We start from the raw sequence: 59328 nt of genomic DNA, 5'->3' as shown, positions 1-59328 counted from the left end.
CCCACGCGGCGCACTGTTTCCTGAGCGATAGTAAGGATGGAAGGCGTCGTGTCAAGAGAGTGAGGAGCACGAACCAATAAGGTCCCAGGATACGAAGGGACGGGCGCCAACGCATCAAAACAATCCTCGAGAGAAGGGGGAGGCACCCCATCAACAATAATTGGCCTCGGGAACCTAAAGCGCAGGAAGCCGAATGGACGACAACGTAATTAAAGGTTTTGTGAATTCCCACCATGCGCACGTGATAGGAATTCGCAGGGTACTGTGATAGAGGGGCCCATTCTAGAAAGGCCCAAGCCCTAGGAGGGCCAAGCCCAAGAACTCTAGGCCCAAGGGCAAAACCCTTCCATCAGTTAAGAGCCCGGACCGAAGAATCACGTGCTGTGCCCGTGGCTCTAAACCTATCTGGGAAGACCTTTTATCGCCGAGCTCGGATGTGCCAATGGGATAGTCTCGAGGCTCAGCAGCCTACCGAGACCTACCGTAGGATGCTGGGCTCAACGCCCAGCTACAGGCGGACGACTGAATGAGCTCGGTCACAAATCCGTTAGACTCAAGGGACACCGCACTCAAATGCAGGTGTCAGGAAACCCGACACGCAACGGCGCAAACGCACCCCACGTACGAAGGAAGGCTTGCCCACGACCTGACATCCAACTCTGGCAGGAAGCATTAGGACAGGCCTTGCATGACTAACACCTAACATGCCACGATCTCTCAGCAGCGAGACAGGCTTAGCATGGCTGACACACCACGATCTCCTCTAGCCACCAGAGCCGCTGGCTGACACACTGTGACAGTAGGAAATGAGTGACAACAGGTCTGACCCCTGACATGCCACGAATTCCATCTGCAGTAGGACCTGTATCAAGTATAAATAACGAGCATCTATTCTATGGGAGCTCTCTCTAAACTTTTGATTGTTCTAGTTATTCATTAGAGTATTTTCTAGATAATCGTCCACTGATTTTGGCATCGGAGTGACCCCGGATGTCACATGAGCCATTTCTCTTTGTTTTCAGGTGAAGTGAGCTAGGTTATCACGGAAGTGCTCAGGTTGCGAAATACGACATCAACACACTAATTATATTTAACTCTACCACCAATGTTCTATATTAAATCTATATGGAGATCTCGTATCTAATATTACTGGCCATATCCCTAGATTTATCTATTAACACAATTTTTGTATATGAAAAATGCACACAAATTAAGCAAATAATGGGATTCAGAGCACTCTCAATAAATTAGCCAAAATTAAATGACATTTTTAACTAATGTAAGATGAATTTAGTTTTAGTTATTCCATTCACATTAAGTCTCCACATTGGAATAACTATTTTTTCATTATATAACAATAAAATAATATGAGATGAATTTAATTTTGGTTATTTCATTCACATTAAATCTCCACATTGGATTATCCATTTATTCATTATATAGTAATAAAATGATATTAATTTAAAAAATATTTAATTTTTTTAATTATTAATTTTTTTAATTTTATCATATTTTATTTATTTAATTCTATCCAAACACATGAAGCCGTGCATTATTAAAAATTTAAAAATATAGAATCTTATATTTATGACTTAAGGTTATCGACTTAGGCCAATGCCACCATGATCGTAAATAAAAAGGGCATCATAAAAAAAAAAAAAAAAAAAAAAACATTCATGTACAAACAATAATAAAATATAATTTGATCTATATACAATAACTATCAAATTTGAAGTTTATTTTAAAAGTTACTATAACTAAAGTCTAATTTTTTTTACTTTAGCTAATATATTGCAGTCGATTTTTATTGTCTAATAATGAAATATATGATGAATTTAATTTTTAACTAATTATACTTAGAATAAACTTGTAACATAAGTTTTAAGGATAAATTTTTTTATAAAAATGTAGGTCCAACTTAAAGGAATTTTATTTTTAAATATATATTTTTTATAATGGAGTATATTTTTTTCATAAAGAATCTACGCAAAATTTGTTAAAATACAAATTATTTCTCTATCCTTTTAACTCTCTGTCGGTGGGTGGAAAGAGTATGACCCACACACATGTAGAGGGGGCATGTGAAGCTTCTCAATTTCTGATCAACAAAAGTTTCTTCCCTTATTAAAAGCATTAGAGCGCTGTTACACTTTTCCAAAAAAAAGCTCTCGAATATATTTTTTGAATAGTATATTTTATTTATTTATTTATTTATTTATTTTTATATATTTATTTAAAAATATTTATAATATTATTAAAAAATATTTCTTTAATCACTAAAAAAAAAAACATTCGACACACTTTTTAAATTCTAACTCCGAGCCGTTTAAAGATCAATATTTATCTTCCTTTTTTTATATTTATTTTTTCAAAACGTCAGTGTACACATGTCCCATTCTCATTTTAACGCATGTCGATCGATGTGTGGTGCATGAAGAGCATGCAAATATAAACTGCAAGCATCATCATGCATTGGTAGTGAGGTTTCATACATACATATTGAGAGATACAACCAACCACCCACTCATTTGCCAATTTCTCCGGGGTAGATCTTTCATGCGAATTTCAACTCTCGCCTAATTTCTCTTTCAGTGTCTTTAATACTTATTTTTTTTATGAACTACACGTGTCATCTCCAAAGAACAACATTGATGTTGACTGGATTGATTGAAACTGATAGGCGGTTCACTATTGCCGCTTTTAATTTATGAAAAATGATAAACTACCGACTAATTTATTACTTTTGATTAAAATAATATTTTTTTAAATTTTGATTTTGATATATTTAAAATTTAAAAAAAATTATATTTTATAAAGAAATAGCAGATAAATTGTTGATAGGTTTTTACCGTATCATTGCTCAGCACACAAATAGTTGGGCGCGCGCGTGGAGAAACACGTCGTCCAGAACCCTTTTTCCTTCACTAAAAAGCAGGGAGCATGACGGGACGGTCATAGTCTGGTTAATTGAGGATCTTTCTTTCTGCTTTCAGTTTTTTGACCTAACTACATACTGTCATATTTTCACTTATCTAACGGTCCAGATCACATCTTTGAACGGGAACACTGATAATTCGTTGGGCGGTGTAGATTGGCTAGCCGTGCATCTATTTGGTCACGTGGGGGGACATGTGATCATATTTCGAACATAATTCAGCGGGTCCGCGTTTCTCCGCAATGACATCAACTGACATTTATCCGAAGCTGAGAATGTGTCTGCGGTTGCAGACGGACAATAATTCCGTAAAAATATGGAATTAGTCAAACTTAAATTGCGTGATTGTAGCCGAAATGAATGAATTAAGTTGGTATTGCATATGGAAAACTCTCTCTCTAAAGTGAGTTATTGTATCAAAACGCCTATCAATATTGATATGTAAAGTATTTATTAAATAAAACGGTATAAATTAAAGATATAAATAATTTTTATTAGATAAATAACTTTCTTTTTAAAAAATTTTTATTTTTTTAATAAAAAAAATCATATAAATATCGATACGCAATTTAGTACATCTAACTGCTTGTCTTGCATAATGTTCCTTAAAAAAATCTTGAATTAGATGGTCCATGGACCTATACGTACACCAACTGGGCCAGGTTTAGTGGACCCTTGTAACAGGATGTAGCTCGCTCACAAGAGCCCAAGCCTAATATTATTGGTCCAGTACCATTGAAGGTCTGTGGTGGATTGTATGACAAATAAACTCATCAAATACTACTGGAATCGGATTCCCGAATCCCCATAACTGCAGCTTGGGGAGGTTGGTGGTAGTTTGCAAGTGCCTGAAATCATGCAACCAGTCGCACTGAGGACATCCAATAAATGCCAGCCCATTTGATCGGATAAAATGTAACAAGCAATTAAATGACACACTGCTACTTAATTCGCTGTCCATGCATGTGGGGTGCATCATTGAAGGTAAACAGTAAGGATTCTCTCCCTTTCTCGGCTATATATATATATATATATATATGGCTTTGGTGTATCATGATGGCCTTGGGTGGTTGTAGCTCTGTGGTTTTACCCCAAGGCTTAAGCAGTGAAAGAAGAGATGTAACATTATTGATATGAGAATTTGATCCAGCCAAAACATAGGACCCGGGGGCGTTACATCATCGAATTAATTACATAGATAGCTAGGACATTATTAATTATGAGTAGGGAGTAGTGCAGGACAGGCTAACTGCCTGACAAAGAGGACATGATAAAGATTAGATAGATAGATAGATAGATCGATCAATAGCAGTAGTGCCCCTGTGATAGGCATGAATGATGTTGTGCATAAGAGTTAGGTGCTGAAACATTATGTTATTCTTGGTTGGCCCCATCACACATCCAATCTTCGTCTTGTTGCTTATGCTCTTTTAACAAAGTTCTTTTTTTTTTTTTTTTTTTAAGCCCGCTTGATTGTATTGCATTTATTTTATCTTTCTGTTTCTGTTTGATGCCCAGAATTCGAGAAGTACTAAACAACATTTTCTTCTGCAAGAATTATTGGGTAAGTTTTATGTTTAGATGAGTTGAGTTGAATTATAAATAATAATATTTTATAGATTTTATTAAGATATGTTTTTTTTAATTTTTTTAAGTTGATATAAGTTTAAATTTTTAAATTCAAATGTATAAAATATGTTAAGATGAATTTAATTTCTTTATAAAAAATTAAAAAAGTAATGAATCTCTTCAATAATTAACTTGAGATGAATTAATTTTAGTAACCAAACACTGCCTAAGATTTCTGCTCACACCACTCGACTTTGATAACATTTGTATCAACTCATGTCAGAGAAGAAACGAGGGAGTGAGAATTAAAATATTTAAAAATAATCTTGTTTCATATGATGATTAAGTAATTAATAATTGGTATAAAAAAGCACTACATTCATAAAAAAATTTTATAAAAAAAATTCATAAATTGACATGATTTCATAATGATATGTTAAATCTACTTTACGATTAAAAGAATTTTATAATCTGACGTATCACATCATCAAATCTTGTCAAATATTTATGAGTTTATTTTTCTTTTATGGCTTAAACATTTCTCGTTAGTATATAATAAAGACAACATCTACACCTAATGTTGATCGAGAGAGGTTGAATTCCACATACTTTAAATAATACTATAACATATGTAAGCGATTATTGCCACATAATTGATCAACTTAAACTCACATGATTGACTACTACTTAAGTCAAAAGGGCTCGTGTAATTATACCTCAAATCATATCCAATTTATTACATTTTTGTTCTCTTTGTTTCAATTCAAAGGCTCCAATTACTAGGGCTTTCTAAATGATCCAATGGTTTACAATGGAGCTAGGTCATGCACATGAACGTGGTCAAGATGGCGAGTAGAGTGGAATTCAACCAATTGTACGGAAATTGGAAACGAAGAAGACGATTGACCGGCTACGTTTAGGTAGTGAGAATACATGAGAAATATTGAGAATATTTGTAAATAATTATGAGGAGATATTGAAGTGAATTTATAAGTTCCATTGAGAGTATTTTGAGTTGTTTGGATGTATGAAGTATGTTGAGTTGTTAACTTTTAGATAGATAATTGAAAAATGTGTGAGTCCCATCAATGATTGATTTTTTTTAATGATGATTTTATTTATATATAATAATGATAAATATTATAATGATTTTATTTTTTTATTTATATTTAACAGTGATAAATATTATAGTAATTTTATTTTTTATTTATATTTAATAGTAATAAATATTATAGTAATTTTTTGAGAGACTTTGGTACGAAGATGGTTCATTGTGTTTGGCATGTAGAGTATTTTCATCCGTACGAAAACACTTGAAAAGTATTGAGATATCTTCGCTACCCAAACATTATACCGCAATAGCAAGCTCGAGTTTAATTTGACCAAGTCAAAGCCAGACATTTTATGTAAGAATAATTTTTTTCATAAATCATTATTCATTATTTCATACTTTACATTTTATAAAAAATATTTTACACTTTATAAAAAGAAAAAATTAAATTATCAGATATAAAATATAAAAATAAATAATGATTAATATATAATAAAATTATTTATGTAATTATCAGCTTAATTGTCCCATCACAATCGTGACTGTTTTGACACGGAATCCTACTAGTGGCAGTAAAAGCCGATGCATGAGGCCCATTTAGCATTCAAATGTCACATTGATTCGCCTTTTTTACCTTTGAATTATAAAAGGGATGACATCAAAAGGTCCTTTTGTCATTAAATAATAACACACGAAGACATAATAATTATTATTACAAATTAGAGGATGAGGTTACATTAGTGCCAATTATCGAGAAAGTAACAAGAAGAAAAAAGGCTCATTATCATATGGTTGGAGTTATTAAATATATAAAAAAGCAAAGATGCCACAAAAGTTTGGCCATAATCTAATTGCATGATCTATTTGGCCCTGTCCTTGATGACATCAAACCCCATCTCGGTTGGGTCTGTTGCTTGGACTTCATAGTGGATGCCTTCCAGCACTCTCCTCAGCCCATCTTTGGACGTTGCATACAGCATTTTTGCTCTTATTCTTGATGCTGTTGGTGACCTAAAAAAATCCCACCCAAAAAAAGTCATGATTCATTTAGCAACTTCGTCTAATGCAAATCGTTTCATTCAAATCCAGTGGTTGTAATATACTATTGCAGCCTTTTATATGTGCAAAAATGATAATAATGAAAAAAAATTAATAATTGGGTTCATTGTTATTTTCATTGATTCGGGACGAGAAATTTCAATTTAATTTTTTGTCCGAACTTTAAGGGTCTCAAGTAGAGATAGACATATATGAAAAGATTTAGAACATTATTGAGCATTGTACTACAACATTTACAGTCGCTTGTGTCGCTTTTTTGGACAACAGTAAATGCTCAATGGTTATTATAAGACTCACTTCATACATATGTATATATCTACACTTTATAGTACACAATAAAAGGCCGACTTTTCTAGTTTTTGCTTTTTTAACTTCTTTTGGTGGTTCCTTGAAAATACATAAAAATGGAAATAAAGAAAGGAGACATCTAATAAAAATAAAAAATACTATAGGCACAAAAGAATCTCACGCACTGATGTGGCACACTGACCCCTTCCTTTTTTTTTTTTTTTTCTTTCTTTCTCAATCACGGGGAGGGTGGAGATAGAGAGGGAAAGGGGGAGTAGGGGAGGATACGTGGCACACTCACATCAGTGTGTGGGATCCTTTATTTCTGTAGCAGCCTCCAATAAAAATTGTATTATAATTGACATATGCCAAAGGCCCAAGTACAATTCCTAGGATTCCACTAATTATCATATATATTTAGTAATCTCATAATTTTAAGTACAATGATTACAATAACCTACTAGTATGCTTAGCTGGTGGGTTGGTTGCACCATATATTTTGCTTACAAAAGTAGCAATCAAGATTCCATGCCGACGTTTCCATACTTACTCTATGTTTTCTTTATTTAAAAAAAAAAAATAGAGATACAGTAAACTTAGCTTAAATATGTATATATAACAATTAGTACTGTGATCTAGAGCATGATCATTATATAGAAAAATAAAAATCAGGAGACGGACCATGCTATGAAGAAGATCTTGCTCTTCCGGCAGTTATCAACCGTGACAAAGTCGAAATCAAACACGGCATATCGGCAATCATCGTCCGGCAAGGATGCAGCAAGCTCATCATAGCCTTCGCCAGGGCCGCCAACCTTGTCGACGGTGACCAGCCTTGATCCCTCATCGATCTTGAACACTATGAACCTATGCACCTTCTTCCATTTCATCTCCATGAACGACTTCTTGCACTCCTCAGTCACCCACATTCCAGTCGTCGCCTGCCATTATCATATACCCCAGCAACAACAAATTATCAGCTAAAACATATTCTCGTGAAAAACTTTTCATTGGCAAAAAGAATGAAAGAAAAAAGTGTAAACAAGAGATCATACCATCTTGAATGCCATCGCCATGGTGAATATTGTGGTTAAAGGTGGTCTGATGTTAAGGGTGCGGTACTCAAGTCTTCTTATATAAAGATTGGAACTTTGAAATGACATCGATATTCGTTTATATTACAAGTTTGACCATATACTAGATCTAAGGATATATGTGTATAGCTGATGTCAATGACTAAGTTGCCCTGGTTTCAGTAGATCATTTGGCTTGTCCTTGTAGTTTGCAGTGGATTTACCGAAGTGGGAAATGGAAACTTTAAATGAATTGGGTTAATGTATGTAGATTCCATTGTATTTATGATTGTCCATTTGAATTTAAATATCTTATAATTTTCTAAGTTTTATGATTGCCCATCTTTAAAAATTAAAATGGATATGATCGATGTGCATGCATGCCACGTCAAAAGTCTTTTAATGTAATAGGCATTATTGCTGCATAAAAAATTAGAGTATATTAATAAAATTTAGATACCATCATCTTTTTAAATAAGATGACATGCACCCTATATAAATCATATACGTTCGAGTTACCAACAAGTTAAAATATTGAAAGAAAGTGATGCAATTGACTAGCAATGAGATTCATGGCAAAAATACTACACACCAAGAGGACTGTTATCGCTGGTTTTGAACCATCTTTTAATGACTATAATAGTGAGAATGGGAAAGAAGCATTGTAAGGTGGGGAAAGAAAGTGATGGTATGCAGAAGAGTAGGAAGTAAAACAATGACACAAAGGAAGAAAAGAAAAATGGGCGCATCATTGATTCACCTCCTCGATCGAATAAACACCATTTTTGACGTGTATACAAGCTAAAATCTCATACGGTGGTCCCATCTCGGATCGCACACCCACATCTCTCCACTTCTATATCTTTGTGTTCCTCAAAAGTCTTTGCGTAAAAGCAAAGGAGAAAGGAGGATGTGGGAGTAAAAGATAAAAGAAAGGAAAAGCTTCTCGGTAAAAACGAGTCAATGAATGTGCCACCAATCACCCTTAGGCCCATTCAGGTTCTTTTGCCATCTTCGTTTATCTTTATTTCTTTTAATACCCAAGAATAATTTTCAGCACAGCAGATATAACTTTCTAGATTTCATTCTCCTATAAGGTTGAGATTTCCAACAAATTTGTCTGAGAAACTGTAGTAGATAGGGGTAACATCCCAACACTTATTCCATAAAATAATTAGCAGATAGCTAACCATCGTTGAAGATAAAGATGAGTGGTTGGACATGAGTGAGTAAGAGAGAGAGAGAGAGATCACAAACACTAAAATCCATCCTAATAGCAAGAAAGAGAACGTACATGGAGTGGCTTGCCCCTTGACAAAATGCTCAATTAGGCCCACACCTTGTTGGCATGGCTCATTTGTTTTTAAAATCGGAGTCTAGAATCCGCACAAAAACGGTGACTAGAAATTGTTGTCATGGATGATTTGTACATCTGCTCTGGGATCAACACCCAGAATCCCGCCGGTAGCTCCTAGCTTCTTTCTAATGGAATTACTCAAATTGGTGGTGCAGATTGATCCACATAAAGTTGAAAAGATGCATTTCTGAGTACCATGATTGATATTACATGATAGGCAAACTGGCCCGCCCTAATAGTTGAGTATTATTCGTTCCTACGGCATGGATGATTGAGATAATATGAATCTGATTGGCAGCAATATTCATCAAGCATCATTTTCTTTATTTTGGGGGCAAACTGGAATAGGTGATAAGCATCAAAATGTTCTTGGGGCAGTTTAGTCAACCAGATTTTAGAGTGGCAACTTAATCCGGGCCAAAAGATTAGGGGAAGATTGCACATTTGGAGTATCCTGCGAGCTTGATAGTAGATTGGATCAGCCGTTTATGATTAGCTGTATTAAGACGACAGCATCTCACATCGACAATAAGCCAAATATTTCTGTGGGTGCTTTACTGCATGGGATTCCTCTTGACTTCAGTCTTTGGTACCTCAAGTACGCAGTAGGCAGCACGAGTCACAGAGGACTGATCAGGGTTAACCGTTGTGCAACTATTGACTGGCAAACCAACACTAAACAGAGCCAAAACCTCGAAGCCGTGCCTTATCACAGGTTGGATTGTGAAATTAGTCTTAACACATAAGATAGTGGACCAACTAAAACCATTAATCCATGAATAAAAAAAACAACCATCATCCCTTATTGATATATATATATATATATTAAAATAAAAAAACCCATTTTTTTGTTGTTTTGGAGGGGAGAGAGAGAGAGAGAGAGAGAGAGAATCCGGAAAAGAATGCATGTAAGATAAACTATTAATGTTAAAAACAAACAAGGCATCGCTCACTCCTAAAACTTAGAATTCGGATCAGAGATTAATCTTGCCGTCACAGATTCAGCAGCAGTAGTGTAATAGCATCTTTACTTGTCCACGTTTGGTTGCTCATCTTCATTCTTCTTTTGTTGTGCCTAGTAACCACAACAATTAAAAATGAGTTGAAAAGAAAAACATAAAATTTATACAGTAAACACAGATGTTGACTCTTGGGGACATGAAAACAAAAACAGGTATATTTAGTCACCCATGCAGGTTTTATCGTGTAAAATTCTATAAACTCACCTCATACTTCCCAAAGATGCCAGCATTTCTCGTACTGAAGGATCATTGGGGTCAACTCCCAGAAGCTGTAAGAGAAATACTGTCAGAAAAATGGTAGCATATGCAGAACTGACTATTGTATAAGTTCATCGGCACAGGCTCAAGTAAAAATGCTGAAGAAGGGATAGATGACACAAAAGCCTAATCCTCCAACACCTTGCTTTCAGCAGACTCTGTCAATTTAGTCTTCACATTTTCCTGCAAGGACATTTCACGAGCTGCATGCAGCAAAATAAGGGGAATTGATCAGTTCATATGACTAGTTTAATAGTAAAAACTAAATTCATAACCGGTTCTCTGTCAAGGTTCAAAATCTAAAAAAGTCAAATGCCAAATCAACTGGATCAAAAAAGAAAACTAGCTTGACTAGTGTTCTTAGTCCTACACACCACCTTGCCATTTTGGTAAATATTAACGTCAACTTCACAGTTATTTAGGCCCGAGTTTAAGATGAAAACTACAACAGCAAGCAAGACCATTAATGCACCTCTTAATATTTGCAATCTCTTAATATTTGCAAGCATACAACCAGGAAAAAAGAAAAGAAAAAGAGAGTATTGCTTCATTTTTTGGGTGCAGCCAAGTGTCTTAGAATAGTATTTATATATAATTCTTAGAATGCAGCAATCCATGCAAGTCACAGATATAAAAGGAATATAAAAAAGTTATGTGATAGACAGTGGAAAATCACTTTTATGTCTGCACAGTCAATTGCATGTGTGCATAATGTAGAGTGCTTTACCAAAACAAGGGGAGCAAACTTGGAGTATCAACCAAAGTCTTCAAAGAACCAGAGGATGATATGGGCAAGTTCATTTCAAACTATTGAGAAAACACAGAAATGATTCTCCACATGTGAGAGATGAAAGAAAGAAAGAACGAAACCTCAATACACCACCCTAAATAAATGCAATTAAAACAATGGAACTTACCTAAGGCCATCTCCCGATCATCAGTTATTGCCTCTGTCATCTCAGCATCACCCATGGAGTGCCCAGATCCAGAGATATTCGGACATTGCAAGAGCCTGCTCTAGCAAGAGATTCTCATCATCCTATCACCATGTCATTTGTCAAAGCTAAGTCATATTAAACTATCTTTGTATTACCTGATGATCACAAAAAATGACATCCAAGCAAACAAGTCCATAGAACATGCATGTGTTCAGATGGAAGTTGAAAGTGATACCAACCATGCATCAGTAACTTTTCTTGGTTCACACAGACACACACAAATGCCAAAGGCAGAAGTTGAAATGAAGACACTGTCCATCTCATCAACAGTTTCCTTGTTTTCTTAGGGAGTGCAATGTTAACACATTCTGTCATGGTTGCATATTCTGCACTGGATGATGGTTCCTCTCCCTTTTCTATTCTAGAAGCTTCTTCAGTAGCTCTTTTTGCAGCATCTTCTTTCCTTGCACTCTCTCCTCTTCTAAATAAACTCTAAGGGCAAGAGCTAGCTCAGGATCTAGACTGGGATCAAAACCAAAATCAAAACTGGGAGCACCACCAGCTGCACCAAATCCCCCTGTTCCTTCCCCATCTCTGGTGAAAACAGGTGTACTGCCATCTAAGTCATACGTGAAACACTGAGCTTTGTTCTTTGAGTAATATTACCCAAATTAAGAACAACATGTGTGCAAAGGAAGAACAGAATCAGAAATTTATACCCTCATCCATACAATTTTCTGAAAATTAAAATTGGTGGAGTTATAAAGTCACACATTGGACTTGGCAACTGTGGGGCAGATTGTTCATTCTCCTACTACCCCTTTCTGCTCCCATTCTTTCTTCTTTGTTTCTTCCTTTCTGTTGATGCCATAGTTTCCAAAATGACTTTGCAAACTTTATTTATTTCGGTATGCATTGCCTTTGGCTTCTTAAAACATTTTCCTTTCTCAATATGTTTTTTTAATAATGTATTGTAATATTAAAATTTCAGTCCATAATTCTAGGTTATTCCAATCATGAGCTAAAAACTAAAATGTGATGCAAAAAGTTAAAACAAAACAAGATCACATCTAGAAAGCACATCAGAGAGGGCATTTGGACCAGAAGGAACATGAACTATATGACTGCTGTCATTATTGTTAACAGCAGCAAGAAGGGCCCCCAACTTCTCGGGCTTCTCATCATCCTCTTACCAAAGTCAATGATATCAAGAGCTACACTGTTCCTTTTCAATTTCTTTCCAATCATCTCCAACACTTTCTTGTCATATTTGAGTGGACTGAATATGGGTCAGAAAGGAAAAGGTTAAATTCATAAATAAGAATGAGCAAACACTCAAAGCTCCACTATTCACCTTCTAGCAAAAACGATAATCCTCTATTGTGTTTTGGCAATGCTTAAGAGCCAACTGAGCTACCAGGATTCCAGCAGCTATGTTTTTCTTACCCAACACCATTTCAGGACCTACACAAAAGAGAGTCAAAATTTATAAAAGATAGAATGATGCACTTCAACATGATAAAAGCAGCTGGAAGCCTTTCAATTGATTAATTTATCACCGCTTTTCGTTCACAATGTTCTGCAGAATCCAATATAAGCAAGGTTTGCTCCAAAAGAAAAAAGAGGGGAAATAAACAAGTATCTTCCGATAGGTCATCAAGTATCCGACACTGCAAGAACAAAAACTTTTCCCCATCTAATCTATAATGTCTGAAACCAGAGTCATAATTTAAAACTGAGTGTTCCCTTGCAAGTATTAAACATAGTAGCAAGCTATTGAATATCTTTAGAAACTGAACTTTGAACAGTTTATTACCTTCTAATACCAAAGGACAGATCTTCCACGCTCAATTTTATGATCTAACTATGAATAACCAGCACACATCAAAATTCCATGCTTGAAATCGGCCTCACACTCAACCAATAACTAGTCAGTTATGACAAACGTTTTTAAATGTAATTGTTCTTAATTTTACATCAACAGTCATCCCGATATTGTCCCATAATTTTTCATCACACAAGTTCTGCGATTATACGTCCCCAAAAAATTAGTCAAAAAATATCCTAGTCCAGATGAAAAAGCCAATCACAGAGCATATAGAAACAGCGACATGCACGCAAACAATACTAATTATTTATTACTCGCATTTAACGAGCCCAAAATCTAAATTTTTGACTCAACAGGCAAATCCCAGATAATGTCACGAACTTTGATCATGCTAAATTCCGTAACTAGTGTTTATCAGATTCTATTCCCGCCACAAAAAAATCTCATTATATTACCAAACCCCAAACGAAGAAAACCAATCACAGACTCATAGAGGACGTAGGAATAGAATACCATACATGCAAGCCAAAATCTTGCCAAGATCAGAGGTGGGAGTGGCCAATACACGAACCCCTATGACCGCCATTGTCAAAATCCCCACTGTATTTTCCGGATTAGACTAATCTACCCCGTCGCTTAAACTTTTAACACAAAAGTGATTTCACCCGATAAATCTACGTGCGCGTGGGACGGGGGGTTTTGCACCACAGATGAGATTAACAGCATCGGATTGGGCTTGGAAACCGGACGGAGAGTAATCGCCGTTCCGCATCCATTCTGAATTATCATGTATATCATTGTCACCTGCACGTGGACGGTACCTTCCGCCATCAAGGCAACTGTTCACCTTTTATGGGGCTCAAAAAGTCGCCTCAACAAGTTTAAGATTGTCGTTTTAACTAGAATTGGAAAATGATTTCTTGAAGGCCACCTCTCTGTCCCAGCGATGCGTAATCCGACTTAATAAATCTCCAAACAATCGTTTTCTCTTTTTTAACTTTCTTTAAGAACTATGGAGGTTTTCAATCAAGTATGGTTTATCATTTTGCTGACATATTACGCCGAAAAGCATATTTATTTACAGAAAATGATATAGCTTTCTCACTTGTTAAGCTAATACCCTTGTCCCAAGAAGTTCTTGCCATGGATAATTCATCGTATCGGAAGATTATTAGAACAAGAGTACAAATGTCTTATTCAGTCTCATTTTTAGATCTCATAGCCCCATGCTTATTAAACATGAAGCTTAGAGTGCTATCGTTAAAGAATCTGGGTGAAATGCGAATGTCATTGCCCAGCTCGAACACCTGTTTAAATAGGCACACATCCATGGATTTCACTGTGCAAGTTGTTACCTGAAAAAAAATTCACCTCTTTTATTGAAGAAATCTCAAAATCGTACAAGGTAACACTCGAGGGTATGGCACAATTTTGCCGACTGGCATGTTTAACTTAATTAATTACACAACAAATGACTGATCAAGCACGACAGGTAACCTAAATTCAAGCGGTCGTTTATACAACCGGAGTTGGGGCAAGTGATGGTCTATGGTTTCTACTAATGGGTAGTTGAACATAAACCTCGTGAACCTCCCGTTTACAAACATCTCCGCTGTCCCTGTCCATGGCATAACAAACATACACGGTATCAATCACATTCTCCAGCACATGAACAAAGAAGCTCAGCACCACAATTAGCAGCACCCATGCCAGAGCAGCCACATAATATGCTTCTGCCTCGAGATGGCTCACAGCCTTTAGTATAGCACAGACCTGCTTATGCACATCCATTAACCTCAAACATTAGAAGCAGAAAGGAGGGCAAAAAGTTTTAAGAAAAAAAAAAAAGGCTTCAAAGTTCGACCAAATGTTAAAGTGCAGTGAGTTACAAAGAATAACAAAGGGAAAAGAAACCATCCATGTTGGTCTAATGATACTGGAAGCATCTCAAATTACTAGGGTCAGATGTTGGCAACTCAACCTAGCCATATTTTGGTAAGGTAGAGTGGCAGTGTAACTGTTGTCTTTCTGATTATATTCTATGCATACTAGTTAAAAAGGTATGCTGATACAAAAGCCCTCTACTTTGAAATCCAACGTACAGTATAGGTAAATCACTAATCTCTACGCCAACAGTAGCCAGCAACCACCCCTCCCCCAGGTGTGGCCTGGTTTAATTCTATTTTTGTCAGTCTCGTCTTTTTTATGGGCCAGACACACATACACCAAAAGAGAAGGTTACACTTGAAATGATTATTGTCATCAAAGTGCTAAGGAGACATGAGTAAAAGAACCGGAGATATATGCAGGGTCACCTGGCCTGTTAAGATGCATCATGTGCAAAACAGAGATAGCTTCCTCATATTACCGAGATCCAGTTATAAAATACGAATAATAATAAAAAGTTAGAAGATCCACTTGAACCAGCAATTAATGGCAAGAGAAAAGATTAGGGAGTTTGTAAGACTACGTACCACAATTGCATATATTGCTGAGAGGACAAAAACAATTCCAGCCAATAGACGGGTGGAGATGGTCTCCACAAATACAGCCGACAGAAGGTTCCGTTTTAGAAGCTCATATGTCATTCTCGCAGATGTGCAGTAAGTTTCACCAGTTATTGCCACGAAATTGATAGTAAACTTGTTAAGAAAATCAACTGCTGACAGGAAAACATTGGCACAGCAACGTAGTATAAGGTTCACTATCCCTGGAACGTCTTCTTGTCTTGCAGTATCAACAGTAGCACGCACCACACGCACAACACCAATAAGTAGGCCAGATAAACATATTGTGCCCGAGGAGGGGCCGAATGCATTTCTGCAAATGTTTGCAACAAAAATATGAGAAAGGAAACCATATCACAGTCACTGTTGAGATTTCTCTGATTTGAAAAACATTCATCAAGGTCTAGTTAATTCTTTCTCCTTCACTTTTTTTTTTTGGCATCCTTTTTTAACTTTTCCTTGCACTAGCAGACCTGGAAACGTGCTGAAAGATTTGGTCATACAACTAGAAATGAGGAAAAACAAACGACATGAGAAGCAATGCCTGTTTTCAAAAAGTGATTACATAAACTTATTACCATATATGCAAGCATTTGATTGACCACATGATAAACGAAATGATTAATAAATGGAGATTGACTGAGTGATTGAACTAGAAGGGCATAGTCAAGACCAAAAAATCGCTGACTTAATCTGCAATAGACATAATGAAACTCCAAAATTCTTTTTTCTGATAAGTAATGAAATTCCAAAATTCTACATCTCAAAGGCCCGAGTTGGACATCTTAAAAATTAAAAGAATTAGGAAGCTATGTCTTCTATGAGGAAATGATCTCCATATGAAACTTGTTCCTAGCTCATCCATTTTTTAGATCACCACCACCACGCAGTATTTGTGTTTAGTGACACCATATTCTGAACTTCATCCCAATCTCCAACAACTAATCTTCTAATTTCATTCCCCCCTCAGGTACAATACAAATCTATAGACATAACCACACAATATCTCAGCGTATAGAAATGCAGTCACACCACAATAGACTAATTATAAGAAAAGAAATATTTCGGCCAAACAGAGAAAGATATAACAATGGAATTTCACCTCAAAGAACTTCTTATACTTCGCCTAGGTGTCTCATCCTCCTTGGAGAAATACCACTGTGAAACAGTCCCACTAATCACATAAACCTGCACTTCCACCATGACCGCCGCGGACCAGAACATCGCAAGTATTGCCAACGCATAGTACGCGGGCACCCACCCATCTTGCTTCCATACACAAGTGTACTCTCCACTGGTTTCCCTCGGCACAATCTTCCCATTCTGCCTCGCAAACACCAAGAACACCACAATCGGCACGTAATAGACCACTAACCCGAGTGTCAAACACGGTAGGACCCAAAACAAGCCCAAATTACTCCACAGCGCGTCCGAGGCAACCCCAATTATGCTCACGGTAAGCTCGATTCGGTGCCAGTGGACCACGAAGATCCAGACAATCACGCCTATGACCAGGAAGACGAAAACAAGGGCCAGAATCCGATAGGCCAAAGGGAAAGCGTCACTGCAAGAGGAGCTAACGGTGCAGGCGACGAACCAGTAGACGTTTAAGAAGATGGGGATGACAATAAAGAAAGGAAGGGACGCGTAGACGATTTGTTTGGTGTAATGTTTGAGTAACAGAAGCAAAAGCAAGCACATGGGTATGCTCAAAATGAAGGTAACCACGAGGGTCCATATCAAACTTTCCAATATACTGGAAGACAAAAATGAATAGAAGCGAACCCAATTGGCGTGTGTATCTGAGAGTGAGCTTTCGATACAAGAGGTGGAGTTGGAATCGTAAGAGAAGGAGGAGAGGTCGGAGTAGTAGGTGTTGCTGTGGAAAATGGAGAAGATGCCGAAGGCAAAGGTGGAGAGGGTGAAGAGGAGAAAGAGGAGGAGGAAAGGGAGGTCCTTGAAGGGCCTGGGCCCGTAGTTGTAGGAGATCTGAAGGAACTGTGTCGGGTCCGACTCCGGTTCTATTGGTTTGTCGTCGACTGGAGGAGGAGGAGGAGGAGAAGGAAAGGGGTGTTTGGAGAGGAGAGGCTGGGTGGGAGAGGAGGAAGAATCGCTGAGGGATATGGGTTTGTCGGGTTCCTCTACGCTACCCATTACACACAGATGATTATAGGAAGCAACGCTGCTGTGTGTTTGACCTATATATGCAATTGAGCAGGAAGAGAAGATGAAAGCTTAGTTGGGTTTGGCGCTTGATGCGTGCAACTGTACGGCATCGCAACAATGATTTCTGGATCAGATCAAAAAGCTCCAAGGCTTTGTTGATTTGGGGATTTTATGCCTATGAAAATCATTGTGTGGGTCTTAAAAGTCTATCCAATATTCAAAAGTTTATTCTCAGATTGATAGCGTGTCAAACAAAATATATATGCAAATCTGAATGATTCAAAATGCTGCACCAAAAACACCAAGTTATTAAGAAGAGGGTTCTTTTTATCAATAATAATCACTGTTTTTAGCAGTTTTGATGTGAGCTTTAGATCCAAAGGGAATCTGAGTTGGGATGTTGGGGCATCAATAACCGAGCTGCACCAATTTGATTGCTTAATTGTACCGTGTAGCCCAATAACAAAGGCTGTGTGTAAAATGCGCCTTAAGAGTATATGCTTAAACAAAAGGGCAAGTCAAAATCCCACTCAGACGCACATTCTAACCTCGTCATCATGACAGCTTTTTTAAAAAAAAAATAAAAACCAATCGCATGAACATGCAGATTGCGGTGGGGGCTTTTTGAATCACACATAATTATGTTTTGTTTTGGTTTGGTCTGTCGGCTTATACGAATGATAATTGTACAATCAACCTCCATTGTTTTTTCGATCCACCCATAAGTTTTACTCCATCTTTTTATTGCTATAGGAAGCTACACTTTTTTAATTTTTTTTAATAATTAAAAAAATAATTATTAGTGAATTTATATATTTTTTTGTTTTTTTAATAAATAAATAATTCACGATTACAAATATATTTTCTCTTTTATTTAAATTGGATAAACGACGGGAACAGAAACTAAAAAGGGAATTACCATGGATATAGTAATACTGGAAGAACTGGGTCGGGTTGGGTGATGGGTTATCCTAGAAAGATATGGATTTGTTGGATTGTGGTACCCATTACACACGCAGGAAAAAAAAATATTTACGATTATTCAGAGTCAACCCTTATCAGATCTTGATCATTGCTTCCATATAAAGTAGAGTTGTCAAGGTTCAATGATCCAATTATATTGCTAAAAAACTTGTACATAAACTGAACAGATAATAGCTCTACAGAATGTGGCCAGAGGGGAGGGAGAACCATTATATATTGCTAAAAAACTAAAACTTGTATATAAAATGATTATGCTCTCCAACTTGTTAAAAAAAATGGCTTTTTCTCAGGTTCGTTCTGTATTGCCTACTATCATCAAGGGATCATCTTTATATCTAATCCGTAGTGGTATTTTACAAATTGTATTCCTTGAAAGCTTGAGACCTTGCACAGTTCTTGGAGAGGAAACCTGCCCTCTTGTTCAAAAGCACTCATGGATGCCACCAAGGGGTAAGTTTCTCACCATGATGTTAGTTGTGAGATTGTAATACGATTCTCTCTTCTCTTTTCTATGTTTTTTTTACTCCTCTTCAAATATTCTTTTCAATAATGGCCGATGATAACAATTCAATCCCAATATAAATCTTCCATCCAAAGTTCCCATATTCCTTTACAATAGCACCAGGACAAACTTTGGTTGCAAGCTTGTGAAAGTTTTGAGTTAGGCTTGTCTTGTTTATCTTTTGTAGGCCTGAAGAGGTTGCGACTGTAGATGTGCATGCTGCCAAAGATCTTCTGGGTTCAGGTCACAGCTATTTAGATGTGAGGTGGGATTATCATCATCATTTTGACATCATAAGATGCAAAAATGGCATACAATGTTTGACAGGGATTTACGATAATAACGTGTCGAAGCATATTAATATAATTCTGACAGGACAGTGGAGGAGTTCAACAAGAGCCACATCTAAAAGGCACTGAATGTCCCTTACATGTTCATCACCCAACAAGGTAATACTGAATTTTGTTCATACAGTATTCATACCGTCCAGTACTTTTATATGCAGATCAAAATTATCGCCTCGACCTTAAAACATCATAGAAAGGCTACTTGACAAAATTTCCTGAACTTTAGCAGCTAGATTTTCTGCATACCATGATTAATAGACTATTTCTCCTCCCATATTTTTAATAACATTTGCTTGAGCTTCTTGGTGCTATGGATAAACAGGTAAGAGTTAAAAACCCCCACTTTCTCGCACAAGTAGAGGCCATTTGCCAGAAGGATGATCATTTAGTCGTGGTAACCTATTACTTGCTCCTTTTTTTCTTTCTTTGTTCGTTATTTTCCAAGCGGGTGGGATGTCGTATGATGTGTGATTCATGTGAATATGTTCATAGTTTAAATATGTTTTTTTTTTCTTTGGAAAAAAGTTATTTGCAAGTCTATTTATTGACACACTAACACACCGTTAATACAGAAGTCTGACATATCAATTAGAATATAAAAATATGTTTTGAGTTTTTTATAAATATTCTTGTTCTCACAGTAAATGATGTGTTTATACACCTACTTGTAAGTAGCATAATTATATATATATATATATATATACAAAATTAAAACCTAGACAATAGAATACGTGGCATTAATAGTCTAAGAGAATATCATCTCCACCCAAAAAATTCAGGACCTATCAATCATCGAACTATGGAAGTAATCCATGATCACTAAACCACCGGTACCTTAGAAACTTGTGTTTTCCGACCACCAAATAAAAGATGACAAGACAGAAAATAGAAGACCTGGTCGAGGGCTAATTAGGAGGGAACCTCAAGGAACACCGCCCATATAGATTTCTAACTAGTAGTTTTCTTAATGTTGTGAAGGGTTGCAATAGCGGAGGCAGATCACTGCGTGCTAGTGTTGATCTTCTTAAGGTGGTAAGTTTGTTTCATAGCTCTTTGGTGCTAAGATTATAGTTTTAAATTCTTGTGCAAGTGGCTAACTTTCAATCTTTGAAAGCCAAATAGGCTAGCTACTTAGTTATATTCTTTATGTTTATCATTTAAAGAAAAAACTGAATAAAAAGTTCGGCGGCTGCAGGGCTACGAGCATGTGACCAATATGGGAGGGGGTTATTCAGCATGGGTGGACAGTGGCCTTGCTGGCGGTGACAAACCAGCAGACGAGCTCAAAACGGCTTGCAAGTTCCGCCCTTGAAAGGCTTACCTGACCAAGTTTGATGGAGCTGGAAAGGGTGTGGGAAAACAAGAGAGGGAAAGAATGAAGTTGGGACGATTTAGAATGATTGTATAATTTGTATTGTATAATAAGATCCGGTTCCTGTCTTGGAGAATAAAGATTCCAAAATTTCCTTTCCTTGTGCTTCTCTTTCGTTGGCATGTAAAACTTTCTATATACAGTTGCTTTCAAACCAATTCAAAACAGCAGTGTGATGTACATGACAGAGTAAAATGGAAACAAGTTCAGTTCTTGATTCCTCTACAACAAGCATGCCCATGTTAACAAGAGTTGCCAAATACAATATTTTCCAAATGGACCTAAGGCTATCGGATCTGGGAGGACCAGGCAAATTTCATGGACATGTGTTACAAGGGGAAGAGAATGTGAATGATATATGTGAACCAAATTTGCAAACTTGAAACAGAAAAGCTCTCTTTTGTTCCTGAAGAGAGGGGACTTAACTTTCCTCATCCCACTTGCTCTTGGGTATCTCTCCAGACTCAGCAATTACAACCTTCTTTCTAGGCTTCCCACTGTAGGTTCCTGCCCCACCTTCAATTGCAAACACAATGTCCATGCCTTGAATAACCTTGCCAAAGACAACATGTTCCCCATCCAACCTGGATGCACATGTATAAAAGCACACATTATATGCATGAATCTGCTTTGGGCATGATATGCATTATCAGCCACAGACCCAGTGAGGAAAAAGATCTTTTAGATCTCTTTCCTTTTTTTTTAACTTCCCTGTTTGTTGCAACTCCCTAATATCTCTAGGATCTTAAGCTCTTTCTACTATTCCTCTCTAGATCGTATATATCTTATTTATATTCTAGAATATATTATATAAGTTGTTTTGCTGGAGTAGATATATTAAGAAGATTGTCTATCTAATATGAAGACTCACTTTTGGCAACCACAGCTGCCCCCAGTTTCATCAAACAACAAAACCCGCAGAAAGAATTAGATCTAGATGGTAATATAATATTATAATTAATCCAGAAAAAACAAAGTGAGTTTTGGATGGTCCTAGAAAATATATATGCATGACTATCAGGAAGGATTTAAAAAAAGCTGTTTCTGTAGCCAAAAACAGTTTAGGATTTTTATACATTTTTCTTAATATTCAACACTGCAAAACCTAGATAATAGCTTACCAGCTGGTTTTAACAGTAGTGATAAAAAATTGAGCGCCATTTGAATTAGGCCCGGAATTTACCATGGAAACAACGCCTGCAACAATAAACATCATTTCAGAGAAAGGATAGTAAGAACAAACCAGCCACAAGTCATACATAAACTATTACACAGCCCAACCACTAAAAGGTTTTGAAGTTAAAAACCTGCATGTGAATGTTTTATCTTGAAATTCTCATCTGCAAAGGTGACACCATATATAGATTCATACCCCCTACCATCACCATAAATGATATCCCCACCTTGAATCATGAACCCAGAGACTATACGATGAAATGGTGTTCCTTTGAAGTGGAGCTTCTTTCCACTGGCACCCTTACCTTTCTCCCCTACATTAAAGGTGAGCAAGTTAGTATAATCATAAACCAAGAATAACAGCAACCATCAGGTTAACTACCACATAACACAAGTAAGAATACCCCAAGTACCTGTGCACAAAGCCCTAAAGTTTTCTGCCAAAAAAAAGGCAAGAAATCGAGTATTAGGCAATTCAATTAACATGTCATAGCATGAAAAGGGTGAAAAAAAAAATACAATTTACGAATTGGCCACTAGTTGAGATGATTTAGGCAACTAAAATACAGGATGTACAAGATTAGACACAAGCTCGAGAACATACCAACAGTTTTTGGTACAACTTGGCCATATAATCCAATCACGATTCTACCTGTATTAATACATAAGTAGATTGGCAGTTGAACATAAAAAAGGCAAAAGAAAGATAAGACATTGGGGTATAATATAATTTCCAACACTGTATAGTTTAGGGTTTAAATGACAGATCTTTTCCATCTGATAGCTTATTATCAGAACCTGGATTGGTCCAGCAGCGTAAAAAGTTATCATATTTCCAAGCAAACTGGTTTAGATTTTACTGATAAAAGCAGCAAGTCCCAGTTTTGAAAGAACTGAGATTGTAAATGACTTCAGTATGCCCAAATGAAGCTGTGCACTGATATCCGTTAGGAATATTGCACATACCTAAGTCTTCAGTGGTCTCCAGACCACCAAATAAGATAGACCATGTCCTTGGAAGTACCATTTAGAAAGACTCTTAAGAATCACTCATAAGCCATCGGTATTTTGATTCAAACGCCAAATAAAGCACACACTATTGCCAATTGATCATTTGAAGACTCGAGGGGGAAAAAAAAAAGAAAAAGAAAATTTTGAGGAAAATTCATAAAAATGAAAAAAAAAAAAACCGATGAAGATTTTGTGCCACAGTATTATGGAAGACTCCAACGGAATGTTTTCATTATCACAATCATATGTACACAAAATTAACACAGGAATTTAAGGAGGAGTGACGACTTGGGATAGAACTTTATTAACAACATAATGCTATTGCTCCTTTACTTTCAGTTATGATGAAATAAGAAAGAAGGACGTATCCATCTGTGGATGTAGAATCAAGAGCAGCCAGGTCCTTGTTGCTACAGTTAAAATCACAGTTTTAATGTGAAAGCTGTACCTTGACGCTGTTTATCAATATTAACATCCAAGTAAACTCTGTGGGTAATTTCAGGCACCTCTTCTGCTTTCTCTTCAACCTACACATTAGAGGAAGCAATTTTATACATTTATTAATTTGCCATTAGACAACAATAATGGTACATAATAGTCACTCAAGGAATCCACATATCAAAAGGTAACTAAAGGCATAATAAAATAATGTCAAAAGTGTAGCAAAAATAATTTTTCTTATGCTCAAGTAGACAGGTAAAGTCGTTACTCATAGATGAGTTACCAGATGTGAAAAGTTTTTTTTTTTTCCAAAAGTGAGACTCCCGGGACCTCATCAGGAGGTAGTAGCTACAAAAATAGACCACGAAGTTACAATCTGTCCTTTTTTTACCGATCACCCTTAACCTCATTCCAGTCTCATGTACACGGATAAAACTAGAAACCATATTTCACAAATCCATATAACACTCTTTATAGAACAATATAACACCAAATCTTTGAAAAGAAAGTAGGTCCAACGGTTCTGATGAAAATTATTATCCTACCAGAATCCTCATTGAATGTCTCAGCAATGCATCTTCTCATGACACTAACCCAAACGAAATAGACGCGTTCTCGCCCAGCTTTCAAGTTGTAATGCCACAGAAACAATTCTTCCGTCCGTACATTTTTGTAAATTGTCAAGTTGAATCAGAAACTACTACTTGGCTCGTTTGGATAATAACATGAAATGAGATAGTTTTAAATAAATTAAATAAAATATTATTATAATATTAATATTTAATATTATTAATATTTAAAAATTTAAAAAAATTGAATTGTTTATTATATTTTATTTAAAAATTTGAGAATGTTGTAATGATGATATGAGATGAAATCATCTCTGTATCCAGACAAAGCTAATAATTTTTAGCAATTACCCCATACTTACCCTGAATCTTTCATGATTCAAGTATATTCTGTAAAATCATCATTTATCTCAAAAGTTTAAACTGATAGGAAGATGTCGATTTTATTATTTATATTATATTTTTAATAATCCCCTCCACATGTGGGTATTCTCTTCCTCAATGAGTAGGCTCAATACCCACACGTGGAATATTTAATTAAATGGATAGAGTATAGAATTAGGATTTGAACTTAAGACTTCTGCTCTGTAGAAACACTCATTTCTCTCTATAAAAGGCCTAATAGGATGAATTTGTTCCTAAACTGTGTGGGACTTCTCAACACGCCCCCTCACATGTGGACCGGTATTTCCTGTACCATCATCGTGAGTAGATCGCAGGAGCCCATCATCAATCAGCTTAAGTTTTTTAGACAAGTAGTGATTCTACATGGTATCAGAGCAAGTTAACTTATAACTGATGATGGGTCCCTGCGACCTACCCACGATGATGGTACCGAAAATACCGACCCACACGTGAGGGGGCATGTTGAAAAGTCTCATACAGTTTAGGAACAAATTCATCATGAACTTTATAAGAAGTTACCTCACTCTTCCTATTAGGCCTTTTATGGGGAGAAACGAGTATTTCTACATGCTCTAATACCATGTGAATCATCATTTATCTCAAAAGTTTAAATCGATAGAAATAGGTAAATTTTATTATTTGTAATATATTCTTAAGATATTCTACCCATTTTTACCGAATCTAAGCAATGTTGTGAATTTCGACCGTACTGGTGTACCGGCCAGTACGGCCGAAATTTTTCGTATCGGCCATCCAACCGGTACAGGTACTATATTTATTTCGTACCGGCCAAAATACCAGCCATACCGGCCGATATTTCGGCCAGTATTTTTTTTTTTTCATTTTTTCAAACTACAATCTTATTTTTTAACCTTCAATTCAGATTAGACTATTTATAATTTATATATATATTTATATATAATTTATTTATATATATACTATTATTTTAGAATATAATTTATTTATATATCGATTATCTCAAAATATTATTCCGAAACGCTATCTCGAAACGGTACCGGTATCGAAATATTTCATTTCAGTACCTTGACCGGTACGACATCCGGTACGGTATTCAAAACATTGAGTCTAAGTCTTGAAATTCTCTACCCCACACATTCTAACCAAAACGCCTTCGCATTACTTTCGACTTTCGAGTATATTCAAATGTTAAATGAAAAATGCAATCACATACGAGATTGCAACACTGAAAAAGTTTGGGTGCCTCCCACTCCTCCCCAAACCCATAACGGAAACCACTTCATCCATACATTCAGGTAAGATAAACCACAACCAAACAACAACCCATCATGACAAATCCAATCCCAGGTCAATTTCGCAACAGATACAGCTCAATACTCAATCCCACTCCCACAATCAGATCTACACAGACGAAACGAGATGAGTTGGTAAGCAAACAAGAACAAGCGTAGCGTACCTGCTTAATCTTGGTCTTGGTTTTGGTCTTGGGCTTCGAGAACGCAAAGATGAGCAAAACAAAAAGGACCAGGTAGAGGAGGAGGCACCGTGGCTGGACCAAAACGGATATCGTTCGACGCATCGTTTTGGCACTCCCTTTATCCTTCTCTCAGTGTGTCTCGGATCAACGACTACATCCACTGGTTTCGTGGTCCTCCATGTAGATAACACAGACACCACACACACACACTCTCTCTCTCTCTCACTCTCAACAAGGACCAAAATGCACCTATGTCGTTGCCATTCGGACGGAGTTGGTAAGGGAAAATTTTGTATTTTATTTGAGAATTTAAAATATGAGATATGTTATACGTCAGCTTACGCTCTCTATATATTATGGTTTCAAATTATTTTTTTTTCATTCATTACACTAAATGTGTTGAGGCTGGTGTAAATATTTTTCTTTAAAATATTATATTTTAATATTATTATTGTGTTCTGATTTGAAAAAATTAAATTAAGATTTAAAAAAATTAAATTATTTATTATATTTTATATAAAATTTTGAAAAATGTATAATAATAAGATGAGATGAAAATTTTGTATTTCATGCCACCCCAAACCTGCCATACTACAAATACCTTCGGGATTTTCGGCCCATTTTTTGTAGAAGACACCTTCCAGATTAATTTTATCTAATTAGACCATAATAATCGGATGAGTAATGCTATTTATCATCTCAATTTCCATCATTTTATGATGTGGTATTAGGTGATTAGAAATTATTTATTACATTTCACTTGTAAGCCTATCATTAATGACACATCATGAGATTATGAAAATTGGAATGATGAATAGATTTTTTCTAGTTTGATAATAGTAATGCTACATTTGTGAAGTACAAGTATCGTGCAGTCATTTTAAAAAATAGTAGGGTATATTATTAAAAAGTTAATTTTTTTTTCATGTGAGTTTTCACTTTTTTTAAATTAATTGCACGCCGCTTGCGCACTCATGACTGTAACTATCATTTCTCATAGATTTATTATATCATATAAAATTATATCAATTTGTGATTATATGATAAATAATTTTTTTTAACAAATATAATTCTTATTTACACTGATTTTTTTTTTTTAAAAAAAAATTCATATATAATTAATCATATCCATACGTGTTTCGGTGTTTGTGGCAACCAATTCTTATGATTTCTCGAGTACCATGGTAACTTTATTTCTGTAAATATTTCTTTTTTAAATAAAATGCTAGGTTTTTTCACATAAAGTATATTTTCGCAAACACAGCATTTGTCATCTTCATCTTTGATGTATTTAAAATGTTCAGAACCGCTTTGGAGTCATCAGTTTGTTATTAAGTGTTTAACAGCCCCCAAATGACAGGCCACCACGTTAGAAACTACACACAAATTAATCTAAGATCATCACATCTGATCAAGAATCCTGAAACACACATCGCTTTGGAGCCTTCAACCCTCATATCGTCCAGTATACGAAATCACCCCATTGCCGCCATCTTGTCTGTCCCCTCAACCACTTACATGGTAATCTTCCGCTCTTCTATTTCGTATGGGTTTGCCTGCCTTTGCGTCTAGTTACATAAACTTCTCATTAATTAGCTAGCTAGCTTTTGTTTATTTCTTCTATCTTCGTTCAGAATTACTTGTGTTTGTTTCTTGGCAGGCATTCAACACTCGATCCCCACTCACATCGCCGAATTTACAAAGAAATAAAAAACAAAACTGACGGGGTTGAGGAGAGAAGAAAGACTTTTTAAAGAGATAAAAAACACAAAATCAACGGGGTTAGATTCTGGACTCTGAATCGATGGGTGTTTCCGTGCAAGGTTCAGGAAAGGGGGTCAGCCGCAATGGAAGCAACGACGGAGAAAGGGGTGGAGAGAGTGGCGGAGAGGGGGACAGAGATGGTCGATATTGAGTTTCTAACTTTTTCGTGTGAGTTCTATGCATGGGGATGGAGAGGAGCGATGATAGCGGTGCGTGATCCCTTGTAGTGGGGGCACATTATACAATTAGTGATAGGGCTGCACAGAGATCCGACCCGACCAAATTTTGGACCGAACCGACCCGACCCGCAACGAAGCGCCGTTTTAGCTCGACTTGACCCGACCCGTAAATGTCGGATCGGGTCGAACCCGTTTGTCTTGCTTTTTATCGTCTTTCTCAATTCTCGCCCGTTCATCTTCATTTGCAAACCCACGCGACCACGCCCCTTTCATGCTCCTCTGCAAACTCAGCCTCTCACACATGGTCCGTTTCTTCTCTTCCTCTTCCTCTCCTCTGCAGCTCAGACTTTTCCCTCTGCAGCCGAAACCCACCCTCCCTCTGCAGTCGAAACCCACCCTCCCTCTGCAGCTCAGCCTTCCCCCTCCCAAACCCACCCTTCCTCTGCATCCAAAACCCACCCTCCCTCTGCAACTTTGCCTTTCCCCTCCCAAACCCACCCTTTCTCTGCAGGTACACCTTGAGGGGCTCCACGTAGTCCTCGAAGCCGAGGGTGGTCAAGGCCCACCGTGCGCAGATCATCGCCGTTGATTGTCGTTTCTACATCTAGAACTTGTCGGATGCCTCATCGGTGATGAAGCTTATGATGTATTTCATTTTCTTTATGATGTATTTCATTTTCTTTGAGATCTAGTTCAAGATCTATTTAATTTTCTTTGAAATCATCGACGACTTCACCTCGGGAGGAAGCAGAGGCTTTGCTTGATTTATTCTCAGAGAAAAATGTAAAACTGTTGATTTCTTGGTGGGTCTGATTAGCAGTGGAGAATCCGTCGTAGATCGATGAGTTTTTGTGAGTAGCTCGTTCAAAATCTACCGAAGATCGACGCAAGATCAAATCTGTCGGTGGTCGGTTTCAACCGACATGAAAATCATCGAACCCGTTAGATGATCTGGACCCGATGAACCCGATTATTGTCGGGTAAATCCAATCGGGTCATGCGGGTTGATCGGCCCATCGGTCTTTTTGCACAGGCCTAATTAATGAGATGCCTACGTGGCAGCCAGTCATTAGAGGACTATTTTTTGGAGAGAAACAGTTGACCGGCTAGAAGATTAATTCTAACATGTTTTGGTAACTAATAATGATTATGAGAGTCGTTTATAAGGAGTCCGCGAGAGAGGCCCAAGTAGACAAACAGATGGACCCATCCGGAATGAGATATTAAAGTAGGCTTGAAACCTTGAAATTGTCAATCCAAAGCCTGGCCCAAGAAAAACAGTTTCAAAACGGGAAAAAAAAGTGGACAAAACAAATGAATTTTTGCATGTTGATAAAAGTAAATGATTTTTTCTAGTAAAATTAAAAATAAAATAAAATATTATTAAAATATATTTTTTTAATATTATTTTTGCTTTAGAAATTGAAAATATTGAATTGTTTATTTTATTTTGTATACAAATTTAAAAAAATTATAATAATTAGATAAAATGAGAATTAAAAAAATTATGAAAACAAACTAGGCCTAAAAAGGAGTCGTGGTTGGATGCTTAATTGGCCGGGTCTTTCAGATTTGATCATCAATACCATCATTTTAATTAAAACTAATCAAACTTGCCAAATCCATTAATTATCATATTGCTGATAAATATTATTGAGCTGAGTGTTCCTCTCTTTTGAAATAATTAACTTTTTTTAATTTTTGGAGGATTAAAAGGATATTAGGAGAATTAAATGAGATGAGAAATCTGTTAATAATAGGAAAATGATTTGAGTTAAGATCGTGTTTTATTGGGCTGAGAAAATGAGAGAAAAAAAAAGTTGAATAAACATATTATAAAATTAAAATATTGTTATAATAGAATTTTTTAATATTATTTTTGTTGTGAAATTGTAAAAATTGTATTATTTTTTGTATTTTCTTTAAATATTTGATAAAATTGTAATTAGTAAGTAATAATTAGATGAAAAAATTGAATATTTGAAATTAAAAATTAGTGTTTATATGTAAAAAATATTATAAATTTTTTTTGAGTTGGAATAAAATATAATGGAGTCGACATTTGAGAAGACTGTTCCAACAAGCTGCTAATAATAAAATCTGCAATAATTAGTAGAGAGGTGGGTCTTAGCAGCTACGCTTATATCTATTTATGCAGGGCCCATATACATTGTCTCATCGATCGGCTTCTCCTTTACTTGTGATCATTGTTTGCCCAAATAAATGATGGCCACAAGCTGTTTATTGATCTGGTAAAAAATATCTTTCTTATCTCTATATGTGCTGTTACCAACCGGGTTTTTCGATAAATGTTTTTAAAAAAAATATTAATTAAACCCTTCCAACAGTAAATACTCGATAAATTACATGCTTAATTAGCATGAACCTATGTACTAGGCTGTAGCTACCGGCCAATTTATAATGACAAGAGTACTAGTACTTCTTGAATTATGAAATATATATTGTTTTTTTTATTAATATCTAGATCTCAATCAAGATTATATATATATATATATATATATTATTACTACTATATATATATATATATGAACTATATATGAAGCGAAAGTTCTTATTAGAACCTTAATTAAAGCGGGTGAGATATTTGCATAAAATAAGTTTTCATGCACATAATTCACAACTGGCGAATTTTTGGATAGTACTAATTATTTAATAAATATTATAAAATTCACTTCATATATAAAATCTAGAGATAACGACTTTAAGATCGATCAGATTGGGATTTGCCTAGAAGAATATCAGCTAGCTATAGGGTAGGTTTAGGGAAATTAATGTATGGTTGTACTGTCGCATTTTGGCATAATATTCCTGGAAGAAGAAATTAAATTGATCCTTATAATATCATCATGATGGATGTTGTGGACTGGCCTGTGGTAGCTAGTCAGGAATCTATATATCTCTCATAAATTGGCACACATGGTTGCAGGCCAGGTAGCTAGGCCTAGTTAGCTGTAGGCCATGTGGGAGATCAGTACTCATCAAGAGGAATCAAGATCAAAGCAAGGCGCCTGATCTCTTGAACTTGTTTAATATCCTAACTTGTTTATTCTTTTTGGAAGCTATACAACCAAGGAAATTAATGAATATTTCATACCAAACACTTGGGTACGTACGTACGTACTGCAACTTAATTGTGTCACACCCGCCATTATATATCCATGATGAATCCCCCATGCAACACGTTTTGAGTAGTAGTACTGCATCTAATATAATTTGTACACCAGTTTTTATTTTAGGAGAAATCATTGATTAATGATACAATGACACGATGGCCCCATATATGCAAATGGATAAAGCAGTATCGATCATGCAACAGGAAGTTGACAAATTTGCGTCGGCCACATGCGGTGCGCATGATATATATATATATATATATATATATATATATATATATGGAGAAATATATAGTAGGGTCATTGCCTGCATGCAACCTAGACCAGCCATGCTCCATACTGCACCCACAAGAAGAAATATCTGCAAAAGAACAAGAAATTGTATTATAGATATTGTCGCATGCAACATTGGAAACTTACGCGCGTGCTTTTAATTTGAATATCTGTTTCAACCTAATCTCTGTGGTCCCTGGGAATTGATCGACACACGTGGATTTCTGATCAGACTAGCATGCATATCTTAGACCGATCGAATAATCCTTGGTCACCAATTATATTTTTGTTTTGGTCTTCATTAATACCGTAATTCTAACGCTGCATGCATAGAATTACAAAACCACGCGGTACGTGTGTTGAAACCAAAGCTGCTCTCTCTCTCTCTCTATATATATATATATATATATTATTTATTATATATATAAATAAGCATAAGCATAACTATCAATTATGAGTTGTGAATGAGAATGAATATGGATTTCAAAAAAAAATTAGAAAAGTAGAAGTCGCATTTGGGATCCATGCATGGACGGCTGGAAAAACGTTGAACATAGACTTAAATCTCGATTCAACTAATTCTGCAGCAGTAATAGCTAGCATGTACAAGACTAATTTGAACCGCCCACAAGAAAATGGTAGCCGTTGTCAATCAGTCAACAATTTTCAGGATTGGATGTTCAATATCATATATACATGCCTTTGACGATTTGTATATATTGCTGCAAGCCCAGACACAAATTAAGAAGCCATTAGTGCTGATTTCATGACGGTAGGGCCAACTTAATTAAGTCCTTGAAAAAACGATGCAAGTTGGGCTACGATCGAAGATCAAGACGTACAGCTACCTGCAGGACAAGATGCTAGCTGTCATAACTTGTACCCAACACGCAGACGATTATTTTTGGTGGAAGGCCACCGAAACAGCTACCATTAGGTAAAAGAAAAATTGTTTGTTTTTATTTTAAAGATTTTTTAAATTTTTTAAATATTTAAAAAAATCAGAAATTCATTTTAAAATTCTTACTTAACAATTAATTAAAAAATAAAAAAATTCAATCGGTGTGGAAAAAACATTTCCCTTTTTTTATTTTTTATTTTTTATTTTTTATGAAAGGCATGCGAGCAAATTACCTTTTCCTTTCCCTTTTTAAAGAACGATTCCGCTTAATTACCTTTTCCTTTTTCCTTTTGTTTTGTTTTGTTTTGTTTTGATAACCCAATTGGTTCCCTGCAAGATTGATAACTACGAGTGCTTTTCAGATAAGATCGTGGCATGTGATTTCCGATCGCTGGCCCATAGCTTTTTGTCGTATGTTTGATACGACAGGCTGTATAAAACTGACCGTAACTACCACGCATCATGATTGTACGGCTCTTATTGCAATTGTCCTCACCACTTGAAGAGCCATTCTCCTGTCCCTTGAAGGGATCCAAATGCACCAGTCTCCATCAATTTGGTTTCATGTTGGCATCTTTATTTAATGAAAAATTCAATTTCTAAGCCTCATACACCACACACCATCCTTTTTATAATTTCTTTAATTTTATTCTCTTACTAAATGTATGTTATATAAATTATGAGTAGAATAATTCAATTATTTTAAGAATAATAAAACCCAAAAAAACTTTAAAAAAATTTTTAAAAAATAAAAAAATTTTAGTATGTGGTATATAGACTTATGAATAGCAATGCTCTTATTTAATTAAGACAAAGACAAAGACAAGCGAATAAATTTTATAAAATTAAACATACAGAAAATTTATTTTTATATTTAATTCGATTTATTTTATAATAAAAATAAATTTAAATTTAACGTATTATGTTAAGCTTTAAATTTAACATAAGTTAATTTATTTTATAGACTTTTATGTTATATATTTATCACTAAAATATTTATCTTTAAATAATATACTTTGTATGTATCAAGTGATATGATTCACTCTCTATAGCTAGTTAAATATTATTTTATTAAAATTTAATGTGCAAAATAAATATTTTTAATGATATATATGATACTCTTTAATAGCATAAGACTATATTTTTTTCTCTAATACAACTTTCTTACGTTACAAAAAATAAAAATAAAAACAAACGATAAATTGCATCAATAAAAACACTCGTGTAACATAATTAATGTAGTATACACATAATTAACGCGGCAAACAAATAACACTTTATATAGGTATATAGAATAATTATATTTATCATCTTTACACATCTTAATTATTTTAATTTTTTTTTCATTTTTCTTATAACAAGTATGTAATGTATGGATGATAAGTAGAACAACTCAATTAGTTTAACAATAATAAAATAAAATAATAAAAATATGTAAAGTGTATACTGTGGAATGATGAGTAACATTCCTCACACACACACACACATATAGAACCACTTATAATACTATCAATATTGTGTCACTCACAATAGAAAGAGAAAAAACCCTATTCCATTTTCTCTCTACAATGTCGCCCCTCAAAAAACTCAGACCAGAGGAAGGGGTTGAAGCTTTAGTTCCTCCCTCATCTCTCCTCCCTCTTTTCTCTAGTTTTTCTTTTATTTTTATGGTTTTATTTTTTTTTCGTTTACAGTAGGGAGAAATACAAATATGTTGTTCTTCGAACCCAAACGACCACCATGCACCTCACCGCAAGATTTCTAAGACGCCGATCCTTCAGACGAACGAAAAATCTCGTTGAACGGAACGGCGTGTTAGCCACACACGTGGTCCAAAGTGCGCGCGTGATATCCATGCATCAACACAAGGGGAGCTCTATTGCCACCACATGCGGCTGTTTTGGGACCTGGGTCATCGGTTTCTTCAGACTTAACGTTCCATCATACTTCCAAAGTGGTGCGTGTCCCTCACGTGCCACCACAGTCTCGCTATTTTCTCATGTATATTTTACGTTTTATGTTATTTCATTTGTTTTAGGTTATAATAATAAATAAATAAATAACACATATAGTCTTTTAGATTTTTGTGTATAGAGTGTGTCCTCTACTCCGTCTTAAACAGAGTGTGGGGTTGTTTAATTATGTCGTAGGACAAAATGTGAGGTTTGTTAAATCTGTCTTAGGACATAGTGCTGTCTCTTAGACGGTTTGTCTGTAGAGAATTACATCAATGGACTAGACTATATCAGTTACAAATAAACTTGTGTATTAGAAAGCTTTAAAAGTAGTAGTTAGCTTGTATTCTGTATGTCTCAGGTCAAAATTGTATTGTCCAGTTATGAATGAATATAGTTTGTTCTACCTAAAAAAAAAAAAAATATTGTGCCACTCACGTAACACTATTATCAATTTATCATGACAAACACACACACACACACACATATATATATATATATATTGGGCGTTCTTGTTTAATTCTTAATCCTTTGATTTCAAATATAAATGCATGTATGAATAGCGTTACCTAGGTGTTACGCTATTGATGCGGTAAGTACTAAGTAGATATTTATAATTAGATAAGTTACTTTTCAAAAAAAAAAAAATAGATAATTTAGATCGATGATACTTGTAACGATGTCAGCATGACATGACTCGCATAACACCATTGATGTGGTGGCAAATATGAATTGGTCATAAAAAAGATCAAATTTAAAAATCAATCCATGATTATTACACTAATGATGTGTTATAAAAATACTAATAGCTTTAATTCTCATAATTACCTCGAATATTGATAAACGATAGTGATATTATTTTATCGTCCGTTTTGATTTTTTTTTTTTTTTTCACACTGATTAGACGGGATCAAAAGTAAAGTCGGTATGAATATACCATTTTCTAAAGGAAGAAAGTAAAACAAAACACAATTACAAAATATAATTAGAAAAAAAAATGAATATTGTGGCGTGTTTTACTAATTATTTTATTGGAACATGATTATCTATAATTTTTAGTTAATTTTCTATGTAAACATTGTTTAATTTAAATGTTTCAGAAAAAAGTTATTATTTTTTATTGTTCAAGTCGGGTAATGGACGGGTATGAACTTGGATGCCGTTAAGGTAAGTTAGGCGCGGACGCGTATGACATGGCTAATAACTTGAATGAAATGCAATCTAACGACCATGAAACGTGCCGTCATTGTTCACGTGCAAGGGAGGATAGCGCTTGACAAATGGCACCAAATGAGCAGCTACTTGAAAGAGCTGCCTTGTCTGCTACAACACGCGGAAATGCCTCTTCTCTACTTTATTGCACTTTTGGTTTTCTGTGTGCTTCCATCACTTTTCAGTTTTCAGCGGAAAAACTTTTCTCCGAAATTGTGAACATTTCAGGGAGAATATTTTGTGTATATATATTTTGGGTAAGACATTCGGCTATTTTTTTTTTCCTTTTTGTTTAGTATGGAATTTCAGAATAAATCATTCTTGCATATTTTTTTTAAAAAAATTAATCAACCACCAAAGTAATTATATAATTTAATTAAAAGTAAATTTAATTTTAGAAAAATACCTTATATTTTAATATAAAATTATAAAAAAATTATAAATTTAATATTATCCTTATAATTTGTAATATGTATATCACACTTAAGTACTACGAAAATGAGAGAGAAAAGCAAGTTCCATTTTGAGTTCTCTCTAGAAAAAAACATTTTCCGTCCTCTAAACCCTAAGTTTCAAGTTTTGGAATCGAAAGGGGGGGTGGGAGCTCCGGCTCCTCCCCCCTCTTTCTCCTTCTCCTTCCCATTTTCGTCTGTCCAGGTTTATTTGTGTAGTGTTTTTATTTTGTTTTGTTTTCAAGCCGAATAAGGGAGGATCGTCGTTTGAGTCTTTGCAGCCGTCTTCCTCCTACACGCGCCCCACCGGGATGAAGCCCAGCCGCCGATCTTCAAGTCCACCAAATACGGCGTTCATCGGAGTGGAGCGTAGCCCGCACGCACGGGACGAAGTTTCCGGATCTCGTTGACGCGTGCTCATCACGCGCCACCGCGGAGTCCTCTGCCCATGCCACGCTTGGCTTCTCTGGCCTCCTTGTATCCGGGGCTTCCACGAGTGACCGGCGGTTTTCCTCCCAGAGTGACTAGCGCCTGCACGCGCCACTTGCCGCCGCTCGTGCACTGTTCATTCGTATTGGGTCTCTGTTTTTTCTGTTCCAATATTGTGTAGCGTCTGTTTTTGTGTTCTTGTATTTTTTGTTGACCCAAGTGAGGTGTTTGTGCCTTTGGATCGTTCGTAATCTGGGGCAAGAGCTTTTCGAGAGTGGGGGGCGATGTCATGGCCAGTGATATAGTACGACCAGTATTCGCGCGTAGGTGCTACCTACGTAGTGGAGGCTGTTGTGTCCGTGCGTGAGCTGGGTGCGCGTCCCATCAGGGCTCGAGATGCCGATGCTTGCGGTGGGCATGTCGTCCGGGTCACACCGAGGCTTGTGGCTTTGCAGTTTAGTTGTTAGTTAGTAGTTGTTAGTTAGTAGTTGCTATTGGATTTTGTATCCATAGCAGTGTCCCGTACTTTTCCTCTCTAGGAGGATAGAGGGGCCTTCTAGTTCTGTTTACAGAACGCTTTCTCTGTTTAGAGAAAGTTTATTGAGAAGTTAAGACAATGTCCGCTACAAAGAGATTTGTGTGTGGGGAAGCCCCAGAACTTAGGCGTAGTTGGCTTATAGTTTGGATTTGTCCATGTATTAAGTCACATTTGTAACTTCGTTTTCATTAATGAAATGAGAGTATTTCTATCAAAAAAAAAAAAAAAGTACTACGAAAATGAACCTCTTTCTTTTGACAGTGTTTTTGAAACTCAAAGAGTTTAACAATGTCAATTGTTGTAAAATTGAATCTATTTTTAATTAAATTATATGATTACGTTGGTTGATTGAATTTATTTATTTTTAGGTTATGTATAAATATTTTTGAAATTTTTAGTCTAAATTTAAATAGCAAAAAGAAAAAAAAATAATTAGAAAATAAAACAGTAGTAAAAAAACTGAAAGGATATCATTACCCTTATATTTTCCTACAAGCCCAAGCTTTTAAATTTCCGTTGATAAAATTTCTATCCAAAATCATTTGATTTACGCTATACATTCTATATCTTCAATTGAAGAAATGCATACCAAGATTAGAAGTCACAAGGTCTGATCTCCAAATGGAAAAATCAGGTTAGAACCCCTACTCTATATATCAAAAATTTGAAGAAATGCACAACATTGTTAGCTGCTAATCTATTTAGAATAGATAGAACGTTATCATGGTCATGGTCACGTCCAACATTTAGAACATTAATATTGGTTTCATTAAATTTATCTTTAAAATTTGATGAAAAAAACATATTTTACATAAATTCAAAACCTCCTTATCCATAACCCTACATTGTATTAGCCATTAGATTCATCAAAATAATAATATGATATTATTTTTTAATAATAATTTTTTTAATTTTTTTTTCATATTTTACAATTACACTAATCATATATACATTAATAATTTAATTTGATAATTAAATTATTGATACTAACCAAAGGGTCATTGCATGAATTATAGAAAATGTAAGAAATACATTTTATAATAAAATAATAAGAATAGAGAATGAATAGTGGGTCTTCAAATATAGAGATAAAAGTGAAGATACTGTAGCTCAAAACTTCAGGTTTGATGGTATACCGAATTCAATACCAACATTTTAATCCCCAAATCAGTAAATTTTGATGAAGCCTCCCTTTTGATGAGACCGATGCTGGTGCTCTTAGATATGGAGGTTGTATGTGATTGAAGTACCATGATCCCACAAGGTAGGGGTTGAGTATCCATGCAATTGTTCCAAAAGATTCATATTTAGAATTTGAGAAGTAAAAAATATGTATGAAGAAAAATATAAGTAGATGACTTAATTGAGCGGTATACTATAGTTTTGAATTTTATTCCGTTCTATTTTGGCCGGAATTTTTCATCTTGATATAGCACCTAGTAAAATATATTTCTTTGTTCCATTTCGATCCAACGTTTTAATCTATTTCAGCCATTCTAAAACATGTTGGTTTAAGTGGCATGAGAAGCACACATGCTCATCATATCAAAGTGCTAGTTGTTGGTCTTGTAGATCATCTCAACCTAAGAATTTGGAGACACAACGTGTGTTGTTAAGAGGGGTGGAAGGGATACTTCCTCCCAAGATTGGGCCTGTTTTTGTAGGGTATTTGGGCCTTGAATCAGACGCATCTGGCCCAACTCAATATTGCGAGGAGAAGGCCCTAGCCCAAGTACGCATAAGAGCCATGCCGTATTGACTGTGATGGCATGGAACACGAGCCAGGGATTCCCGTAAAAGGTCCCATTGCGGATAAAAGATTGTCCCATTAAATACTGCAGTATGGCAATCTAAGTAGACAAGATCCTGATAAGGAGAATATTAATCACATAAAGGTTAATCACTCTGGATCACTGTTTTTATTCTTTTACCATACCGACTGGTACGACCAATATTTGCCGTACCGGCCATTGGGCCGATACAAGTACCATATACATTTCGTACCGGCTCAAATACTGGCCGTACCGCGGCCTCAATTTCAGCCTGTACCAGCCATATTTTGGCCTTCAATTTTTATTTTTACTTTTTTTTATTTTTATTTTTTCAAACTATAAGCTTATTTTTTTACTCCCAATTCAGATTAAGCTATTTATAATTTATATATATATATATGTATTTATATATAATTTATTTATATATCGGCTATCCTGAAACGGTATACGAAACGGTATCGGTATCGAAATATTTCGTTCTAGTGCCTTGATCGGTACGACTTCCAGTACGATATTCAAAACATTGCTCTGAACACACTCTCTACTCTTGCTTTCTTTCCAATGCTTAAAACCTTTTGATTTTGGCGTGGGAGGTGTCACAGACACACCTGACCATTGCACTATTCTCTTTTACATGCATTCGGAGTTATTTCGGGACTGGTGGTTACGAAACACGTTTTAACAAGGAGGAAAAACACAAAAAAAAAGCTTTACAATTTTCATATTTCATCTCAATTCTTTCTATCTTAACTTACTATCCAAACGACAATAGTAAAAATTTATTTTTCGAGGGGACTAAATGTTTTGTCTGAAACTGCTAATTTGAAAAAATGCATGACAAAATGTTATCTTAAATTCAGATAGTAGTGCCAGACTCGATAAAAATGTGTCAATTTTTAATTTTTCTAAAAATATATGCAAACTGGCTGTATTAGGCAGTCATTAAATTACTCTTAGAACATAAATTGGATACACTTATAATTATTCCCATCGCCATCGCTCTCGCCCTTAGTTTATACAACATATAGAAAAACTCCTAATTGGGTGTACTACATCTCGCATTATTTAATTTACTTGTAAACCTATTGAATCTGATTTTAGAAAAAACAAATCAAATGAATTAATTAAATTGGGAATTATGGAACCGTATGGACCGAAAACTCAATTGCAAGAACTGCACAAATTCTCGGTCTCGTAAAAAAATGCATTGACTCCAGGATACAACTGCGTTCGTGCATAATAAAAGTCGATACCGGAGGTGTCACTTTTTAGGATTCCAAATATTTTAAATTCCCAAAAATTCGACCATAAATATCGTGACGTTGCCTCAACTTCAAACCCAACTCTCAATCATCTCTCTCCCCCCTCTCTCTCTCTCTGTCTCTCTCTCTCTTTCAAACCCAACTTTCAATCACAAAATTAGCTGAATGGGCTTCTTCGAGCGCTCTTCCCCTGTTTCCTCAACCACCCTCAAATGGCTAGGCTTTGTAGCTGCCGTCTGGGTCCAATGCATCTCCGGCAACAACTACACCTTCTCCAACTACTCCGATGCCCTCAAGTCCCTAATGAATCTCACCCAGGTTGAGCTCAACAATCTGTCGGTGGCCAAGGATGTGGGCAAGGCTTTTGGGCTTCTCGCCGGCCTTGCTTCCGATAAGTTCCCCACCTGGTTAATTCTGGTTATTGGGGCCGTCGAAGGGCTTGTTGGATATGGTGCGCAATGGCTTGTTGTCAGTGAGAAGATCACTCTTTCTTATTGGCAGGTAACATGTTAGAAGCAATAACCAAAATTGACTCTGTTTGCTTCTCGAGAAAACGTAGCGCTAGAAAAACAAACCAAATCTCGAATGAATTTTCTCGAGCAGAGCATGGTACTGTAAGTGGTATTGCACAACTTGGAAACCACGGCTAGCAAAAAATATTATTATCTTTTGCTGCCTCACATTTGCAAAAATTCACATTACATGATTACCATTTACCGGCCGATTAGATATTGACATATTTAATTATCTGTATTTTAGAAAATAAATGAACGAACATCAAATGCATTAAAAACACAACTGTGAATTTTGTTCTCTCATTATATTCGATTACGTTTCTCAGTAAAAAAAATAAAAACCAAAACCAAAACCAAACAATATGAAGAAAAAACCGAGAAAATTGGAATCCATTATGGGCCTATATACACGGCAACACCCTAGTCAAAACTGATGCTGCTAATGTTTTTGTACGGCAACAGATGTGCATATTTCTGTGCATGGGAGGCAACAGCACGACGTGGATGAACACAGCGGTGTTAGTGACCTGCATAAGAAACTTCCGCAAGAACCGGGGGCCAGTCTCGGGTATACTCAAGGGCTACGTGGGCCTCAGCACCGCCATATTCACCGATCTATGTGCCGCTCTCTTCTACGACGATGCCGCCTCCTTCCTGATCATGCTAGCCGTCGTCCCCTTAGGAGTCTGCGTCATCGCCGCCTTTTTCCTCCACGAATCCCCTCCCGTGGCCACATCCGCCGAAGAGCAAGAGGAGTCCCGTTACTTCTGGGTCTTCAACATCGTGGCCGTCGTTGTCGCGGTCTACCTCCTGTCCTACGACTTCATACGCAGCCCCAACACGGTGTTCTCTCAGGTCTTCGTGGCCGTACTGTTGGTTCTCTTGGCCTCCCCGCTGGGAATCCCGGTTTACTATTTCTTCAAGAACCGGTCAGGACAGGGTACGGACATCGAGGGACAGGTTCGAGAACATCTGTTGGTAAAGGAGGAGAAGGAAGCGACTGAGAGTCAGGATAAGGTGGAGGTGGCGGCGAAGGAGGAGAAGACGATGCCGGTGATCGGAGAGGAGCACTTGGTTTTCGAGGCATTGAGGACCGCTGATTTCTGGATAATGTTTATATCGTTTTTGTGTGGAGTGGGGACTGGCTTGGCGGTGATGAACAATATGGGACAGATTGGGCTGGCCCTTGGCTACACCGACGTGTCCATTTTCGTTTCGCTCACTAGCATTTGGGGGTTTTTCGGCCGAATCATTTCGGGTACCGTTTCGGAGCATTTCGTCAAGTAAGTACCTACCCTCCTAATCTCGTCTTATTTCTTTTCTTTTAATAAGACATGCCTGCGATAACGATGAAATATCGGAATCTTGCCTTCCCAGGAAAGAAATATTCGGATCTTTTTAGAAAGAAACCTGTTAAGGATATTTAATAACTTTGCTTAATCTTTCGTGGTTTTTATTTTATTTTATTTTATTTTTAAAGTGTAGGAGGTCATACTCGATACATCATGTCTAAAGATTTTTTACTTTTTCCCCTGAGGCTACTACGATCTGTATTTTTTTTTATTATAAAATATACAGAGTTTTTAAAGTATTTGGTGGGGAGTGGTTTTATCATGATTCTAGAATTAGGTGCGATTGGAATATAAACTATTCTCAACTATCTCAATTTATTATTATAAATTTTTTAAATTTTAATATAAAATATAATAAATAATTCAATTTTTTTAAATTTTAAAATAATAATAATATTAAAAAATAATATTCTAATAATATTTTATCATCTCAACTCAACTCACTTCAACATCCAAACTCACTCTTATAGATTGGGTTGTCGGTGGGTAATTAGTTTGGATATTTATCTCTACCCATGTCAAATCAGTCAAAATCTTCCCTCGATTTTTCAATTTCATTTATGAACATGAAGACTTTCTCACTTTTCGTCTTGTCCTTGTTCCGAAATGGTGTCAGTTTTGGACTAAGGGCAGGTTTGATAACTAAAATAAAATATAAAATTTTTATCCCATCTCATTAATTTTTATCTTATCTTTTTATTATATATTTTTTAAATCTCTATATAAAATATAATAAATAATTTAATTTTTTTAAATCTCAATACATATTTTTTAAATCTCAAAACAATAATAATATTAAAATATAATATTTTAAATTTTAAAATAAAATATAAAATTCTCATCTTACTTCCCAAACTTATCTTAAGACAGTCTTTTTTTTGTCTTAGCGCATTCATATAAATGTTTTCTCAAATTTTAGTTAAAAATTTTTATTTTTTCTACTCATTTATTTATACATTTTAACTATTAATTTTTTTTTTCTTTCGGGAAAAGTGTGGAAAAGAAAATTTTAACTTATTTTTTTCACATTATAATTATTTAATTATTTGTTGCACATATATTTTTCGATTTTCCATCTCTAACGATTTTTTTTTTTTTGAAAAAAATTGGATCATCTCAATAGTGACATTTTTTTTATTTTCCAAATTTCAACTATAACAAATATAGCATGAGGGAAAGTGTATATGATTATAGCATGAGGGAATTTATTTTATGAATTAAAATAAAATATTTTTAAAATATTTCCTAAACCCTTCTCCTAAAATAGTCAACCGGATGGAGAAGGATTTTTGTCAAAAAATTAAATTTTTTTATTAAACTTTAGAGAATTTGATGGAATAGGCATCCGGATGTTGAAGATGTTAGTTAGGTTGCATTTCGGGGTCGTTCTCAGACTATAAAAATGGAAAAGAGAAGGTTGGTTGAAGTTTGTTTTCTCTGTTGGCTTAAAATTGAGTTTATAGATCGATTCGGGAACAAATACCTTTATGGAGACAAGTTTAGGGAGTGTGACAATCTAAAGGGCCGTTCTTATATATAACATATTTAATGGAATATCTCATATTTGATTTTTCCATTCCATTAAATACTCTTTGGGCTTAGTGATTTCGCTTCCGTGCTACGGACACTTTAAAAGGTTTTCATTCAAGTTTACCATGTTACGGGTTCTCAATTATAAGTGAAAATCACGGTGGCTAAGCTCATCTATACCTACTAATAAAGATATATATGATGCAATTTATTGTGCTGCAAATATTTTTCACGTCGGCAGACTTGACTTCTTATTTTCTACGTACAGATCACGTGCAAGTGGGTTTGCATCCCCTTGTTCGTTGGCTTGATCTAAGCCTTAACTTCTGGACAGTGACCCACCTGTCCTTGGTCTAAACTGCATGGTATTACTGGTCAGGACCATCATTTTCAGTACCTTGGGTTTTAATACCTTGGGGTGTCTTTGATGCGGTACTTGAATCGTTATACGAAGTCTTCCCTACTTGCCTTGAATAAATAGGTCTTGGACACCTTTTTCAAATTATAGAGTTGAATTTAATCTCATAATGGGTTTGGTCCATGCATAATGAATTTAGATTTTAAACGAACTTTTTCATGAACCTTTCTAGTAATTTATCTCTTCCAATATTCTGATCTGTGTTTTGACGCCATTGTAATTTTTATTGATATCTTTCAAAATGTTATTCTTCTGTCTAGATTTTATCATATTCAATCACACATATTCTTGTAGCATATAGACATATAAATCTACTTAAAAGACATTAAGGAATAAGGCATATATAAAACTTGCATAAAATGCGCTGTATGATAACTTTAACATGAAGAATAATATTTATCTTTCTTAAAAGAACTCTTCCGTTAAACCCTCTTTTACCGGCGGAAATTAGCACACCATGTATATGTAGTTCCAAACACCTTACCCCTTAGTTATAAAAATTCAAAAATTGACATGTATTCACTTTTACGTACTTTTTATACACTATATTAATGTGATTGATTGTGTTACTCTTTTTTAATATAAAATAATTATTTTAGCCAATTACGTCAGTGAAATATACAAATAATACGTAAAAATGGCCGTTATATATTACAGAACTCTTATAAATTTGAGTAGTGACTGTGAATAAACTTTTTCATGAACCTTTTTTGTCCGAATCCTTGCTTGCAGGAAAGCTGGTACACCAAGACCTCTTTGGAATGCAGCTTCTCAGATTGTAATGGCTGTCGGTTACGTTCTTATGGCCTTGGCTGTGCCTGGTTCCCTATACATTGGTTCAATCGTTGTTGGGATTTGCTATGGCGTCCGTCTGGCCATTACTGTCACAGTTGCGTCCGAACTATTTGGCCTAAAGTATTATGGTCTCATCTACAACATTCTAATCCTCAACCTTCCTCTTGGGTCCTTCCTCTTTTCCGGGCTTCTTGCCGGCATATTATACGACATGGAGGCTACTGCCACTACCGGAGGAGGCAATACCTGTGTTGGAGCACATTGTTACAGGCTAGTGTTTGTGGTGATGGCTGTTGCTTGCATTGTTGGGTTTGGTCTAGACATTTTGTTGTCAGTTCGGTGCAAGGCTGTTTATGCCAAGATTTGTGCCCGCAATAGGTCGAAGAAATCCTTACCCAATTCCCGAAGACGATCTGTGAAAGATTGAAAGGGCAAGAATTTGGAAGATTGATAGGGCTTGTTTCTTCCCTACCTTTTTGTTTTGTTGAAAGGCAAGCAATATTTCGGTTTGTCATTCTTTCGAAGCAACATTATACCCTATATAGAGTTTGGTATGTGTCCCTTACATGTCTGTAATTTCATTTCGAGGTTCAGAATTAGAGTGTGGTAGGTCAACAATCGACCATTGAGAGTTCGGGCTCAATGGGTTGCTTTTGATACATTGGGCAGCGCAGAGCATGATCATAGTAATGGGCTCTCATTTTCTAATAGCCTATAGTTGGGAGGATTTCTTACCATGTCGTATACGTGCAAGTGCAAAAGCTCCACGATGCTACGTACCAAGTGCCGGGGATTAATTGGGCCCTCGGGTGTTTCTTCTCAATCTTGAACTCTTAAATCGGTTGAGCCTTTCTTCTTTCCGAGTATTTTGTCACTTTTTTATGGATTTTAATGAATATCCAAGAGTATTAGGAATAAGTATATAAGAGTACTTACTGTTCTTTTAAACAATATCTTCGTTTATTTTTATAACTTTTTAACTCATCACATTTTATCATTATAATTTTTTTAAATTTTCACACAAAATAAAATAAATAATTCAATTATTTTAAATTTAAAAATATAATATATTTTATTCAATTTTTAACTTTAATTTTAAATCATCTTATCTGCAAAAAAAAACAAAAAAACGAGAGTGACATTTTTACACTGCCTAGAAATGTAAAATCTGAACCGGAAGAAATCTCATTTAATTTGAAATCTGTGACCGACAAACATACAACATGAAGCAATAGATTTATTTATTTATTTATTTCTTCAACCTTTGTTTGGGGAAGGATGTTGTCTAGCATAGTTCCAAAATGGTCGGTCCCTCTCCTACATTCCCGTATAATGCAGGCGTGAGAAGTTGGTTTATGAAAGGTCTCAGACACCTCGCCTGAGAATCTGAGACGCTGGCACAGGCCATGGAGGGCTATTCCTATACTTGGAAGGAAACATGCTTTTCATGAGCATCCTCGCTTGGAGGTAATTTGTCCATGCCAATTCTCAACATAATGTCCATAATGGTTGTCAGTACAATTATATGGCAAAATTGGTGCAGCTTTTAAACCCACACTGCTAATAATAAAGAAACAGATTGGTTGGACTGGACAGCTTAGGTCGTCCATCTTATAATTAGGCTGTATTTGGCATAAATACACCATCTACGTCCGGATACCATTTATTATGTAAGTCCTGCGGAATCTGAAACCTGGGAACACTAACTTAGCACTTAGCTGTTCTCCAAATACCCATCAACGTAATGAGGACTGCAGATTTGGTAAAGATCGACAAAGCCAAAATAATGATGAAGAAGATCATACAGATACTATTCATTAAATAAAAAAGGAATATCCAAAACTCAAATGGAAGTGTTTCGTACGCAATTGGGTTACAGCCTCAGGAAATGATAATATAGATAGCAAGCAGAATAGAGAATTAGGAAGGGAGGAGTCACTGAAAATGCTAATTGCCATACACACAAGACGACGAGCTGAAGCTTCCCTATATATTGGCTCTTGATTATCATGTTCACAAGAAGCTCTCTCTCTCTCTCTCTCTCTCACACACACGCACACACACATATAACATGTGAGCCAGCAAGCACGGCACGGGGTTCCTGATCAGAACCTGCCACTGTTCCCTTGTGAAACACGGAAACCCAACTCACCAATCCTCAAGTGGTACACTCTGCCTTTCTCTTGCAAATTGTAACCTCCGTTATTTAGGACAGTTACTTTTAAGGTGTGGGAATGGATGAAACATATATTCCCATGAACAGAAACCATAAACCACTCCATTCAAATTCCACGAATGCTAATGCTGTCAGACCGCTTCAATTTCTAAGCAGAAACAGCACGAAGATTGCTCTTGCTTTTAGTCTCTGGGCTAGCTTCCTCGTCTTAGGCCCTCTCTTGGTTGCTTCATATGGTTGGTCCTCTCTCACGACTCATCTTTTTTTATTAGTTGAAAATATTATATTTTTATTTTGGGTTCTCCCTGAAATTCCCTTTCTATGTTTTCTGTACATGCAAAAGATGGGCCTTTATACGATCACACTGCTTATACCGAGGTAGGTATAAATATTGAACAAGACAAATTCCCAGTAGAATATTCATTTGCGCATTCGTTTGATACCCAACAAACAAACTCCTCGGTTTTAAGGTTGGGTTGGGTGTAGGAATTTGGTGGTGGTGGTTGTTCTTTTTGACGATGTTAATTACATGTTTCGTTGTTTGACAGTGTAAAAGCCAGCCAGAGAAGGCACTTTACCAGGGAGGGATTCTCAAAAGTCATGCCGTAAACCGCATTGGCGTTTCTGCAAGTAACGCTAATTCGCAGTCTTTGATATTGAACGATCTTACCCAGGGCACCATTTACTCTTTCTCCAGTTGAGTTTTTCTTCCTCTCTATTTTCCTTGAGAGCATGATCTAGATAGATACTTGCATTAGTTTGGATTTGGACGTTTTATGGCAAATAGCTTCGTTGATGCCATTGTTTGGATGCGAAAAAGAGTAACGAAAAACAAAAGTTCCGTTGCCGGGACTCGAACCCGGGTCTCTCGGGTGAGAGCCGAGTATCCTGACCAACTAGACTACAACGGAATCTTGGGATATGTCCTCTCCCGCAATTTTACGTTACTATGTCTTCTTTCTGGTCTCTTTATTATCTACAGCTTCTTGCCTTAATAAATATCATATTTGTTTATGCGGAAATTCGGCAGCATCGTTACAATGTGGCCCCTGACGCAGTGTGCAACACAGCAAAGCTCAGGTAATCAGGACTCCATGTAACGCCCTAATCTTAGAGGTCTAGGGAGTTAACTCCTATCACCTAATAATCAACTCCAACAATACTAATATATTTCCAAATCTAAATATATATGCTTCCAAAACTTCAAATCAAACATAAACATTTTAAATTTAATGAACCGCACATATTCACATATCAAATACTCAATACAATAACCTAAATAAAAATATCAACTTCTCTTCATGTCACAATTAACAATATAGAATAAAATAAAATTGTCATAAATTTTCATAAACCGTCTAAACATATTGAAATCAACCTATTAAATAAATAAATCCATCAACAGTACTAGTATCACGAGGTACCCAATTACTATCTACAGCTAATCATGCCCACAACCTCTATTATTGATCCTTGACTGAATAATCAAAATCATCTGAAAATATTGTAAAGATAAATGGGTGAATTATTAATAACTTAATAAGCAGAGAACATATACTAGTATGTAAACATAAGTATTTACAAAGTTCGGTATGCATAACAAAACATTTACTTTCAGAAAACAGAAACATCATATTTATTTTCAGAATTCATAAACTGAAACACATTAACAAAAAGTCAGCGAAGCTTTCATAGAAATTTTATTATTTCAAAAATATCCATTGGCATATCAATGATTGAAACCTCATCTTCCTAGCATATAAGAGTATCACATCGGGACAAATATCATCTTTCACCCTTGTGGTAGGGTTATAAACCACCATTATATCCGTGGCTGAGCCATATACCATGTTTCACTCCGTGGTAGGGTTATCAACCATTATTATACCTGTGACTTGGCTTTAACAAAAAAGAACAGAACATCATCAGAACCATATCATATTCAGAATACAGAATTAGAAAATTCATACCAAGATTTTCAGATGACACATCATATCAAAACTTAATACTGAACACTTTTAGAACATTTCACATATCCAAGAATAATAGACACAAAACTTTTTCATTTAATCAAAGCAAAAATTTTGAGATCTTATATTTGCTCTTTTTCACAGTTCAGAAATAGAATGTTAAAATCAGCTCATGTCTACATCAGTCATGACAAAAATACTTTCTCTTATATAGGATTTATGCATATGCAGAACAAACATTTAATGTCGTTTTTCGCATTTCTTTTCAAAGATAAACATGCATATTTTCAAAGTCAACCTCATTTCATTTCTTTTGTGCGAAACTAGTATAAGAACCCTGCTTACCTGATTTCCACGTATTATTTACTCATTGAGTCGGAACTCTAACAGTAATACCACCTAAACAAAACATATACCCAACATTTAATAAACCAAACTAGTAAGCTATTATTTTTGAGTAATAATCCAAAACAACCCATTTCTAACTCAAAGTCTATCATAAAATTAAACCCAAACAGTCCCATTCTTAAACCATTAGCATTTAAACCCCAACACAACCACTAACATCTCCACTCAACAGCCAAACTCAACCCATACAACTACCTCTTACCAACACTAAACCAACAATAAAAAACATCTCCAAAACCAACAACGACAACTCTTGTGTTTAAAATATAACACAAACAACCACGTCAACTCCAACCTTCAATATAAATCTTCAGTACAACCACCATATATTTTTAATCATCCAACACTTAAAAAATCTTGGGTATCTACACCACTCATAACACACCCAACACAACCAACTCAAACACACATTACACACACAATCAATAAACCACCCTGAGCAGCCATCAATCACTTCCATTCGCCACACATCAACCCAAATCACCACACTTCAACATAAATAATTAAAATAACTAAACTTAAAATCACATAAAATCCCCCTTTACTAAATGATGAACAAAAAGAGAAAAAGAAAGTAACGTAAGCTTACCGACGTTGGGTTCTTTGATAAAAATTGACAAACACGAGGGAGTACTGCTTGATGGAGGGAAACACTCTAGGAAAATAAAATGAGTGTGTGCGTGAGAAGGCACTGTCGTGGGTGTGTGCATGAAAAACAAAAGAAAAGAGAGAAAAAAATAGAGATGAAATATGTGTGTGCATCAACAGAGGAAAAAGAGAGAGTGAAAGTGAGATCAAAGAATGAGAGGAGAGAGTTACCGATGGTAGTACTCTCGGTGAGAGGGCTCAACGGCAGTACAAAATCTTGCAGGAGGTTGACAGTGATTGCTCCAAATCTAGTGGTTAAACGCACGGTTAAGAGAGAGAGGTTGAGAGGAAAATGAATGGAAGAGTATCTGCTGGAAGGTGAGGATTTTTGACATGAGAAGAGATCAATGCAACTGCAAGATCATGGGTTAGGTGCGTACGGGATGGATAAATGTGCGAAACTGAAGCAATTGAGGGAAAACCGTGGAGACGAAATCAGTGAAAGAAGAAGGAAACTTACCCAATGACGCCGTTTTGGGATTTCTTCAAGTGTTAGCTTGCTATGGGCCGGGCTTCATCAAGTCTGGGCCGGGCTTTGGCCCTGGTGTTACATCCCACGAGTGAAAGATAAAATCGAAAGAAAATTTTTATTTATCATCTATATACCACATACTACACATGATTCTTTTATTATTTTTTTTCTTACCAAATATGTAATGTATGAATGATGAGTAGAATAATTCTTTTAGTTTAATAAAAATAAAACAAAAATAAAAATAAAAATTAAGTGTCAAGTTATTATTTACCCTTACATATATATTAAGTTTCATATTTATATATATTGTATAGTAATTAGTGACTTTTACATACTATTCATCAAACTTATCATAAGTACTTATATGCATATTTTAGGCTTTTAGCTCTTACTTATGGTGTCATAAACTTATATGCATTTTATTTAGGCATTGTTATATGCGTGTATTAGACTAATTAATATATTTTAGCTATTTATTTTTAGTCTTTTTTTTATTATATGCATGATATTTTGAACTTTAAAATTAATATTTGGGCTAAAAAAAGGTTAAATTTGTATTAAAAAAATCAACCAATCCAACAAAAAGTACAAAACTGAATCATTACCGTAAAACCGAACCAAATCCAAAAATCAAAAGTACCAATTCCCTCGATGAACCGGTCTGTTCCGGTTCTACTAATTTCAAAATTGAATGAAATGGTTGGATTTGCCAATAGGCCCGAAACCGAACCGAGTACACCCTACCTATTTCCACTCACATTCACTCGTTAGTGTTTGAGAAATGTCAGATTATAGCAGCAGCTGTCGCAAGGGACAACTAGCAGAGAAGGTCATGGAGCAACCTGGGTTTTAAACCATTATGTAGAGTTTTATCATATATTAATTGCACGTCACACTGGTAGATAACTACATTATCTTTGGTGCTTGATAGGTTGGGTCAAGATAAAAGGTGCAGGTGCAGACTCGGCTGTCATAAGGGCAAGCCTGAAAACAGAGAATAAGACGTATTACTGTATTGGGACTGTTTTGGCCAAGCCTGGATGCTGGTCATTTCTCAAGGGTGGATTTGTTCTGAGCTCTCCATCTAATTTCTCTGTCCTGTTCCTTCAGGTAAATGTCCATTGAATAAGTTGTAACACTGCTCACAAGTTTTCTCTATTGGGTAGTACAAAGTGGAAATCTGGTACCTCCTTCAGTCAACGTTTTTCTTTGTTTTGGTTCTACAGAATCCGGACAATAGAAATGTCAGTATAGAAATTGCAAGCACTTCAGTACAGCCATTTACTGAGGAGCAATGGAGAACAAGTCAGCAGTATATGATTAACAGTGTGAGCAACTAAACAGAGCATTATTAGCTTACTACATTAACCATTCCATGTCATGTCACCAATTTTCCTGGTCAGTTATAAATTGATTTACTCGACAAACATGTTGTTGGAGCATAAAATGTGCCGATAGACTTTTGACTATAAAAAGGGTTCTCATTGATAGAATTAATTTTGCTATCAATATTTTTGGGTAACATCTATTTTTTCAGCAAAGGAAGCGTGCGGTAACAATCCATGTCTCAAATGGACATGGAGAAGGGTTGCGAGGGGCAGCAATTGACATAAGGCAAGTGTCAAAAGACTTCCCATTTGGATCTGCAATAGCTCAGACCATTCTCGGAAATTTGCCGTATCAAGTAAGTAAGGTTCATAGACAACATGTAAAGATATATTAATCCATGTCTGTAGCTCTTATTGTTTATTATGTTCATCTAACAGAAAAACCCTTCATGTTTTCCCAGAATTGGTTTATCAAGAGATTCCATGCAGCCGTATTTGAAAATGAACTCAAGTGGTATGCCACAGAACCAGAACAAGGAAAGGTCAACTACACCATACCTGACCAGATGTTGAGATTTGTTCGCGCTAACCAAATCATTGCTAGAGGACACAACATAGTCTGGGAGGACCCCAAGTACATTCCTGCATGGGTTTCTAACCTAACAGGTCCTGAACTGCAATCAGCTGTCAACTCGCGTATACAAAGCCTACTGAACAAGTACAAAGAAGAATTCATTCACTGGGATGTTAGCAATGAAATGCTTCACTTTGATTTCTACGAACAAAGCCTCGGCCCTAATGCCACATTACATTTCTGTAAGGCAGCACACAAGTTAGACCCTTTAGCAACACTGTTTATGAACGACTTTAATGTGGTCGAGACCTGCAGCGATATAAATTCAACCGTTGATATCTACATCTCAAGGCTGAGAGAACTCGAACGTGATGGTGTTTCAATGGATGGAATTGGGCTAGAGGGTCACTTTGATGTACCAAACCCTCCTCTAATTAGAGCTACCATAGATAGGTTGGCCACACTTGGGCTCCCCATATGGCTTACAGAGGTGGATATTAGCAATACTCTCGATAAAGAACAACAGGTGAGCGAGTCTGAGCGTAATTCGTTAGTCTTTCTTGTTTTCGTCTAGGATAATTTTGATGCGGCTATACTTGCATGCTAGCTCAATACTTAAGTTTTTTTAAGCAATTGAAGAAATATCAATTACCTTTTCCATCATTGAATTGGGATTTATATTTCTGTGTACAGGCTATTTACCTTGAGGAAGTATTGAGAGAAGGCTTTTCACATCCTTCTGTGAACGGGATAATGCTTTGGACGGCGCTTCATCCTAATGGGTGTTACCGAATGTGCTTGACAGATAATAATTTTCAAAATCTCCCGGCTGGAGATGTGGTTGACAAGCTTCTGAAAGAGTGGCAAACTGGGGAGATCGAGGGTGAGACAGATGAGCATGGTTCATATAGCTTTCATGGCTTCTTAGGAGAGTACCAAATAAGTGTCAAATATGGCAATAGGACTGCAAATTCTACGATCTCACTCTGTCGAGGTGATGAAACTAAACATTATAACATTCAGATATAACTCTTGTATACCCATTACTCGCACCATCCCGGTATTCATGATAGAAATTGGTTTAGAAAACCTGTAGTTTCTGCCTTCTGGGGATATAAAAAACTGTTTATCAGTTATTGCATTTATGCGCAAATTATTCAATATACTCTAGTCTCCTTTTATTGTATAAACGGTGACTTTTTCTGGCTGAACAAGCAGAAAAATGTCCTCTCAAGGTGTTCAATCAACAATCCACCATAAACAGAGCATATCTGCCATTTGGACTTTCAAGATGCATTCTTGTATCAGGAGACTTTTGCCTCTTAAACTTCAATTACTTTAACTACATATAGGGTACCTTTCACATTTGTTTGATACAGATTGCAATGGACTTTCTTGTGAAACTCCATCTTGTTCTAGACGCTGTCCAGTAGACAATTATTGAGGGGCCTAAATCGGATTTTCTATTCAGCTTGATTTGTGTCTATGATCAAGATTGCAAGTGGAAAGGACCCACAAGGCAACGGAATCCAGCCTAACGGATTTGCATAATGAAACTTATTATTCTCTGAACTTATGATTGCACGGTGATTGAGAATCCGAAGTTATTATTTTGTCTATGACTTGTGCAAAAATTTTGAACTAATATTACTTATTTCACCAAACAATCTTGATCATCTCCATATATCGCAATTTAGAATCCATTTACCAACTTCTTTTGTTCTTGATTCTTCAACCTACAATTTCACCAAACTGAAATGATGATCTGACGCCTTATAGTCTTCGAGAAATTCCTTCTTCAATAGCGGAAAGAGAAAAGGCCAAGCAAAAACTTGCAACGCCCGCAAGGCCACAAAGTGATCCCTCTCAGAAACACGCTCTCCTTTAATAGTGTCATGTTTCCCTTGCTTTCCTCTCTTTTTACAACACAAAATACATACCCAAAAAATCCAAACAGATAAAAAAAAAAAAAAACCTGCAGCCCAAAATCAGAAATTTGTTCTCGGTTCTCATTTGTTGCTTCTTCGATGCAGAAGCTTAAAAAGCTTGAGTCCGAGGAAAAAAGCGAATGAAAATCTTAAAAATAAATATAAAACAAACGATTTAAGTATATAATACACCGAATTTTTTAGAAAAGGGGGCCAAAGAGTGGATGGTTGGTTTACACTGGCAGGAATCTGTCAGCTTTCCATGCAAAAGGCCAAAAAGCCCCAGTAGCCACAAAGGCTGCAAGTCTGAACTGAAACGCACTCACAACACAGCAAAAAACCGTGATTTGAGGATAGATATTAGGGAGGGGCTACAAATTATGGAATGCGAGAGCAAACGACAAAGTAGCCAAGCCTATCAACGCAGACCGTACTGTTGAGGGAGAGTGTGTTCTTGATGAGTCTCCCATGGCCAAACCTGCCAACCATGAGCCATCTCTCATCATGGCTTCCCCAGCTCCTGACCCTGATTCTGATCCTGACCCAGAAACCGAATATCCAGAACCGCTTTCTGATCCTTCACCGGACCCCGAACCCGAAACAGAATAGCCTGACCCGGACTGAGACCCGAATCCCTGTGGTGTGGTTGACGTCATTGGTGTTGGATCTTTAGAAGATTTCTGACTGCACACCAGAGAGTAGGAGAAAGTCATTACTCTTGCATACCATAGTAAATTTTAAGTATTCACATTGAAAGAAACTCAACAACCTAAATTAAAGCCCCGATAAATCTCATTCCAATGAAAGACTAGATGATCTGAGCATAGAAGAAAGGACAAACAGAAGAAATCAAATCATTAAAAGGGTAATCTTTGGCGTTATGGCATTGCCACTATGCATCCCCCACCAACCCCAATCGACAAAAGCTAAAAGACCGAACTAAGAAAAAAGAAATCAGATCTTGAGGTTGGGGAGGCATTGCCAACTGACTCCACCAGCTTCATATAACACACAAATCTACTTTCAGGAGTAACGGAGTTGCATACTGAAAACATATATTGTAGACTAAAGTTAAGTAGACTAAAAAAAGAACTCCAGAAAAAGGAAAAACAGAAGCTTGCGAAACACGGAAAACTAGAAGAATGAGAACGTCTTATACCTGGGAGAGGAAGGGCAAAATGTCACAGTATAATCGGCACCGGAACACGTGAACGTACTCGTAGCATCATCGTACGCGTAGCTATAAGATCTCGGACAAGCAGCCTTGAACATCTCAGAGTACACCGACGGCCTGCACGTGGCGGGTGTAGCATAAGAACCGCTGCAACAATACTCGGGGTTTCCAAACGCCTCGCACGCACTCTTGCACGCGTTCCCGTCTCCGACCCTCAGCTCCGATGGGCATTGTTGGTTCAGATCCGTGACGCAACCGGTCGAAGCGCAGACACCAGCCCCGCCGGTGCCTTCCACTATCATGGGAAGGTTGTATCCGTCCACCAAGCTAACGTCATAGAAGTCCTGCCCACCCGAACCAAGCGTGAACTCTGCGAGGGTGGCGGGTGGGGCGGCTCCAAGTCCGTTGCACTCGACTTGGCCGGAGCCGCAGTCGCCCGTGAGGCACGACCCTGACCCGGATCCGTCGAAGTTGCACGCTGTCCGAGCCCAGAACCGACCAGACCAGCCGGTGGGAGCTTGGAAGGAACGTGAAGTTTCCTTTGGGAGCTCGAATCCGGTGCTATCGAGTCTAGGGCTGCCTGCATTAGCGAGAATGCCAGGCCATACAGTGTAGTCACATCTGTTCACAAAGGTGAATGTAGCTGCCGAAACACCTGGCAAGCAGGAAAACACACACACATCGTAAATCTAGTTAGTGCAAATCTATATATAAAAATGTGAATGTGACACAGACCCAGTTGACAGAATGTAGAACCCATGAAGCAAGCAAAAGTGTAGTTATCGATTTTTATGGATACCTCTAGTAGTGAGAAGTAGAACAAGAAGGCCCAGAATACTGGAAGTGGAGGAGGAGCAGCAAGAGAAGGGATACATGCTGTATTAACCGTTTAATTTGTTTTCCTTTTTCTGTCTGGTTGGTTGGTTGGTTAGTTGGTCTTTGGGAAAAAGCTAGGAAGGTGGGTGTGTCGCAGGTTGTGGAAGTGGATTAGATGGTGATGGTGAAGAGTACCAGTGGAGTGACAAAGTAGCTAGAGATCAGTCAATGCCGGAGGATTCTTCAAGGGCCTGGACCAAGGGAGAATAGCCTGAGACTCTCTAGTAGGAGGCGGAGAGGAACTGAGGGTTATCAATTGGTCAGGAAAATCAGGAAAGAAATCCAAACCGTATAATTGCCTCTGATCTCTGTTTCTCTCCCCCGTTGTAATTTATTTATTATTTGTTAAAATATGACGTTTATGTATAAGAAATAAAATATATGATACGAATATAATATATAACATTTTAATTTATGATATGACAGTTAATGCTCAATCAGCCTTAATATTTATTTTATATATTTACATCTCTTACATTTTACTGTCGAATTTAGGTCTCGTTTATTTTTAAAAATGAGATGAAAATTAAAAATTTAATAAAATATTATTAAATATATTTTTTAATATTATTTTTATTTTAAAATTTAAAAAAATTAAATTATTTATTTTATTTTATATTAAAAATTAAAAAAATTATAATAATTAAATAAGATAAGATAGGAATGTTTTTCCAAAACAAAACAAAGTATGCCTAGTCTCATTCCTTGGATTAATGATCTGTTTAATATAAATAAGATTCCATCTCGGACCCATCATCGACACAAACAATTTTGGAAATTAAGTGAAGTAGCAAATGCTGACGAATTTAGTAGCTGTTGATGTATTCACGAAGCTGCTCATATCCATCCACTACATGACATCCCATAGGCCATCCATAACATAAACAATAAACATCCATTCTGTGTAGGGCACCCATAACACAGGGAAGGTCAAAAAGAAACGAAGCTTTAAGAAATTCACTCATTATTGTTAGAAATATTAGGACCCACCCCACATCTTTTCAGTGTCAATTCATTGTAATTTAGATAAATAAACATAATATATATGAGTTCAGCTGTATATAAATCTCACATCTTTATGTGTCATTTAAAAATACGCAATTTTATTTTTTTATCTTTATATTTTATATTTCAATTCAATATAAAATATAAAGATAAAAAAATAAAATTTATATATTTATTAAATAATGTGTAGAATGTAAGGATTTGTTTGGTTCATCAACTCTTCTCAATTCATTTCAATTTATTATTATAATTTTTTTAAATTTTAATATAAAATATAATAAATAATTTAATTTTTTTAAATTTTAAAATAATAATAATATTAAAAATAATATTTTATTATCTCAATTCAATTCATCCAACATTCAAACATAGCTTAAATATTATGTTTATAATTTTTTTAATATTTATATATACATACACTTCTCTGCTTATTTAATATAATAAAATCAACGTGTTTATTTCTTTTCAAATAAAATAAAATAAAATAAAATTATAGAAAATCTGATCCCAGTATTTCAACACCGTAGAGATGAAAAATGCGATTGTGGTGACCGTTGATGCATGGCATTATAGTGAAAGAATTCGGGGTGAATAAGTCGTTGACATGACAGCTGCCGGTGTGCGAGACAATTATGAGGGAAAAGCATTGGATTCCAGATATTGCGCTCTTCTTTTCATGGTTGGTTTTGATCTATTGGTCTGCTCTTTACTTAAATTTTTTGACTGTTGAATTTCTTGAAACTTCTGTTGAATTTCAACACTCTGACGCCCTTGTCTTCTGCCTTGGGAGAAACAAACTATTTTCCCAAATTTTAATATCCAATCATTTTCATATTCATACACAATTTATATTAATTTTATAAATATAAAATAATGATATATATCCTTCTAGAGCATCTACGACACCTCTGTTTTTTTTTTTTAATGAATATTATTTTTAAAAAAAAACGTAAAATTTACATATTCTACCATTATATCTAACAATACTCAATAATATATTTCGTTTTTACGTGAATGATTGCTTTGGATCTCCACCTTCATTTATGTGCCACTAAAATTAAAACAAAAAAAGGAAAACGACAAAGGGAGAGAGACACTATGGCCGCACTATTTGTTTTTTTTTTTTAAATAACTTCCTTCATTAATGGGAGATTCCTCCGTGTCTATTATATAATATGAAACATATGGCTGAAGTATTTGTTAGGATATAAGGATTCGACCTGATTTTAGATATTTTTTATAATTAAATCGGTATACAGTAATTTTTGAAATATAAAGATAAATATTATTTATCATCTTTAATATTAATGTGTGATGTAAAGAATGGTAAATAAATTTTTTTTAAATAAAATTATACTTTAACAAAATTTTAGAAATTGATTGACTCATATTACTCGTTTTATGTTATAACAAAATTCAAATGTTGTATTATAAATTATAAGATTAATTTATGTTATATCATAATCAAATTGTATATTAAAATTTATAAGATTAATTTTATGGTATATCAAATCTTATATTAATTTTACAGTTTTAGTATTTGTTGTTTTATTTTAATGATATATTGATGAACAAAACGTTGGAACCAGTTTTTTCAGTAATACTACATGGAATACCGCCTGTGGATTCGCCTCTTAACCTAATAACCAAAAACAAAAACTGACTTTTTTTATTTTCCGCCATTGAAGATTTCAAAAAACAAAGAAAGAGAAAATTGAAAAGCAGAAGGAAGCCATTTCCACCGTTTCGAGCAATGAGATATACGATCCATTTTACATTATTAGGAGGTCCACACCACACGACTGCCATTCAAACCATTCTCCAAGGATTTTTTATTTTTATTTTTTTAAGTGAACGATTAATTTATAGCCTATCATAGAGAATCAAATTTTAAGGTAAAAAATAAAAAATTCAAAAACTAGAATTGAAAATTGGAAGTGACCCATTCCATCCAATCTGCTTTTGCTTTTA

The 59328-nt window shown here is 35.8% G+C and overlaps 9 protein-coding genes and 1 non-coding gene across 18 annotated transcripts; 3 read left to right on the top strand and 7 right to left on the bottom strand.

The window, feature by feature from the left end:
- Positions 1–6208: 6208 nt before the first annotated feature.
- LOC108993345 (actin-depolymerizing factor 5-like) lies at positions 6209–8047 on the bottom strand. Its single transcript, XM_018968225.2, has 3 exons — positions 7958–8047; positions 7584–7843; positions 6209–6566 (listed from the first exon to the last, which is right to left on the bottom strand). The coding sequence occupies exons 1-3, from the start codon at positions 7976–7978 to the stop codon at positions 6416–6418; spliced, it is 432 nt and encodes a 143-aa protein (XP_018823770.1). The 5' UTR covers positions 7979–8047; the 3' UTR covers positions 6209–6415.
- A 2152-nt stretch (positions 8048–10199) lies between these two features.
- On the bottom strand, positions 10200–14209 carry LOC108993346 (26S proteasome non-ATPase regulatory subunit 4 homolog). 7 transcript variants are annotated; one of them, XM_035684606.1, is made up of 8 exons: positions 13897–14209; positions 12905–13014; positions 12744–12829; positions 11706–12169; positions 11530–11624; positions 10754–10815; positions 10559–10623; positions 10200–10407 (listed from the first exon to the last, which is right to left on the bottom strand). In XM_035684606.1, exons 4-8 carry the CDS (start codon positions 11744–11746, stop codon positions 10326–10328), a joined length of 345 nt encoding a protein of 114 aa, XP_035540499.1. In that variant the 5' UTR covers positions 11747–12169; positions 12744–12829; positions 12905–13014; positions 13897–14209; the 3' UTR covers positions 10200–10325. The 7 variants fall into 7 exon arrangements, with proteins under 7 accessions (XP_035540499.1, XP_035540500.1, XP_018823772.1 ...); XM_035684607.1 differs by lacking the exon at positions 12744–12829; XM_018968227.2 differs by having other exon boundaries at positions 11530–11651; positions 11790–12829; positions 13897–14208.
- On the bottom strand, positions 11967–13964 carry LOC118344175 (26S proteasome non-ATPase regulatory subunit 4 homolog). The gene is made up of 4 exons (XM_035684160.1): positions 13892–13964; positions 12968–13014; positions 12632–12736; positions 11967–12200 (listed from the first exon to the last, which is right to left on the bottom strand). Exons 1-4 carry the CDS (start codon positions 13962–13964, stop codon positions 11967–11969), a joined length of 459 nt encoding a protein of 152 aa, XP_035540053.1.
- A 525-nt stretch (positions 14210–14734) lies between the features above and the next one.
- LOC108993341 (CTL-like protein DDB_G0288717) lies at positions 14735–18259 on the bottom strand. The gene is made up of 3 exons (XM_018968219.2): positions 16988–18259; positions 15853–16198; positions 14735–15151 (listed from the first exon to the last, which is right to left on the bottom strand). Exons 1-3 carry the CDS (start codon positions 18037–18039, stop codon positions 14894–14896), a joined length of 1656 nt encoding a protein of 551 aa, XP_018823764.1. The 5' UTR covers positions 18040–18259; the 3' UTR covers positions 14735–14893.
- Positions 18260–19419: 1160 nt separating this feature from the next.
- LOC108993374 (protein HIGH ARSENIC CONTENT 1, mitochondrial) lies at positions 19420–21304 on the top strand. Its single transcript, XM_035684605.1, is given in 6 exon segments — positions 19420–19485; positions 19725–19802; positions 19913–19986; positions 20214–20278; positions 20863–20916; positions 21080–21304. Coding segments are annotated over 6 exon segments (405 nt in total). The 5' UTR covers positions 19420–19468; the 3' UTR covers positions 21197–21304.
- Positions 21305–21372: 68 nt separating this feature from the next.
- On the bottom strand, positions 21373–26596 carry LOC108993373 (peptidyl-prolyl cis-trans isomerase CYP21-1-like). Of its 2 annotated transcripts, none has more exons than XM_018968260.2 (7): positions 26294–26595; positions 23892–23970; positions 23037–23084; positions 22846–22869; positions 22564–22746; positions 22378–22453; positions 21373–21840 (listed from the first exon to the last, which is right to left on the bottom strand). In XM_018968260.2, exons 1-7 carry the CDS (start codon positions 26414–26416, stop codon positions 21678–21680), a joined length of 696 nt encoding a protein of 231 aa, XP_018823805.1. In that variant the 5' UTR covers positions 26417–26595; the 3' UTR covers positions 21373–21677. The 2 variants fall into 2 exon arrangements, with proteins under 2 accessions (XP_018823805.1, XP_018823807.1); XM_018968262.2 differs by having other exon boundaries at positions 21447–21840; positions 22660–22746; positions 26294–26596.
- Positions 26597–40254: 13658 nt separating this feature from the next.
- Positions 40255–45618, top strand: LOC108993372 (protein NUCLEAR FUSION DEFECTIVE 4-like). Its single transcript, XM_018968259.2, has 3 exons — positions 40255–40686; positions 41163–41983; positions 44733–45618. The coding sequence occupies exons 1-3, from the start codon at positions 40351–40353 to the stop codon at positions 45220–45222; spliced, it is 1647 nt and encodes a 548-aa protein (XP_018823804.1). The 5' UTR covers positions 40255–40350; the 3' UTR covers positions 45223–45618.
- Positions 45619–46844: 1226 nt separating this feature from the next.
- LOC108993321 (endo-1,4-beta-xylanase 5-like) lies at positions 46845–53637 on the top strand. 2 transcript variants are annotated; one of them, XM_018968203.2, is made up of 8 exons: positions 46845–47207; positions 47315–47349; positions 47520–47667; positions 51404–51582; positions 51699–51800; positions 52010–52156; positions 52262–52900; positions 53068–53637. In XM_018968203.2, the coding sequence occupies exons 1-8, from the start codon at positions 47030–47032 to the stop codon at positions 53401–53403; spliced, it is 1764 nt and encodes a 587-aa protein (XP_018823748.1). In that variant the 5' UTR covers positions 46845–47029; the 3' UTR covers positions 53404–53637. The 2 variants fall into 2 exon arrangements, with proteins under 2 accessions (XP_018823748.1, XP_018823749.1); XM_018968204.2 differs by lacking the exon at positions 47315–47349 and having other exon boundaries at positions 47102–47207; positions 53068–53636.
- TRNAE-CUC lies at positions 47810–47882 on the bottom strand. Its single transcript has one exon. It is a non-coding gene; the product is annotated as a tRNA-Glu (tRNA).
- Positions 53638–54434: 797 nt separating the features above from the next.
- On the bottom strand, positions 54435–56719 carry LOC108993426 (thaumatin-like protein 1). Its single transcript, XM_018968344.2, has 3 exons — positions 56276–56719; positions 55462–56131; positions 54435–54986 (listed from the first exon to the last, which is right to left on the bottom strand). The coding sequence occupies exons 1-3, from the start codon at positions 56349–56351 to the stop codon at positions 54674–54676; spliced, it is 1059 nt and encodes a 352-aa protein (XP_018823889.1). The 5' UTR covers positions 56352–56719; the 3' UTR covers positions 54435–54673.
- Between the last annotated feature and the right edge of the window lie 2609 nt (positions 56720–59328).

This window comes from Juglans regia, chromosome 13 (genome assembly GCF_001411555.2).
Source record: "Juglans regia cultivar Chandler chromosome 13, Walnut 2.0, whole genome shotgun sequence".
Taxonomy (NCBI): domain Eukaryota; kingdom Viridiplantae; phylum Streptophyta; class Magnoliopsida; order Fagales; family Juglandaceae; genus Juglans; species Juglans regia.
The sequence above is the reverse complement of the archived record's forward strand: the minus strand, read 5'-3'. Positions and strand labels throughout refer to the sequence as shown.

Bases quoted from the DNA above. Each gene is read 5' to 3' on its own strand.
- LOC108993345 (XM_018968225.2), bottom strand. From the start codon at position 7,978: ATGGCGATGGCATTCAAGATG. The intron at 7,844-7,957 runs GTATGATCTCTT...TGATAATGGCAG, and splicing joins TGGCGATGGCATTCAAGATG to GCGACGACTGGAATGTGGGT. The intron at 6,567-7,583 runs GTCCGTCTCCTG...GGATTTTTTTAG, and splicing joins AAGATCTTCTTCATAGCATG to GTCACCAACAGCATCAAGAA.
- LOC108993346 (XM_035684606.1), bottom strand. From the start codon at position 11,746: ATGGACTTGTTTGCTTGGATGTCATTTTTTGTGATCATCAG. The intron at 11,625-11,705 runs GTAATACAAAGA...TTGCTAGAGCAG, and splicing joins TCATTTTTTGTGATCATCAG to GCTCTTGCAATGTCCGAATA. The intron at 10,816-11,529 runs GTAAGTTCCATT...TGCTGCATGCAG, and splicing joins TGATCGGGAGATGGCCTTAG to CTCGTGAAATGTCCTTGCAG.
- LOC118344175 (XM_035684160.1), bottom strand. From the start codon at position 13,964: ATGGCGGTCATAGGGGTTCGTGTATTGGCCACTCCCACCTCTGATCTT. The intron at 12,737-12,967 runs GTAGCTCAGTTG...CTTTGGTAAGAG, and splicing joins ACATAGCTGCTGGAATCCTG to GATGATGAGAAGCCCGAGAA. The intron at 12,201-12,631 runs GTGCTTTCTAGA...TATTACTCAAAG, and splicing joins GTCCAAATGCCCTCTCTGAT to AACAAAGCTCAGTGTTTCAC.
- LOC108993341 (XM_018968219.2), bottom strand. From the start codon at position 18,039: ATGGGTAGCGTAGAGGAACCCGACAAACCCATATCCCTCAGCGATTCT. The intron at 16,199-16,987 runs GTGAAATTCCAT...AAACATTTGCAG, and splicing joins AGTATAAGAAGTTCTTTGAG to AAATGCATTCGGCCCCTCCT. The intron at 15,152-15,852 runs GTACGTAGTCTT...GTGCATAAGCAG, and splicing joins CAGCAATATATGCAATTGTG to GTCTGTGCTATACTAAAGGC.
- LOC108993373 (XM_018968260.2), bottom strand. From the start codon at position 26,416: ATGCGTCGAACGATATCCGTTTTGGTCCAGCCACGGTGCCTCCTCCTC. The intron at 23,085-23,891 runs GTACAGCTTTCA...GTATTAATACAG, and splicing joins TATTGATAAACAGCGTCAAG to GTAGAATCGTGATTGGATTA. The intron at 22,747-22,845 runs GTACTTGGGGTA...CCTTTAATGTAG, and splicing joins CTTTAGGGCTTTGTGCACAG to GGGAGAAAGGTAAGGGTGCC.
- LOC108993372 (XM_018968259.2), top strand. From the start codon at position 40,351: ATGGGCTTCTTCGAGCGCTCTTCCCCTGTTTCCTCAACCACCCTCAAA. The intron at 40,687-41,162 runs GTAACATGTTAG...GTACGGCAACAG, and splicing joins TCACTCTTTCTTATTGGCAG to ATGTGCATATTTCTGTGCAT. The intron at 41,984-44,732 runs GTAAGTACCTAC...CCTTGCTTGCAG, and splicing joins GTTTCGGAGCATTTCGTCAA to GAAAGCTGGTACACCAAGAC.
- LOC108993321 (XM_018968203.2), top strand. From the start codon at position 47,030: ATGGATGAAACATATATTCCCATGAACAGAAACCATAAACCACTCCAT. The intron at 51,583-51,698 runs GTAAATGTCCAT...TTGGTTCTACAG, and splicing joins TCTCTGTCCTGTTCCTTCAG to AATCCGGACAATAGAAATGT. The intron at 52,901-53,067 runs GTGAGCGAGTCT...TTCTGTGTACAG, and splicing joins CTCTCGATAAAGAACAACAG to GCTATTTACCTTGAGGAAGT.
- LOC108993426 (XM_018968344.2), bottom strand. From the start codon at position 56,351: ATGTATCCCTTCTCTTGCTGCTCCTCCTCCACTTCCAGTATTCTGGGC. The intron at 56,132-56,275 runs GTATCCATAAAA...CCTGCTTGCCAG, and splicing joins TCTACTTCTCACTACTAGAG to GTGTTTCGGCAGCTACATTC. The intron at 54,987-55,461 runs GTATAAGACGTT...TCTGGTGTGCAG, and splicing joins TTTTGCCCTTCCTCTCCCAG to TCAGAAATCTTCTAAAGATC.